The sequence below is a fragment of the Diadema antillarum genome, unplaced genomic scaffold (assembly GCF_040938485.1).
Source record: "Diadema antillarum isolate AM-2024a unplaced genomic scaffold, OU_Dant_1.0 seq00000503_RagTag, whole genome shotgun sequence".
Taxonomy (NCBI): Eukaryota; Metazoa; Echinodermata; class Echinoidea; order Diadematoida; family Diadematidae; genus Diadema; species Diadema antillarum.
This window is the reverse complement of record NW_027271460.1, coordinates 68,949-129,896: the sequence shown is the minus strand read 5'-3', so window position 1 is coordinate 129,896 and position 60,948 is coordinate 68,949. Positions and strand designations below refer to the sequence as shown.

General features: G+C 38.0%; 2 protein-coding genes across 4 annotated transcripts in view; one reads left to right on the top strand and one right to left on the bottom strand.

Moving 5' to 3' along the window:
- The first annotated feature begins 5,650 nt into the window (after positions 1-5,650).
- On the top strand, positions 5,651-50,268 carry LOC139733913 (ras-related protein M-Ras-like). Of its 3 annotated transcripts, XM_071644723.1 has the most exons (7): positions 5,651-5,782; positions 14,093-14,189; positions 16,737-17,624; positions 42,136-42,289; positions 44,889-44,988; positions 47,044-47,126; positions 48,029-50,268. In XM_071644723.1, exons 3-7 carry the CDS (start codon positions 17,429-17,431, stop codon positions 48,108-48,110), a joined length of 615 nt encoding a protein of 204 aa, XP_071500824.1. In that variant the 5' UTR covers positions 5,651-5,782; positions 14,093-14,189; positions 16,737-17,428; the 3' UTR covers positions 48,111-50,268. The 3 variants fall into 3 exon arrangements, with proteins under 3 accessions (XP_071500824.1, XP_071500822.1, XP_071500823.1); XM_071644721.1 differs by lacking the exon at positions 14,093-14,189; XM_071644722.1 differs by lacking the exon at positions 14,093-14,189 and having other exon boundaries at positions 5,651-5,786.
- Positions 50,269-59,661: 9,393 nt separating this feature from the next.
- The window catches only part of LOC139733911 (protein disulfide-isomerase A4-like), an 18,012-nt gene continuing 16,725 nt past the window's right edge, over positions 59,662-60,948 (bottom strand). The window contains exon 10 of the mRNA XM_071644720.1: positions 59,662-60,948. This exon is cut by the window's right edge and continues 806 nt beyond it. The gene's annotated coding sequence lies outside the window, so the exon portion shown is untranslated.

The following is a 60,948-nucleotide window of genomic DNA, read 5'->3' as shown; positions in this document are numbered from 1 at the left end:
TATTTAATTGCGGGAGTAACATGAGTGAGAAGTAGGCTGAAAATAAAATGTCAAATTATTTTTGCCTACAGCGACAAGCGACCACCACTTGATTTTCCGTCATGCATGACTGTAAAGTGTAAACAACAAATATTAAATCCTTCAAGAAGCATTAGTCATCTCGACAGTCTGCATTTTTTGATTAATTTTCATTTGAAAGAAAGAATAAGAAAAATAAAACTCTAGCCATTTGGAGGCTATCAACCCTAAAGGGGGTATCTCACTGAGCGGCGAAGTTTTGCGAATGTAGCGAATTTGGGGTTTCGCCAGGGTTCGTAAAGGGTTGCAAAAGTTTCGTTAACAGTTGCAAGAAAGTTCGCAAATGGTTTTTATTGTCGCAAGCAGTCTTTCTTGTCGCAAAGAAATTTTGAACATGTTCAAAATTTCTTTGCGAATTTGTATTTTCGCTAACAGTTGCAAACATTCCCAAAACACTCGTAAGAATTCGCAAACGGTCGTAATACGGTGTCGCTAACATTTTTATTTGATTTGCCACTGTTAGCGAACAAGTAACCGTATGGTTCCTATATAAAAGCTCCTGAAACAGGCAAGGTTCCACTCTATTCTTGAAGCTCTTGACATCTCCATCATGTAATTGCTGCAAAAGCTTTTCATATTGATCAAAGTCTGTCCTCTGCAACAACCACTCTCTGACCCAAACAGTCTTTCTTTTCTTCTTCCTTTTTTTTTTTTTTCGTCTTCTTTCTCTTAAGCTGCACGATAGCTGTAGCAGCAGCCAGGCAAAGCAGCTCTTCAAGGATAGCAGCCTCTACTTGGCAGAAATTAATTTCCATATTCTGGAAATCCATCTTGAACGGTGATCACAAGAGATCTGAATGCAGTGGAAGGTTGTATGTTCGTTTTATGGGTCTGACTATACATAATCGCCTGGTACTTTTCCAGTTCCCAAAACATTCGCAAATTGTCGCAAGGGATTTGAAACAGTTGCTAATATTTGCAAAACTGTCGCTAACAATTGCAAAACTGTCGCTAACAATTGCAAAACTGTCGCTAACATTTGCTAATAGTCGCTAATAGCATCTTGTTTTGATTGAATTTTCAACGAATTGTTCATTGAGTGTGTATCTCTATCTATCTCTTTCTTCTTTTTCAACCTTCTTATGTACAATTATGACTACGATGTATGCTATTCTTTTTATAATTACGTCCCTCTGCGCCTCAGAATAGGATACTAGATCGAAGGCGCATTACATATGCTGTACTTATTATTATTATTATTAATAGTCACCACCTGTGTTTCGCAAACATTCGCTCAAGAGTTGCTAATTGTCGCTAAACATCGCTAAAAGTCGCTAACTGTCGCTAATGGCAGAAGCGAACCTTGATTTTTCGCAAACATTCGTCAGAACGTTAGCGAATCTCAAATTCGCTACGTTTGCAAACGTTCGCCGCTCAGTGAGATACCAGCTTAACTGCCCATATCAATGATAGAAAACTGTAAGCATGACACACACACACACACATATACAAAAAATTATACAAAAACTGTAAGCATAATAACATACACACACACCATTATTTTAATGAGGTGGTAGTAAAGAATGACAAAGAGCAAACTACAAGCATACACACAGTATTTGATTGGTACTGAAATTTCTGTCCTGAAATTCATTTCTTGGTTGGATTATGCATGATCATACACCATATCTATAAAGGACAAAACATCAGGTAACAGTAGGCCTACTAGTGGCCATTATCATTACTATAGTTTGCTTGTTTTTTTTTTTTGTTTTTTCGTTCACGTGTATATAAATGACAATAAGTGCATAGGTGTATTGTAAGTGGTATGGGGGTGTAGATGTAACCATAAAGGGTACTACTAGTATGATAGTATATCACAATGGCCATCTCTACTCCATTGTACCTGTCTCCAACTACATACTTGCCAACATTTTCATTTGAGAAAGCGGTAGAATCCAGGATGCCTATGCGAGCAGCGCTAGCTTGAATGCTAATGAAATCTTTTAAAAGCGGTAGTCTACCGCCAAATGCGGTAGAGTTGGCAAGTATGCAACTACCTTTCAATAATGATCACATTTTGTGAGAAAAAGTTTGACTGCATTTGAAACAGGAAAGTTTGTGACAAAACTGAAGTCATTATTCAGTGGCTGGAAGTATGACTTAAGTTTTTCATGATGCTGCCATGCAGTCATGAAGCAATAGTACTATCACTTGACCAAGTTCTTTTTTTGTTTTTTGTTTTTTGTTTTTATTAAATCATACAAGAGGAAAAGGGGAGGCCTACTCTGGGACATTATGACATGATTTTTATATTCTTCAGGACAGGGGAACTATTTTTTCCTCCTTTGTCCCAGTTGTTGCTGGTGAGGAGAGTGAAACCAATGAACAAAGCCAATCTACATCTCACTCAGTCACACTAAAGCCAATCTACATCTCACTCAGTCACACTAAAGCCAATCTACATCGCACTCAGTCACACTAAAGCCAATCTACATCGCACTCAGTCACACTAAAGCCAATCTACATCGCACTCAGTCACACTAAAGCCAATCTACATCGCACTCAGTCACACTAAAGCCAATCTACATCTCACTCAGTCACACTAAAGCCAATCTACATCGCACTCAGTCACACTAAAGCCAATCTACATCTCACTCAGTCACACTAAAGCCAATCTACATCTCACTCAGTCACACTAAAGCCAATCTACATCTCACTCAGTCACACTAAAGCCAATCTACATCTCACTCAGTCACACTAAAGCCAATCTACATCTCACTCAGTCACACTAAAGCCAATCTACATCTCACTCAGTCACACTAAAGCCAATCTACATCTCACTCAGTCACACTAAAGCCAATCTTCATCTCACTCAGTCACACTAAAGCCAATCTACATCTCACTCAGTCACACTAAAGCCAATCTACATCTCACTCAGTCACACTAAAGCCAATCTACATCTCACTCAGTCACACTAAAGCCAATCTACATCTCACTCAGTCACACTAAAGCCAATCTACATCTCACTCAGTCACACTAAAGCCAATCTACATCTCACTCAGTCACACTAAAGCCAATCTACATCTCACTCAGTCACACTAAAGCCAATCTACATCTCACTCAGTCACACTAAAGCCAATCTACATCTCACTCAGTCACACTAAAGCCAATCTACATCTCACTCAGTCACACTAAAGCCAATCTACATCTCACTCAGTCACACTAAAGCCAATCTACATCTCACTCAGTCACACTAAAGCCAATCTACATCTCACTCAGTCACACTAAAGCCAATCTACATCTCACTCAGTCACACTAAAGCCAATCTACATCTCACTCAGTCACACTAAAGCCAATCTACATCTCACTCAGTCACACTAAAGCCAATCTACATCTCACTCAGTCACACTAAAGCCAATCTACATCTCACTCAGTCACACTAAAGCCAATCTACATCTCACTCAGTCACACTAAAGCCAATCTACATCTCACTCAGTCACACTAAAGCCAATCTACATCTCACTCAGTCACACTAAAGCCAATCTACATCTCACTCAGTCACACTAAAGCCAATCTACATCTCACTCAGTCACACTAAAGCCAATCTACATCTCACTCAGTCACACTAAAGCCAATCTACATCTCACTCAGTCACACTAAAGCCAATCTACATCTCACTCAGTCACACTAAAGCCAATCTACATCTCACTCAGTCACACTAAAGCCAATCTACATCTCACTCAGTCACACTAAAGCCAATCTACATCTCACTCAGTCACACTAAAGCCAATCTACATCTCACTCAGTCACACTAAAGCCAATCTACATCTCACTCAGTCACACTAAAGCCAATCTACATCTCACTCAGTCACACTAAAGCCAATCTACATCTCACTCAGTCACACTAAAGCCAATCTACATCTCACTCAGTCACACTAAAGCCAATCTACATCTCACTCAGTCACACTAAAGCCAATCTACATCTCACTCAGTCACACTAAAGCCAATCTACATCTCACTCAGTCACACTAAAGCCAATCTACATCTCACTCAGTCACACTAAAGCCAATCTACATCTCACTCAGTCACACTAAAGCCAATCTACATCTCACTCAGTCACACTAAAGCCAATCTACATCTCACTCAGTCACACTAAAGCCAATCTACATCTCACTCAGTCACACTAAAGCCAATCTACATCTCACTCAGTCACACTAAAGCCAATCTACATCTCACTCAGTCACACTAAAGCCAATCTACATCTCACTCAGTCACACTAAAGCCAATCTACATCTCACTCAGTCACACTAAAGCCAATCTACATCTCACTCAGTCACACTAAAGCCAATCTACATCTCACTCAGTCACACTAAAGCCAATCTACATCGCACTCAGTCACACTAGAAAGAACAAGGAACCTACTGTAAAACCAGAAATTTTGGCTTGCATTATGATTTCCTTAATTTCGCAAGAGCAAAGATTCACGAAATTAAAATGCACGCAAAGTACTTGTTTTACACTACATGCATTGAATGCCAGTGGCAATTCACAAAAATTTCATGCTGCAAATATTTCTTGATTTTATAATACTTTAGTTTTATATTGCATGTTGCTGTTGTTGTTGTTGTTGTTTTGTGTTTTTTTGTTGTTGTGCAAAACACTAGTGACATCAGTCAAAATTCTAATGCTACTACCGGTACCTTATAAGGCTCACATACAACGATGTATAGGTTTTTCAGATGAAAATGTTGTGCCTTGTTTTGGTAAATCATTTAACTTTTTTATTTTCACAATAATGTTGTGGGAAGTTCACTGTTTTTGTAACATAATGTACTTTTCTGGAATGATGATGTCATGTCCTCATTTTTCTGTAATCCGAAAGAAAAGAACTCAGGGCTGGGGGAACTGGGGGAACACTTTTTTTAAATAAGTAATACATAGGAATACATAAGGTCTAACCACTTGGGGCCCCCGCTTTTTAATTATCCCTAGAGTGGCACCAGAATAATAATAATAATAATAATAATAAGAAGAAGAAGAAGAAGATGAAGAAGAAGAAGAAGAAAACATGGTTAAACTGTGTGTGTGTGTGTGTGTGTGTGTGTGTGTGCTGTACCTGAGGGCTTAGAAGTGCTGGTAAGGACTTTTTTTTGGGTCTGTTTGTTTGTTTGTTTGTTTGTTTTGCTTGTCAGCTGAAGAAACCCAGAAGTGGCAGCAGAAAGTTGCTCTGAAAAATGTATTTCTGTCAGTAGACTGCAGCTTGACATCAGTACAGGTACCTGGTACTAGTACATTGTTGCAGAAGTCGAAGAAAAATGTTTACCCCACCTACGCTTTGTGACGGACAAGTTAATATACAGTTGTACCATCGGCCGCCGCGGTACGGTGGGTATGAGGAGCCCATCAAATCGGCCCGAGTCGCGCGCTGTGCACACGGACGGGCAAGTTACGGGGACGAGTTTGTGCATGCATAATCCTCTCTGTGGACGTGTGTGTAGCCGTACCACTACTATACTCGCTTGTCGCATGAGATCGCAGCTGCATTACACATCACAGCGTGTCAGCTCAGCTACGCACCGCACGTAAACGCTACACCGACAGTCTGTGATCGTGATCAGTGCTTGACTGCGGGTAAGCGCTGCTGCATCCCTGAGTGATGGACCGAACGTAAACTGCTGTAAAAATCCGTTCATCATAAGTATTCTACGAAGGTTTCGAGCTTTCATCCCCGAAAATCGTCTTTAGTCCAACAGTGCTACAAGTAGGTACATACTATTCGAAATCTCACCAGCTTATAACAGAGGAAAGGAGTAGTGTTTCTCGGGAGTGAAGTAAGTAAAGTAACTTCTATGCGATGAGTGAGTCTGTATTACCATCTCAATTCTCAGTCGTAAATTTACAAGTAAAACAACACTCGTATCATCAGACTTTGCTTTATAAGTCTTATTAACGTTAGAATGATGTAGAACTCTATCTTACCTTGATTATCGTAATGGGTTTGAATACCTTTAACGTTGAATAGGCCTGTTTATTTGAAGGCATGTAGACACGATGGACCCGTTCACTGATTCAGTAACAATAACATTTATGAAGGAATAAATTTACCCGGTAAATGAGGAATGATCAACATTTGCACTTGCGCTGTGTCTGTCACATCGCATGTATTGTGGACTTAAATTCTCGGTAACATTAACATTAGAGGTTTAGAACTTGGGTGGTATTCTGAAATCCTTCCTAGGAAGAAATTTCTGCCTAAGTCAGGAGTTTTTCCTAAGTGGTATTCTGAAAATCTTCCTAAGTTTCTTCCTAAGTCTGTTCCTAAGTTTTTTTCCTAAACTTAGGAAGAAACTTGGGAAGATTTTCAGAATACCACCCCTTGTCTATCACTGTCCATAGTCAATAGATAGGTATATCTAACCGGTTAGTTCTGTCGACTCCTCTGCCTCTGCAAGCAAGGCCCTGTCGAGCTGTCTGGTGTAAGAGTCTGAATAAGACCAGTTTAGAATAGGTCTACTGGTACACTATCTCAAACAAACAGATATTTCTAGAGGCAGTAGAGCATGCACTGAGGTAAGAGGCTGCATCATTAGACCTTGACTGAAAGATCGGTATCTCGTTGGGGATATGTTCCTCGGAGACTGCATCTGGCTTCACAGAATCCCCTTAATAGGTGTCTAATGTTAGAACCTATTAGTATTAATGGAGGAGAGCCGTAAATTAAAAAAAAAAAATTATTAAGTATACTCCTCCGGACAGGCAGATTTTTTTCTGTCTCAATTGCGTGATGTGACTGTCTATGGAGGAGAGGCATAAAAGTGAAAAAATTGATAAAAAACTCCTCCAGAAAGATGGATTTTTCTGTCTATGTTCCATAGACCCACAATTGTAACTTGGACCGGTTGAGGTAGGGGTGCTTGTTGACTGAAAGATCGGTCTGTATCTTGTTGGGGATATGTTCCGCGGAGACTGCAACCTAGCTTCACGGACACGGTATCCCCTTAATAGAGTACTGTATACGCTGTTATTTTCGCGTACAGATATTTTCGGGAGTGAGGAGGTCATAGACATTTTCACGAATTGCCACCGGCGCTAACTTAAATGCGCCATTGCCCCAGCGCGTGGAGACATTTTCGTGTCTTAAATTCGCGATCCAACCAAGATTTGCGAAATTCGCAAAAATTAAACCCTCGCAAAAATAACAGCTTACACAGTAAATGTCGCGGTTTGCGGCCGTGCATCTGTTTGTGGCAGTTACAACATATTCGGTAATACCGCTGAACACAGCGACATAGATTCTACTCTACATGCATGCATACCATACCACACATTCACTAACACACTGCCAATCTACAAAAAACAAGCCGATGACATGGGCAAATTCTCCAACAAAAGTGAAATTTTCTCACCTAAATGACGACATATTGCATCCAAAATTTCATTTTCGGTACCGGTACTTCTTAACATCACAGTTACGGAACAGGGGTCTAAGAAACTAGATTTTTTTTTGTTTTCCTGATGTTCGTGGATTTTGAAAACATGCCCTCATGTAGAAATAGAACATTTGCGAATTGATGTAGGTCGCCATTTTTTACCAGAAGTGGATGTTACGACTGAAAAAATAAGAACATGATAAAGGTGACACTAACACCATCAGAACTGCGATAGTGGTTGGTGCATGTGCACCAACTATATTCATGTGTTTTCGCAATGGGACTTGGTGCTCATGCAACGTTTGCGAGCCATGTGGAGGGGTTCAGCAGAAGATCACGGAGCACGCGCATATCGCATAGGAATTGTACATCATGCTACGAGCCGAGCTACTACTGGTGACCACAGATTGCCGAACGCTGTGCTAGGCCGCGGCCGTGGTCAATCTTGACCACTGCGTTTGTCATTGGTCATATTTTTGTGATAACAATGGCGAGTACAGCCTGTATCAATAATCTTGTCTATGTTAAAGTTGAAAATGATTTGTCGAGTAATTTACAGAGTGGAAAAACCCTTAAGTGGCTGCAAACCACGATATTTACTCTCGATACGGAAGAGAGCCGTAAATGTCAAAAAATGATAAAACCTCCTCTGGACAGACAGATTTTTCTGACTAGGATGCGTGATGTGACCGATGCCCAGTGATGGCAATATTGAATAGAACCGACTCTAACATTACCTGGGCCTACCATAAAGTCGCCATTGCCATATAGTTGCCACTTGTTCATGCGCCTGTCACTGTTTGTCCCTCTTGTGCTTTATTATTTCATGTGTATGACTCATGTTTACGTCGGGTGAAAAGTAAAAATGATGTCTTTCTGTCAAAGTGAAAATCTCTGTGTGCGCGCGAAAAACATAAGTCCAGAGTAAAACCACCAGTTTTCAAACACTTTTCTTTTAAAGCTTTTCTGCAATATTTGTTCAACTAAAATAATACAAAATCATTTGTCCCCCCCCCCCATTTTTTTTTTACCCCGGAAGTGGCACCCCTCCCAAAAAAAAAAACAAAAAACAACAACAACAACAACAAAAAAAAAAAAAACAACAACAACAAAAAATAGAATGTGGTTTTAAAAAGCTTTTGCCGATTGAAAGTTGTACCAAAGCGATTCTTTTTCGGTCAGCTGATGAATCCTTGAAGTGGAAGCACCGGTAAGGCCTTCTTTTTTTTTTATTGCTTGTTAGCTGATGAAACCCAGAAGTGGCAGAAGAATTATAAACTGAGCCACCCCCACCTTTTAAAATGTGGTGCTGGCTGTGCATTGACCAGATGTTGTACCTCAATAGTGACACATCTGTGGGGCTGGCATGAGACGTCAATTGCAATAATGACATAACCTTGAGCTTGAATATGATCATGGGTATTACAGGTATTGTTTATCATTGGGAGCAGTGATTCTCTTTTTTTTTAATTTAAGTCATATAATGTGAATTTTTATTTTCAAGATAATCGCCTGAAGGATTGATGCACATCATGACTAAAAAACAAAAACAAAAAAGATTATTTGTTGATTTTGTAAAATGTATAATTCTTTTTGTTAGATCATTGCAATTGCATTGTCATATCACTTTACCTCCATTCATTACTGAAATTACATCTGCTTTAATACTGAGCCATTGTCATGCAAATTGGACTTGAAATTTACTTTAAATTCATGTTATGCAGTGCAAAATGTTTGCTGTGATCCAGATGTGATGGAACTTACTATGATTTGCTTTCCACAAATGTCTTTCCCTCAGGATGCAATAGGTGTGGGTAAATTAAAAAAAAAATAAAAAAAAATAAGGGTGAGGAAAATATGCATGGTTGATTTTTCAGGGGAATCATGAGTTGTGCACCTTTTGCTACGTGCATCTTGTAAATGCGATGGGCCGGAAATATTAAGCATGACAAACAGAACTATCATATCTTATGTCAACATTGTAACCTCTTGCTAACGATTATCAAACTTATTTTATCAGTGCAAATTTACATTGTAACAAACATGACTATCTAACTTCAGACATGTTCCTACATGCCTTTATGGAATATAGCCCAGGAAAAAATCCAGTGCATTGATTCAGTGATATATTCAAGCAAGCAGTCAGTCCGCAGCACCCGATAATTCGCTCGTATTCATTCAACTCGTATGCAAGCCCGCTCGAGGCTTGCATACCTAATGAGCTGCTGAAGGGGATTTTGTCCTTGGGCTTTCGGCAACAAAAATACACCTTATATTCACAAATTTGGTATCAAATTCAAGGAAAATATGTAAGCTATCATCACATGTTACTCAAATTATTGTAAATGAAAAACATCATAGCGTAATTTCAGCTTGAAAAATGATGAAAAAAGTAATTCGTGTAGTACACGTTCAAGACGTCAAAAGAATACCAAATTCACCTTGATTCTCAATGAAAATGCATTATTTGGTAGTCCATCTCTTAATCTTTGTATCTATGTAAATATCTTGACAATTTGTTGCTTAATCCGGTCAGGAACCAGTAAAATATACATCGATGTCAGTGCTGGTCAGCTTGAAACCGTGCAATCTCAAGAGTAAGCTCTCTCATTGGACAGCGCTTGCATTCAGCGCTTGCATTACGTCATTATGCTGCTACGGTTTCATGCCACGTGCGTGCATCGCGCATGCTTGCATACAGGCACGCGTGTAGTTCAAGCCAAGTTCAAGCGTTGAATGCAAGCACTGTCCAATGAGAGAGCTCTTTTGCGCCACTGTACACTTTGTGTGGTGCATACACTTCCGGCTTAAGAGTGAATTTTACAGACATTTCAAAAATGGAAAAACTAGTATTTTAAATCATGCTTACGTCTCCTTGCGTCTCCTTGACTCAAATATATGATGAGCATCTAAGTTTCCTCTCAACGAAAAAGCCAAAATCAGAAACAACAGTTTCTTAATCAGGTCAGGAACCAAAAACGAACTTTAGTCGACAAAATCTTCCGTGAAAAGCAGGTAAAATTTACACAAATTCAACTGATTATATCATCATGATAAGAACCGATATACGCAAATTTGGTTTCAAAATAAAGATCAAAGTCTGGAGAACAATTTACTGTGACTTGTAGCCATGATGAATGTATGTACAAGTCGCTATGTACACTGTGAAAACCATAGCCCTGTCAAACTCTCGCAAAATCTCGCACATACCAGACACCTTTCGAACGCAAAGATTGTCAACGAGAGTGCTGAATAAATCTTGCCGGATCGGCTCATTAGCATACGTGCTGCGGTCTGACTGCAAGAGGCCATCGAGAGTAGGAGCAACATGTGGACAAACGGCGTGAAAGTTTTAAATTGAACCATGTGCAACCATAAAAGACAGCCTTCACTGGATCCTTTGGATATTTTTCTGCCAGTTCTATTCTGTGCCTCAGTATTTGAATAATATTTCTCTTTTGTTGTATGCCTGACAATTAAACCATGTTCTCAAAAGTGTGCACAATATTTGCTGAGAATATTGAGTTAATCACATCAGTTCCCAGACAGTGAAAGCTGATTTCTGAAATGAAGTGGGGGGGGGGAATATCATGCATGGTCATAACCTGTACATTTGTGAAATACAAGGTCATGTGACCAGGTTGCCTTGTTTTCGTGAGAAATGGCTTGTAAGAAAATCTGTCATCATTAAAATGTTAAAATTCTCTGTGTGTTTGTTTGTTTATTTTTTGAGGGGATGACTGCTGTGTTACTTCGGTGTAACTGCTTTCATCTGAAATACCTTTTTCTTTGTTAAAATTTCATTTACATCGTAATCCTTTAGACACTGGAGTTCTGAAACTTGTGATGCCTAAATGCTGCAAGGTTTGTCTTTTGAGCATGTATATCACACAGTTAGATATGAGGGAAGAATTAAGTCTCATCTCTTCATGTCTTCATGTCATGGTATCATACAGTGCTTTCTTTAGATGCCAGATAAAACTTTCCTTGCAATTTTTGTGAAAGTCTTATGGTTCCAGTAATTTCATGTTAAACATAGAACACAATGGATTAGTTCAAAGTTTGGCAGTCTAAAAGTCATGAACTCAAACATCCCCCAAATCCCGAGCTGTACAATTGGCACAGGACCGACCCAGACCCAACAAGCATAAAAACCCCACAACATACAAAGTGGTTGACCTCCATGAGTTGAAAGTTACAAGCTTGGTAAGCTGTGCCATGGGGGTATCATACACCATGCTATACCTCCTTGGCTGGACCATCGAGCTGCCACACAGTGTTGTTATCGCTATTATTTATTCGACCAGGTAAAGAATATAGGATACAATGTACATATCATGGACATTACAAACAGTGTATGTGATATTGTGTAAAGCTCCAGTATGAATGTCTGTTCACCCTGTGGTGACTTGCTCAAAAGATTGCATTTCATAGCCACCCAACGAATGACCATTTGTTTTTGTTTTACTTTGTTTTGTTTTTTGCCTTCGTATGCAATGTGTGTGTCTACTTGTCTGGACATGCATCAGTTGCATTGAATCAGCTGATAGGAAGACGAAGAGATCTTTGTACTCTGTAGAGCTGTTAGTGTATAGGGCCTACAACGTAGGCCTATACCACAGGGTTCTGTGTACTCAAAAGGAGGGGGGGGGGGGAGGCATTTATGAAGGCATTTAGAGGACAAGTATTACAGCCTGTCTGCCATGTTCTGTCTTTGTGAGTTAACAATAGGGCCTACATGATAAATTACATGGTGTGAACTACAAACTGTACATGACTGACACTGGAAACCAGGAATGGAGTTTGCCACTTGTCCCATCAAATTAAACAATGTTGCTTTTACTGGTAGGCTCTATCATGACTTTAAAGACAATGTTGTATAGAGACTGCATGTACCAACAGTTGTCCCCCCACCCACCTCCCCCCCCTTTTTTTCCTCTCTCTCTCTTTTAAGCAAGTTGTGCCTATTATTACTGAACACTGGCTTCATATTGAGCCCACTTTCGTGCCCATTGTTTAGCAGCTGAAAGGGCTTTTGTGTCTGCCCCTCTAAGAATGTAAAGACCTGGGTATCCCTTTTCAATGCCAGTTGCTCTCATCCCCTTTCTCAATGGGACGTTTCCTTCTTGGGTTTCCGGTTTGGGGAATGGTAGAAAAGCCACGCCAGGGAGTCACTATTGATTTTCAGCCTTATTACTTGTACACGTGTACTACCCTTATCTCTTCCTTTTTGCACATGACAAGTGTGTTCTTGAGCTCTGACGTACTTCATATATCTGGTCTTCTCTGCAAGTCTGTTCTGCATATTTTCACCTGCCAACATACAATAATATCATCCACACTCACCGCTTCTTATAAGGGTGGGGTCTGAGAGGAAATGATAGCGGGATCCTAGTATGACATTCACATACAGACATGTAGTTATCCACACAGGAAATGGGTTTGCCGTATGTCTACAGTGCTACATACAGTCTCAGATTTGTGCAGATTCCAAGTATGCACACATAGCTCTAACATTCAAAGGACCCAATCAGACTGAACATTACACCAGATCTTTCTTTTCTATTCCCCTCCCTTTTTCTAGAAAGGTTTATTTGTCTACTAAGGAAGGAACAATGGCATTCCAATTATTGAAAGTTCAGGAAGCTGCTATATGCTTAACGTGCCAAAAGTGTACATTCGAGCATCTGTTCCTTGGTGTAAAGCTCTGCCTTGTATTTTGTATTAATGTATATTGCAACAGTCAGTCAACTTGGTAGAAGAACATGTTATTCAAACATGGCTATGTCTAAGTCAATTTTATGGGGAGGTATTGTACACCTGTATGTTTCTTCCAAAAGATAAACCCTGCCAAAGAAGAGTTCTAAATTACTGTAAAGAAGATATCATTGCAACAACAATGACTATATTTATATTGTAGAGCTGTATCCAAAGGGATGTTTGAAACAGCTCACTTAAAATTGACTTTTAATGGTTTGTATTTTTTTTTTGAGAGAGAGAGAGAGAGAGAGAGAGAGAGAGAGCAAAAACTGTATGCAGAGGTTGTATGCATGATGTCAAAGTATCTTTTAGTGGTAAAATCACATTTGCTTTTTAGATGATTTGGTCAGAAGTAGCATGAAGTGCAGTTAACTTTTGACTGTGAATTATGTACACCACATTTCATGCCGTAAAACTTTGAATATGGCTTAAATGCAGAATAATAAAAAAAAGTTGTCATGGTGCAAATAATCAATTGCTCTTCAGCACCTGTCCACCGACTAGAGCTTGATATTGGAGAAATGGGTCACCACTGCATATGGTGTCCTTGTCGCAGAATATGAGCAGTACCTTTTTGTTACTGTATGTGCATAAACGTTGCAAGAAAAACGTACGTACAGTGTACCAAGGCTTGTACAGTAGTTGACTGCTAAAACCTTAATAGACTTTTGGAGATAGAGTACAATCAAACAGACTAACAGAAATTTCTGGAAAATCAGACAATTGAATGAGAAAGTTATATTAAAGGACTGTTGGAGTTTGACACTACAATGTACACTTGTAAATATGGTGATACACTGTAGTAGTCACAGATTGTACAATGCAAATTAGATTGATATATAATTATAATGGTGTCATTGTTCCACTGTGTCCCTCTTTAGGTCTGTACATTAACCCATTGAGAACAGGCTGATTTTGCTGCAACACACATTTCCCATTGACACTTGTCGGAGTATACTTGGGACTCTTCCTCAACAGGTTAATTAAAGTACTAGATTCTTCTTACATGTCTTTTCTTATCAGCTGTAATCTTCTCAACTTCTCAAAGCCATCACAAAGCCATCACAAAGCCATCACTGCATGGTGATTGAAACTGTAGAACAGTTTGGTGCAAAGGATGTCATTTCTTTGTTTTGAGATCATCATAAAATATCTTGAGGGTTAATGTAAATTCAAATGGGAGTCTTGTGAGTTCAATGCATAATCAACTCCTCTGATTTGTATTGTGCATCTTTGACTAACATCACTAATACGTGATCACAGTGTAATATTTCATAATTTAGTGATATTTGTCCAATTTTATGATTATTTCACTGTTTGTTTATTTGTTTTTCAATCTAATTCTGTTCATTAAAGTGAGCTGAAACACTGGGTAGACTTCATTTTTATATTATTGTAATGATAAATCAATGTATGTTTATACAATATTACCAGCAAATTAACAATACTGAGTCCAAATTATTGCCATGATTAATGTTAATACCACTAACTGAACTCCTCATTGCAAAGAGTGAACCCCATTGAGACATTTCTATTCTTGAAATGTTAAGTCATGCAATAGATTGAAAAACAAAAAAACAAAAAAAACAAACGAACAAACAAACAAGCTACCACACATGCACACACAAATCAGACTGACCAAACATTCTGCCAGCTCTGACCCCAACTACAGGTGCTTGTAGGCCAGCCAATTTGGTTGTGTTCATTCAATATCTCAGTTAGACTTTCTCTGTAATGAGATAGCATGCATTCCTCTTCACATCTTCTGTGCTTAAGACATTTCACATTTTTTACATAATATAGAAGGCTCTTTTGCAGAGTTTACGATACTCGGAGTACCAAGAATGTGTTTATAACACAGTATTTACTTGTAAGGTAATGCAAATTGATCCCTTCATCCAAATTATATTATCTTGCCACTATTAAATGAATGAGGGTTGCGTATACAAACTGTACCATACTTTGTAAGTTATGCCATAGACATTTGACTGAAATGCACTTTCCAAACTTCTCTCACATTTGTGTTGGTTTGTTGCTTTACTGTGCATTGTGCAGAGCAATCTTTCCGTCATAAACCCTATAGCCATAAAATCTTCTGTGGCTACCCTTCTCAAAATTACTGAAACACCCATGACTGCATCTACTAATTGTACAGTATACATGTACATGTATGTCTGTGTACAACTGTTTGTTTGTGTTCGTGTCTGAGATGCTGTTTGTGTATTTTACCCAGCTCATATCATCCTAGTCTGCAATTTGATTTCCATTTAGTGCTTGGCCAATATGTCTAAACCCATGCTGAAATTGACTGAGATTTTCTGCTTTTTTCAGGGAGTAGAGATTGACATTGCAAAGAAGGTGTATTTCCGTTGAAGTCATGAAACAGTATGGAGAGAAGGTATAGTCAGTATACTCCACTGCAAGTCAATGGAAAAGGGGATACTGATCAAAAGTAAATCTAGAGATAGACAGGGTGTTATCATGCCAAGGTCTGGGTTTAGTTCCAACATGTGGCTCAAAGCATGTGTGGCTTTAGTTGATGGGATGAGTCATGTAACATCGTCATCAAATGTCAAGGTAGATCCAGATTTGCCCTTGGCTAGTAATGTTGTGTAGACTTAAATATGCTGCCTGTACCATAAAATTGTAAAATCTAGAAAATATCTGAGACATACACTGTAAGTGTGTGTAAGTGTGTGACTGTGTAATATACTGTACATCTCTTTGTATAGATGGGCCAGATACACTCTAAAGCATTGTTGCCTATTTTCTGCACCATACTTTTCCAGTTGTCATGCTGTATCTGTGATCATGAGCTATGTCTGTGCAGCATAGTGACATAAACGTAGAAGACATGTACAACCTGTAAATTTCCATTTTCACATGCGATATGATTTGCATGTATGTAGACAATTAAAATGGCATATCATATTTCAGTGATATGTATTTCTTTAATCAGTCAGTGATGAAAAATTGGCAAACATATTATACATATGTGCGGCCTTGATAATGCTTTGATGAGGGCATCTATTTTTAATCTTCTGGAAATGATATCAATACTAGTAAGTATTGTGCATTGAATGAAATAAGTTCTACGACCATCAGTACCGGTAATTCATTTCCTCTATGTGGTATGACTCAGATCACGTCGGCGAGATTCCACCATTTCCAACAAAGGGAATATTATTAATATTATTCATGAGTATGATTGAATAACTTTGAATTCAAGAATATATGAGTACACTGCCACAAATTAAACAAAAAACACAAAAAACAAAAAACAAACTAACCGTGCAAAGTTGTGAAGAAAGATTCTTATCTCTCAATGATGTCATTTTCGGCAGTTTCCGAAGTACATGCAATGTAGGGCCTATATGTACATCTTTATGCAGCGCTGATATTTTTCCTTTTCACATGAGCAACTGACTTGCTACCCACCATGACATGATGAGGAATAAGGAGGTTTCATCAAGTTGTTAATAATCTTGTTTGTATTTTTTCCTTTTTGTTCTATTTTTCCTGCAGGATATTACAGAGAGAGAAAGAGAGAAGCTGCCTGCATACCAATGAGACAGAGACAGAATACGATGAGACCCTTCTTGCTCTACATATAGCATGTTACGAGAGAGATATCCTCTGCGTGTAGGAAAAGCTGGGCTCCTCCATTACAGCGCCCTAGGGAGTGAGCGCATCTTTTATTGCTTCCCAGTGGGGACGGTGCGACCTTGCATGCAACTGTGGGCTGCTGTAGTAAGGAGAGCTGTTCTGCAGAACTGATTACTCACGGTATCGCTGCCCAGTCACGGGAGCTCCCAATACTGCCGTGGCATTTTGAGTGAGTCTGGTGCAACTGGGTTGAGAGGCACGTTGAGCGTACTCTGGCACCCTCCCTTGAGTGCTTCAATTGAGTCTCACGTGGCTGATGTGACATTTGCAAGAAATCAACTAGTAAATGGGACAGTGCAGAAATGGATTTCAAAGCAAGCCATTGGCTTTCCTGTATATAGATGGGAGTCGTCAGATGCCAGGTTTTCATCAGCTTTAAGCGCTCTTTTTGACTTGGAGGAATGCAACCCATGGAAAGTTATTTCTCTTTTAATTTGTGCATTGCCATTCTGAATTGTGGAGAGTGAGTAGATATTTATCTACTCTGTCCAGCAGTTTGGTGGCTTTGAGTGCCAAATTATAACAAAAGGAAGAAAACAACAACAAGCAAAATGACAACCCTCTCTGATATTTCACGAGAAAACCTGACCACCTACAAGCTTGTAGTGGTCGGAGATGGAGGTGTAGGGAAGAGCGCCATCACAATCCAGTTCTTTCAGAAACTGTTTGTAGCTGATTATGATCCAACCATAGAGGACTCATATATCCAGCACACAGAAATTGATGGAGACTGGTGTATTTTAGATGGTAAGTACATTGTACACAGTATGCTTGTATGTACCTTTTCTGCCTGTAAGTACTTCAAAAAGGGACATAATATTTCAAGTTGTCAGTGAAAAAACTGGAAGTCACTAGCTTGGTAGTATCAAGCTGAAAATTTCAAGTTTAAGTGTGGTGATCGAGAAGATGGTATCCATTCTTAAATTGGATTTCGTGTTCACGTCCTGAATATTATTGTGTATGACCCCTGTTACATGTACGAGAAAGCCGACTTGAGGTGTGCCTGAGGTCAGCCCTGCCCGAGGTCAGCCCTGGGGCTAATCCCAATTATGTGTAACAGTCACATCAAACTTCGGCTGGTCTCAGGTCGACTTCACTTTTGCTGACCACCTCTGGAGGTGGTCTGAGGCTGGCCAGGTCTATGTGTGAATGATACCTGGCCTGAGGCTGGCTTCCACAGCTGTGATTGACTGGTCACATGACCTCACTACTCGTAAGTAAACCATGTCATGTCTGTGACAGTTGCTTCGATGACGCATCTCACATTGTACATGTGAACTTCAAAGATTACAGATAAGTGAAATTTATCACTCAACCCATTGTGTTTGGCTGGGGTTATAAAAAAAAAAACAACAACTGTAGAAACAATATACTGTAAGATAACAACTTTTCCTCCCTGAGAAAAGTTTCATACTATATAGTATTTTATCACTTTTGTGTGTGTGTTATTTGAATTGTTCCTAAATTGAAATGGGTGTGTACATTAGTCATCCTTTCTACCATATTAACCATACCAGTTGTATGCACTTTAACCAGTAGAGGACGGTTTGATTTTGCTACAACATGCATTTCCCATAGATGCTTGCCCGAGTTTACTCGGGACTTGTCCTCAATAACTCTATGTGTGCAATGGTGTGCCACGTTATCCTGAGACTGCAGTATATCTTGGCACTTTTGGAAATAATTTTGTTTTTCAAAGTCCTGCGCAAGTAACTTTTTTTTTTTTTCTTTTTAAATAGAAACATTATGCCGGACATGCAGTAGACCAACATTGTAGAGAAAATGCTAGGATTTGCTATGATATGAATTTTATGACGAAGCTTTGATTATTTTTCTTACAAATGGCCAGTAGCTACTGTAGTACATCTTTGTCTAGATCTGGGAGGAAGTGACTTTAGCAGACACAACCGTGGCAGAAAATTAAAATTGATTTATCAATTGGAAAATTCCTTATAATTGATTTCGAAGTAAAACTCCTATGAAACACCAATTCAGTAACCATGCAAGGCAAGCTGCCTGTCAAACAAATGGAATGGTGAAATAAGCATCCATCACCACGTACTGTGGCACATGGTGATTTGCTGTATCAGTTGATGTGGGTGGAGTTGTGTGTTCAAGCAAATATGCAAACTTGGCGAGCCGTCGACTGAGTATGACGTGCAAGCGTGATACATAAAGAATTAAATTAGTATGCTAATGAAAACGGTCAAGCAATAGGGCCTACTGTCATTCTTTGTACTATCTAAAATTGAAATGGCTTCAAGAGGATAGGATATATTGAGACAGTCTCTTCATGTAAAGACTTAAAATGCACTGAATATCTGTCTAAAATTGCATTGGGGATGAGAAAGATATTTGGCAGCTATCTAGGCAGTGGTCAACCAGAAATGACAGACAATAATGCATTACTGTTAAAAATTGCAACAGTTGGGTTAAAAATCAAATGCTATGTTTGTATGATATTCATCTCACTTGGTGTGAAAAAATTGTTAAGTGCAACCCTTGCAAATTATGTTGTCAGGTTTTTGAGAATCTAGGACACTGACCTCTAGATTCCCCCAATGTGGTCAATGCAGCGGGCAAGAGATAACCACCTGTATCCATCAGGCAGGTTTAGGCCCCTTGAGACATTTTACTCTTTCTGCTTATTAGAAACTGTTTGGAGCTCGTTTCAAAACAGGGGGAAATAATGAGAGATGAGACAAACATGTTTTTCAGGCTGACAGGAAACCCCCCTTTAGAAGATGATAAAAATAGGCTGGAATTGTGGCTAGAGTGAGACAGCAAATAGGAAGAGAAAAATATTCAGGGTGAGAGAGGGAGGGAAAATTGTGTATGTGTGTGTGTGTGTATGTCTGTCTGTCTGTTTCATTGCTTGTCTGTCTGTCTGTCTGTTTCATTGCTTGTCTGTCTGTTGTGAGGATGAAGGAGAGAGTATTTGGCTTGCCAAAGTGCAAGTCTGTTAATCTGAAATCCAGGATCTACTGCAATCTTGGGACTATGTATATCAAGGAGAGACTGTTCTGTTCCATTTTCGGTGTTTGCCAATCAGACCGTTAATCGACTGGACAGTCTTTAATAACAATTGATGAAATGGTGAATGTTGTATCACTTTACACAATTTAAAGATACATGTACATTTTTACAGCACGTAGGTGATGATGCACCCATTTTAGAACTGATCGTGCTGTATGCAGCTTCACCATTTGCTGGTTGGACCAGTCTTAAGCATACATTCCACCAAAATTGTATTATTGCAATCCAAGTATGCATCTCCTGTGGGTATTTGCACCCAGCTGTGGGTAAGAGGGCACTTGTGGCTTGCTAGAGTTGCATTACACACCATTGTACAGCTCTGTTAGCTTGAGAATGGTTAGCATACAGAGAACAAATTACGATGCCGACTTAACACCTACTGATTTTGTAAGTATTCACCGCATGACATGCATGCAGGAGAATTTGCACACAGTTGTATCCAGAAAGTCTAGTAAACCAAGGAATAAGACATGACACTGGCTCTTGCCTCTTGGAAATCAGTGTGGATTCTTTGATTGGAGGGGTGAAAAGTTGACTTGGTTGAAATTGGGGAGAATTAAAATATAATTTCTGTAGATCATTTTACAGACTATAGCCTGTATGAGATGCTACACTGTATGTACACTGCACAGAAGTGTACAATGCACAAGGTGTATAACAACGCTTTGCCTCTGATATGTATGCATTAAAATTCCCTGAAGTTGAGAAATCTGTTTGGAATCATACATAGATAGATCTGTAGGTGTGAAAGAAGCATCAACTTCCCATACTGAAAAGAAGGGAAATTTTAGGCATAGTCCAAAGATATGACTGCAAGGTAGAGACATGCCTCACTAGCATCTCAGCTATGGCATCAATTGGTCATCACTATATGTACATAGATACCACCATAATTTGTCTTCTTATAATGCAGTGCCCTCTTGGGATACCATAGTTTTTCTTTCTCTAAAGGGAGTGCATCTCATCTCAAGCCCTCTTGAGATAATGTACACTGTCTAGTCTCATTTCACTGGACTTCTTTTGACACAGGAAGTGGGTGTGTATATATGGCAAATGCAAAAAAAAAAAGAAGACATCTTTTGGTTTTTCCCGTTTTCATATTAAAGCAAAATGAGGAGCATTATACAAGTGTACATCATACATTAATGCTTTTTAAAAGAGAAGCCTTTGGACACTACAGGTTTGTTCAATAGCCTTTTGTATTGTAAATTGATCTACTGAGCAGTAATGCAGTATCATTGCATACTTGTACATGTCACATACATTTTGTGCTTTTGTAACACATAGTCCTCTTGTAGCAATGTACAAACATGTACAGTACTAACTGAATTTATGTTTCAGTAATTCAAAATGCTCACAGTATGAAACAATTTTCCATGCCATGTTTGTATACATAATTTGGATAAATAAAGAAATGAAATGACATGAAATGAAATGAAATAAAATTGTAAAGTATCTACAGATTTTTAGCTCATCTGAGCCGAGCTACACAATGTATTGCGATCGCTCTTCGTCCGGCGTCCGTCGTGCGTCGTGCGTCGTGCGTCGTGCGTCGTCCGTCGTGCGTAAACTTTTACATTTTCATCTTCTTCTTGAGAACCCCTTGACCGATTTTCACCAAACTTGGCAGGTAGCAGCATCCCTAGGGGTATAGGATCTCAATTTGTTCAAGTGGGTACCATACCCCACCTGGGGGGCCCCCAGAGGGGCCCAAACCCCTCAAAAGTAAGGAATCTTAAAAAATCTTCTTCTCTAGAACCAGAAGTGATAGAGCAAAGTTAATACTATGAATTAGTACATTGATGACTGTAGTTTCAAATTTGTTCATGGCGGAATCAGAGATGCCTCCCTTGGGACCCAGGGGAAGGGGGAGGGGGAGGGGTCCTAATGGGGCCCAAATTGTACATTTTCATCTTTTTCTTGAAAATGCCATTATGAATTTTCACCAAAGTTGGCAGGTAGCATCCCTAGGGGGAAAGAATCTTATTCCCATCAAATGGGCACCATGCCCCACCTGGGGGGCCCCAGGGGGCCTAAATTTGGACCAAAATTTTAAATGTTCATCATTTTCTTTTCAGTCAATATTCGTTTCTCCACGTTGCTGCGTGTTGGTTACACACACCGAACCGTACACAAAACAATGTGCATATTCCATAATATTTTTCTCTAGTTCTAATCAAACATGATAGGGCTTTAAGTCTTTTTTTCCGAGCTGCTTAATCCAACATTCTATAAAGTACAGTGTACTTGGCAGGTATTTTTACCAGTGTGATGGAAGTAAATGGACACCATGCCCCCACTCTCAAAGCTACCCCCACCATAAGTTTCCAATGTTCTCAGGTAAGAGTCTGCAAGAATGCATGGAAGGTGAACTTGGGATACTCAGGTGAGCGCGTGACCCCCGGGTCTCTTCTTTTATTCCCTCCAGGAAACGATGACACAATGCTGGTTTATCATCATGAAAGGCAGCTGAGTGTGTATTGAAAAATGTGCTTGAATGTACACGAAGTAAACAAAGACTGAACTCATTGAGCCAATTGCAACTTCCATTGAAAATCAGCTGACATTATTGCACCATACTTCCAGAATTTGTGTAATATTTGGACAAGTGTGGAGAGAGAGGGGATCAACATTTATTCTGCTGCTGTGAGCTGGCATAACTGCAAATAAACACTTGGAAGAAATAATGGCGCTCAAGGGTCAAGGGTAGTGATTGAAATGGAGGAGATGTTGTGTATGTTCCAGGATGCCACAGCAATCACAGGTTCAATTAAGTTGACATAGTGTGAATAAACATACCAGCATTCATAGTAACAAGTTTGTAAATTCATTTTACTTTTTCTTTTGTGACACTACTATAAAAATGAATAGTCACATCTTGTGTTAACTCTTCTGCTCCAAAATATACACTTTAACTACTTTAAAAACAAGAAGAAGAAGAAGAAGTATATGTTGGAAAATGAAGGCAATGGGAGTGTTCTAGTAGTCTGTGTTCCGACAGAATTGAATCTGTAATGTACATACTATATACTCTGGCCAAGGTGTACAGTAGTGTTATCAAAGTAGTAAGTGAAAAAGTGTACAAGTGCAAACAATAACAGCAAGCTGTTTGGATAAGGAGAGGGAACTAGCAGTCAAGTACTGGAAATGGCCTACAGCTGTCTGGGGCTCATTTTGGTGCTCTCTCTGCTTACATGTACCTTTCTTAGCACTGCCCTTCTCACTCACTACACTCTTGTCTGTCTTCTTTCAATTTTCATCTTTCTGGACCGTTCTTTGTTGTTCTCAAACCTCAGTTCAACTTTTGTGACTTCATTTTCTTGTTATGATGAGGAAGATGCCTGTAAGTCTTAACTCTGCTGAGCACTATGAAGTTACTCTTTCCTTCCAGTACTTTTAAACACCTACGTGGACTTTGTAGACATAGGAACTTTTTATGAGCAATTATCTGTAAATGAGTTTTTCGTTTTGTCAGGTAATATAGAATTAAGGAGATCTTTCCCTTGAAGCTTAAAATGTACAGTAGTTGATTGATCTAAACTGCCGTGACTCTCTACTGTTCATGAGCAGCTAGTTGCAACTACACTGTAGATTTATAAATACCAAAGCACTCTATTAAAATACTCTACCTTGAGGTAATGAAGTACTTGACTTGAGTGAATTCCTTCATTTGACCTTCTGGTTAAATGGTGCTGTTTGATATCATAGTGTTTACCTCATGAGTCTTTTTTTATACTGAAAGTCTATGTTTCATCTATAAAAGCATTAAACAGAAGATACAATGTTTGTCCTGTTTGATAACAATACAAAGCCAGAAATAATTTTACAGTATATTTTATTTCAATATCACCTCTTGTCATTTTCTGGACAGCGAGATTTGCATACAAGTAGGTGTATGAATTTGTCACACTGAATAAATTGGTAGTAAATGAGGGCTGTAGAAAGTAAATGCAGTAGTTCTTATCCCCCCCCCCCCCAAAAAAAAAAAAGAAAAAAAGAAAAGAAAAAAAGAAAAAAAAGATAAATAAATAAATAATAATAATAAAAAAATTAAAAAATAAGAAAATGAAAATAAAATAAGTAAATAGACAAATGAAATAAAATAAGATAAAGTCTTGAATCTTTCTCTCCCTGTTTCTTTTCTCTTCTCTAGTCACTGTTTTCATTAACTGCACCGTGACCTCATAACGTTTGCATGTCCTTACCAGAGATTGATTTTTATATTTTACCTGAAAAAGAGTGTCTGGGGTTGTACTTATAGAGCTGCCTGCTGAAAATGCCAGGATTTCCCGGCAGTGGAATGCTGGTAATGGAGGTACGATGTACCATGTAACAGTGAATTGCTGTGGCCAAAATAGTACGGCCAACCCTGTGTACACAAACTATTCCATGAAATACTAATCTGTGGTCACTGCAAACTTCCTTTTAACTGTTTCATCATCAAACAGTCATACACAAGTCAGAAAATTGGTTTCATATCAACAAGAGCAGCTAGAGTACTGTATACGCTATAATTTTCGCGTACATAAATTTTCGCGAATTGCCGCTGTCACACATTTTCGCGAGTGGTTAAATTCGCGATTGGGGGACCAGAGAAAATATGAAGTGGCAAAGAAAGTGTGAATTTTCAACTTACTAGCAAATAAGAATGATACTAGTGATACACTGCATGAAAAAAACTTACCAAACTCTGCGAATTAGTAAGTTAGAATTCAACATTTTTGAAGTGGTTAAGTCCATCGCGCAAGATTTCTGACGAGTGGTCCCCTTGCGATAATGGATTGGCTCTCTACAGTATTCGTAAGTAGACGTGGACGTGCGTAAACAAGCTTAGCCAGTATGGTCTGTTCGGTAAGCCGTGACGTGGTATACTAGTACTGAAATGTTCGTATCATCAAGGCAAGGGATTCATTTTGAAAGGTAATATTTTCGCGTGTTGTTAATTTCGCGAATAGCTCCCGACTCGCGAAATACGCGAAAATAAAACCCCCGCGAAATATATAGCGTATACAGTAATCAGCTGGAACAAGAGCAGATCAATACTTGCATACAGAATGCACACCATCCAAAGGCCAACCCATTTAGTGGTCCAGTGACATTTCCTGTGTGAGCAAACAGAATGAAATGAATGTTTATGGGAGTGATGGCAAAGATGTGTTATTTACGGAAAGCAAAATTGACCCAAATTTTACAGAGTAACACTGGAGGAAAGAAATAAATTGAATATACCAGTAATTACTTTTCCTGTGATCAGTACAATAAAATCATTCAAAAGCAGTGAGATTGACAAAAAATTGTCCAGTTTGAAAGGTTGTAGGATACAATGTTAAAATACATGTGTATCAGCCAAAAGCAACAAGGATTGTATATTGTAGAACAGGTGTGCATTGTCTTTGTGAAGTTCATCTTAGTGGTTCTCAAACAAATGGTATGCTTTCACTTGCATAATTGACCAGTTAATCTCCAATGTGTAAGGTTAGGTAACACTCTGTTACTTTTCATATCCTACTTCGTTAGCAAGATCAGTTTCATAGTTTCAGTTACAATGTACAAATTTGTAAGTGACGTCGTTCAGTATGAAAATTTTACTGATTTGCTGTATCAAATTACACACAAAATATGGCCAAAGCTTGTACAGTACAGTATCACTGCAATCTGTATTAAATTTACAATGTACGACATGTTGAAATTTGATCTTCCTGTTGGTACCACTATTTGGTAATGGAGGAAAATTACAATGTACATGTATCTGGGAGCTGTTGTGCAATCAATCTACAATTGTATCTTAACATTATGTCAAGTGCATACTATTTGTTTTCAGTGTTTTTTTTAAATGCAATTCTTGTTGTTTCCAATTCTTTAAATCTTGTTAGTGAGTTGACATGCCATGTTGTGATGTTTCAATGGTTAAATGTGTGTGTGTGTGTGTGTGTGTGTGTGTGTGTGTGTGTGTGTGTGTGTGTGTGCGTGTGTGTGTGTTTGTGTGTGTGTGTGTGTGTGTTTGTGTGCTGAATTTTCATTCCACTCCTTGTGCCGTGCATTTCTCTCCCCAAAACAATTCTCTGTCTCTCTTTTCTTGTCCACTACACTGTGTTACAAAGAGAGCAAAGTAAATAGTTTCCAGCACTCGGCAACACCATGCAATGGTGGAAGTTTGCATGAATGAAGTCACAGAACCCTTGAGCGTTCTTCCATGAGCCAGTAAATAATGATTACCCCTTCTGTCTCTGCCACCCCCTTATTTGGATTACCACTTTACTGCAAAGTGCTGTCATATATAGTCCTGGTAAATACCACTTTCTCTAGTATGATCACTGAGTAACAAATCAGGTGATTAGCCCCAAGGTGTGAGGGAGAATCTGCATGAAAGCCATCGACAATGCAAACCTGTGTTTTGTCACTTCAAGATGGTCAGTTACTGTATTTTTTCTGTTTGTTCAATGACTGCCAGGCAAAGCAAACAAGAAATCATGTTCTAGGGGCTGGTTTGTGGTAGGGACCATGTACCATCCACAGATAAAATTTGTTGAAAATTACATGTAGAGTTAAAGTGAAGAAGTACAATTGTATACCATAATCCATAAGGCAGGATTTTGATTGAATGTAGACCTATTTTCTAAGATTAGCTGAGCTGGGATGGCCTAGAAATAGACGGTACAAGGTCACACTGCCCTGACAAACTTGGTCATATCTGTGCAATATGAACCCACACTCACAGTACAGCACCAGTCAGGGAGGCCAAGTTTGTGACTCCCATCATTGAAAGTGAATTGTTGAGTGGACTGTGCCAGCGATAATGATTTGATTGATTTGTGATCTGTAAGTCACACATGTGCTATTGCAAGCCTACCCTGTGAAAACAAGACTATGGTGATATTGAATGAATGAATGAATGAATAAATAAATGAATATAAAACTGAACTTGTATGATGTGCCTTCCTGAAAGCTCTCTGGAAGTGCTCACAATATGACCTAAAATTCTCTATCATTGAAAGTGAATGGGGCAGATGTTTGGTCATGTGACATTGTCTTGCATAATCAACTTTTTCCCCTGAAATCCAAACCTGAGTTAGCCTCTTGTTACTTGCTGTGTGTTTGAGAGTAAGTTATGGATCCACTAAATTGAACAGTATTCAGGTTCAGTGGCATCCAATGGTTGCATACAACTACTTAAGTTAGAACATTGACATTACTTCATGCCCTGCAACCTGCATTGGCGAATTGCTGGCTGTTCCACCTGGGTTTGTCCCACGTTGAAATTTATGGCTGGATCAGCAATTTGTCATTTACATGAGACAGCAGATTATTCCTGAAAGCTACAACTTGCCATCTGACTCTTACTGATTAGAAGAGCTAGGGCCTACATGTAGCTGATGAGGGATTCCTTGTTCTTCTTTTAGACCATGTAAAATTTTGTAGAGAGCTTAGCAAATATATCACAGAAAATCCTGTGAATCCGACAATCATTGGAGAGACTTCATAAAATCAAGTATTGTAGCTAGTTCCTAAGGCAAGTGTTTACAAGAGTACATTTATACCAAATTTATGTTGAAATGTATTGTATTAATTATAGGACATTCTTCCAACTTTTATCATTGGATGACTCTTATTAGCAACTTCAGTATCATGAATTTTCTAAAATCACCAGTTTGTGAAGTTGATAAAAGAGCAGTTATGTGCAAATGAAATAAAAAGATAGACTTTGAAAGGTGGTTGTAATATGTTGTTTTTGTCCAGTTTCAAGATTTGCATATATGAAAGTGAAATTACGGAATAATTCTGAACTGTGGCAGAATTTTTTTTTAAAATTAATTTTGGCAAATATTTCAAAAGATTATAGAGCTCTATGCTATCATATATAATTCATACATTTTATGAGAAGGTAAACACAAACATATCACCTAAATGAGTGCCATGCATACCCATCGTGCTCTAGCCCTAGAGGCACACATGTAATGCTTCCCTTGTCTCAGTTGTCTATTTTTAGCTTGGACAAGTGGATGTTGTGAAGTGAGTTGCAGGATTTGTTTGTGGAGGAAGTTGTGTGGGGTGAGAGAGGGCGGATGTTTACGCTGTTTCAGCACACAAAGTCAGGATTGTTTGCAGTTGTCAGAGGCTGTAGGTGAAAACATGCCATACATGTTGTACTGTATCATGAATGTTGTTTAGGTCTGTGTGTAGTTACAGTTTGTACATGAACAGTGAAGAAAATATAGGTTCCTACCCCTTGAATTGGATGACAAGCTACCATAGCAACATAAAAATACTCTGTTGATCTCTCACTGCATTAGTATGAATACAGTACTGGAAATTTGTATGGACTACAGTGCCATGGAGCTGCCAATACAACACAGTGTGTTGTCCACTCTGTATAGATACATTGATGTTGCTGTAGTACACAGACCAGTGACACCTTGAGTAGCCTGCATTGTCATCGATTCTAGACTGCTTGTTAATGTGACAGTAAAAGGGGGTTAAAAAAACAGTACAAAATCTAGCCTGGCATCGCAAACCAAAGTTGCAATACATGGGTAGTATCTTTTGAAGCATGCTGCTTTCTTGGCCATTGTTGGTGTTTTACAAACACTCTTGAGTGTATCATGTAACTATGATAATGTGGGGATGAAAATGTTGAGTGTGGAGGAGAGGTAGAATCATTCCTTCCTCCCAAGACAGTCTTCATGTGTATTACATAGTGATTGGTGCTGACACTACAATATTGACATGTAGTTTTTGTGTGCTCTACCAACCATCTCACAGAGTTGAAAAAGATCTGTACTTATGGCATGCTGCTTCTAAGTCAATTTGATGGTGATCCCTAATTGTGAATACGTATATTGCAGCCTTCACTTGTACATTGTTTTTGCATGTACATGAGATACTGTACAGTAGAAAGGGAATCTGACAAAGGTATGAAATGCATGGTGTTCTGTTGTGAGGCAGCAGCAGCAATGTGTTGGTCAGAGGAGAAGAGAGTTCCAGTTGGTAAAGTCTGCACTGCACTGTGCATTCTGAACAGCAACATGAAGGAGACTATTGTGTGGAAAGAAAATTTTAAACTCACCAAACATTTTAGACCTTGTATCCAATGTATGTAACAACACATTGACTATCAGAGTCATGCCACTGGCTTTACACAGTTTTTTCTCTAGAAACAGTCATGGGATGTGTTGCAAAGAATGATCCTGTTTACACCAAAATATTAATTCAGTCCATTTCAAGTTCAGTACATGTAAATCTACATTAACTGTAATATTGTATTAGAAATCATTGAATTGTTGATAGCAATCATAGATGAGGGATAATGTATCCCCATAATTCACATTTTACAATGTTCAAGACAATCACATGTTCAGTATGTGTCTCAGTGAGTTTTAACAACTCGCCTGGCATGCCTCGTTTCTAAAACAAGTCATACTGGGGACTTTCAAAAAGTTGCATTTTGCACTCTCATCTGAAACAAGGCACCTAGACCACTGTACCAGTATTTTATACTCCCATTATAGACCTGCTAGATTTCAGTCTGCCATACGACTCTACATACCAGAATGATGAGGTCTGCTGCATTCACTGTCTATAGGATGTGACTGTGTGATGTTAGCCAGCCAGTTCTGTACTATTCAGAGACAGAGACAAAGACCCCATCAGAAAGGCAGAGGAAATGGTTGAATCTATGCACCACTGCCTAGCAATGAGTGCAGCTTTCAAGTGAATTAGACTAGATTTGCATCTGGTGAATGGCTACTGGGTGGGAGAGGGTGTGGATTACAGAGTTTTTATCTATTTCATTTTTTTTGTTGTTGCTGTGTAGCTAATTGTGTAAAGTGTTATTCACTGTGACCTTGAGGAAATGATACAGTCTGTTAAACATTGGAATTGGTTTAATAGTGTGGCTTGTTGGGGAGAAAATGGCTGTGTGCAGTATCATATTACTACCTGAAGCATCATCAGCTAGGAAAGCTCTAACTAGAGGGTCAGAAATCCAATGGCATGAGTGAAATCATACTCCTTCCTATTATTCAAAGCTGAAAAGGAGATGAGAAAAAATAAAGCTCTGTTTGCTAGACTGTAGCATTAAAGCAAAGACTGAATCATGTTATAAATTATAAACAGTTACAGTGTATGGTTCAAGGGGTAAAGGAAAAGTGGGAATACTGTGCTGTAGACCAATTTGCGGTCCACAAATTATGATAGTGGTTCCAGCAGAAGGGCACGTTGAATCCTGAAAAGAATGTTCACCAAAGAAATGTTTCATCAAATCATTGAGAATAACTTTAAGAGTGTATAAAGTGATGCATCTTTTTTTTTCTTTATTGTTGTCTTGCCATCTTATACTATTACAATACTCATTTACATGTTTAACTTTAAAGGGATGGTATATAGGCCTTTAACTTTTTGTGAGATACCAAAGAAACACTTTATGAAGTACAGCTGTAGTACAGAGCGTGCCATTCTAAGAGGAATTCAAAGTTTATTTGATGAAAATTGATTTTTTTTTTAATGGCTGAGACATTGAAAAAAAGTAAAACACAGTAATCGTAATAAAAGGTGGTTCCTTCAAACAGACTTTTGAACCTTTTGAAATCATTGTACAGTTTGTACATGGGGTCTCCCAACAGTTTCTATTCTCCTCTTGATAGTCCTTCATGTCAGCCTGGTGAAGTTAGACTCTGCCACATCAATTGGCTGATCTCCAACTTCAGTTATTACTATTATTTTATTCGGCATTTCAGATATGTGCACATGTACGTGGGTATACACAAAACACATTTAATTCAGCACAACAAAAATAAGATGAACTATAACACAGCTAGACAAGCACAAATGAGAGCTTTATAAGAGATTTTTCCCATGTTGGTATGAAATGAAGATATTATGTGATTGTATCCTGGCCAGGGCTAAGGGGACATCAGCAAATATTGATTCTTTGCTGCACCTTAGTTTAACCCAGACATAGTGGACCACTAATCCTGTAGAGAGGATATTGGTCTTGTTCACATGTTAAAGCCCCAGTATAGTACTTTTAGTAACAAAAACACACCCCCATGTATTTTTAGAGAAACTACCTGTTTTTCTAATTAATGTTTGTGCTGTATTTATTTTATAGAAAAAAAATACTGTGTGTGATTTGATTCTCAACCATGAAAGAAAGAGGGGGATTGACAATGATATAAACATGGATCAACTGGCCTCGTGCAATCTTCAATGTGCAAGATATCACAGCTGTTATGGTGAGAAAGAGAATAATGTGATTTTACAGCACTGACCTGCCATCCATAATGGAAAAGAAGGTGTCATGTAATGTTTTCCAGCATAGTTTTGATAACAAAGTTTGAATATTGATGTTGGCAGAATATTGGTATCAAACAGATTTTTGATACCAATATTGCAAAATATTGCTCTAGATGTACAGCTGTACTGTACAGTTTATGCAAGACATTTGCACAATAAAATACTCATTGTCTTAAGGGCAGATTAGTCTGTAGACTCTAAACCCTTCAATACTTGAACAGTGTACTGTAGGTTCCATGTATTAAAATGTCAAACTTTGGGGTTCTGAAGGAAACAATGATTTTCATACTATTTTACATCTAGATCATGTACATGTACATTGTATCTCATGTGTACTAACACTTCTAATTCTATCAATACCAAGGCTGGCACTAGAACCACAAAATTTAACATTACAGACATCCATTCATCAAAACCCATTACTATGGCCAATCTTTCTTCTCTTTTCTGGACATGCTTGCCTTTTTTTAACATTTCCATGAAGTGTGCATATCAAGTTGATGTGAAATATATTATTTCAATTGGTTATGAGAGGGGTGAATTGTGACTTTATGATGATGAGCACCAACCTGTTGACTAGATATTGCTCATGACTAGAGGAATGGGTCATACTGATGTGTGAGAAATGAGTCATCTTGTCATTTTATGTACTGGATGTTGGGTGAGTCAGCACAGAAACTACACACCTCCTTCTCTGCAGCACAGCATGCAGCAAAAATTTATTACAATTTGCAAAATGCCACTCTAGTCACCAAGGAAGAGCTACGGCCCAGCTACAGTATTAGTCTTCCTAGTTACAACCTGCCTAGATGTAAATTTTACACTGCATCATTGCATTTATAAACTTGCATCTTGGTGGAGAAAAAAAATAGGGTAGGCTTACAAATTCAGTTTTGTGTGATTACAATTTTAGTACTCTCTACACAGATATCATCAACATACAAGTATGATGTAAGCCTGCATCATGAGAGGAGCACCTAGTCTAATCTTTCATACAATGCCTAAAACATGACTGCATGTTATACCTTAAGACTACCACTTCTCTGGTTATGAAGGGACATTAAGAGGCACTACTAGTGCCCTGCTGTCATTTCCAAGTTCAGCATGAAATTCCTCCAAGCATACTTGTCCCCCATGTTTTCACAACCCTGCTGCACACAGTGATGACCTACACATAGTCTCACTCCCAGCTGTCTCCAAGGAATAATGCATTGTGAACTCACTACTCTTCCATAACAAAACTTAATTTGCCAGAGTACTGAAAGAAAACTGTTGACCCAGATCAAAATGCTTTCCAGATTGACAGGAAAGTGTGAACAGAAAGCTTGTTGATGGGTTGGGTTGAAATCTAGATTGAAGCATACATGCATTGTGAAATAGCGATCAGCCAAAACTACCGGTAGTCATATTGATAACATAAGCATTTTTCTTTATAATGAGAACATTTTTGACATAGGATGTGTCATAGGTATGATGACAATTGCAGAAAACATTTATCTTATTATTGTCTTCGATACTCACAGGTTTCATGTGATTCACTCTATTTTCTTTTTAAATCTATTTCACACAATATGGAGGGATCCATCGCAACAAATTTCATCTTAGTAGTTTATACAGTATGGTACCAAATAATACAAGTATCGAAACTGTGATATGGTCACACTGATTGATGTGACTGTCATGGGTATACAGGGATCCCAACCTTGTAAATAGCATTTGTACTCTGAGGGCTGAAGAGGCATAGTTTTAATGGAAAACATTATTTTTATGTTTCCTGCAATAGACATACATGTGTAGATATCATATACGATTTAAGAAAAAACAGTATTTTCCATGAAAACAGCAGTATCTTTTGGTAAAAAGTAATACAAAAAAAGGTAACAGTTGGCATCTCTGGTGATTCATGTACCTCAACAATACACACTTCATATTACACCTTTTTTTTTTTAAAGTATCAGCTTCTTTGTTTTAATATCATGGTATGCAAATTATAGATAGGCCAAACTAATCACAGAAACACAGAAACCATTTATGGTTTAGTTATTAAGGTTCCTAGAGATGCCCTCTTTGGGATTTGTTGAAATCCACAAAAAGATAAGTCATAACTTGGCTATTAGTCTAGATTCAAACATTACTTTTTTGTAAACTCCGATTCAGATAATGTACTGCATAAATTTATCAACATGAGTACCCCCCCAAAAAGAAATAATAATAATAATGTATAAACACATGACGACAGAAAATGCTTCATAATACAGTCATTTTCAGCTTATCAGCATTCAAATTTCTGTTGGCCCCTCATATAAGACTAGATCAACTACACAGGTGGCAGATATTCTCTTTTAAAGTCATATTGGGGAATGGGAATAACATTGACTGACTGACAATCATTGACAGTAAGTCGAGTGAGGAGCATGGGCCATCATCGACACATCCAAATCATGGCATACAACCTGTCTTCTCAGTGCCAAGAATGTACATCTGATATGTGGCAAGTGAACTTGGGGCCAACCCAGGCTGATTGATCCGGCCCTTTTTCAACCCCTTGCTCCATTTACAAATATAGCCTAACAGCTTGGTTTTAATATCAACATCCCTTCTAAGTCTTGATAACTCTTTTTATTGTGTATTATTGTGTAAAAGTGCAACTACACTACTGGCTTGATACACGATATGAAAGAAAGATCCCTCATGGACAGTCTCAAGTATTAGAAGTTTGATTCCAATCTATGGTCAAGCTGATTGTACTGCAAAACACAATATATTCGCGGCATGAAAATTTTGCGAATTGGAGCCGATGGCCTTTCTCGCAGCATGAAATTTTCGCGACTTGCCACTGGCATCCAATGCATACTGTGTAGGCAAGAACTTTCACGTGCATTTTAATTGCCGCTCGCGAAATTCGCGAAATTAAAATGCATGCGAACATTCCTCGTTTTACAGTAACAGATGGGTAAAATCCAACAAACAATTGTAAAAGTTTCATCACAATTAGACAAATGAAATGAAAAATGTGAGAAATTGTAAAGTTTAACTTGTTTTCACAGGCCAGTGATATTGCATATCATATGTGACCCTGCACCTCAAAACAAACAAAAAGTCGCCAGACATGAATTTTTAGTTAAGACCATATTCTGAAAGAGCAGACTTTAAGCTTTAAAATAATGTATAACTCAAATCAAATGGACTCTCCTAACCTATCTAAATATTGGAAAGATTGCACAAACTCAGGAAAAGTGTGAACTGAGAAAAGAGGCTCTGAAGTACAGTGTCTATTCAAGCGCTTAATCTTTACCAAACCGTGCTGGCTGTGTGATGAATGGGACAAAAAACAGGAAGTAAACCACCAGAGTAACAACAATGAAGGGATTATCAGATTAAACTGAAATTAAGCATGCCTCATTAACACATTCTGTCCATAATTAATGCCAACTTTCAAAGCAGTAGCACTATCCTTTCAAAAGTTATTAGAGTTGAAAGTGAAGAGTGTGGACAAGGTTTTTCAGAAATGAAAAAGGGATTCTAAAGACACACCTAATCACACTATTCTACCAATAATGTTCGAGATAAACTGCTAAAAAAAGCACACTTTCCTGCCCGTTTTATGATATCAAATTTTAGCATAATGTAAAAGAAGACCCGCTCTTTCAGAAAATATGAAAAAGTCAAGTTCTGCTAGGTTGACTCATTTCACTTATTTTCAGTCCTCACGCAAAATCAGTGTGTGCCACTTTATGTTCGTTTTGAGGTGCATGGTCACATATGTAAATTTATGCAAATTAGACATGATGTCACATCTTCAAAATTCTTTTATTGGTTTGTACACAAAAGCGGTTACAAAAATCATTCAACATAATCATTAGGCAACTGCAACCCCTGAAAGTTATCACAGTTTGGTTGGAGTCAAAGGGGGCGTGAGTTTTCAATCTCATCAGAATCATTGCCACTGGCAAAATTGTGATTTTGCCTCTAAGGATCGAAAGCTCAGGCCCTCTTTGACTACATATTTCTCCACTGGCTTGCCACTATAGGATGAGCAGCTTTCAGCAGCTTTATTTGCTATCACCATTTGGTTATCACAACATTTACAGTTAATTTGTTGCAAAGGATGTAAATTTTCCTCTGTGATGATATGTACAAACAGGAAAATAATCCACATTTTTGTGGAAGTCAATGAAAGACTTGTGAGGTGTTGGCATCACCTTGCCTACAGTGTAATTTGCACAAGAGCTTGCAACCAATATTGTTCCCCTAAAAAATATGCAGTTTTCATCTCTATATGTTTCATGTCAAGGATACTTGTAGTTCTACCTTTTGTAAACTTACTTGATACAGGATTTAATAAAGCTGGCTTGTACTTAAAAATTACAACAATAAATTGCAATCACAAATACACTACAAACCTGTGCAGTACTGTGAAATGTAAGCAGCTAATAAATGTTTTGATATTTTCTTTGAATGCTTTTTAAATAGACATAATGTAGTCCTGTGAGAGTATGAAGAGATCTTAATATCAAGTGTGGTTTATAATAATTGTGCTCGTCACACACACTTGATAAAGCTATGATGGTTTACAACTCTTGTCTTGTGGTGATGATGAACAACATGACTACCACAAGACAAGAGTCAATCATTTTTTATACTTTTCAGGATTCTTCAACAATTACATGTAAGTGTTACTACAATTAAATATCTTAAATTTAATTGATATTTGTGGATAGGTTTTCTGCTTGGAAAATGTCTTTAAAAGTTGATTAATTGACATTATGAAGAAAATAACGATATGGATGCAAAATTCAGAAAATAAACAAAGCAAATGATAATACAGTGGACTCCCATTATAACAAAGTCCTCAGGACTGGCAGTTTTCGTTCATTACAGATATCCAAATTCTGTAATAATAAACGAACAAATAAAGAGTAAACAATAAAAAAAACATAGAGCACATACTGTTGCGGCCTGAATTTTTACTCCGTTGTAACCACAATTTCGTTATAACTGTGTTCGTATGGGAGTGTACACTGTAATTCCACAAATTGTAGCAAGAGTCTCAAAGAGAACAACTCATGATGTCTGGATCATGTGACCATGCTGTAATGTGATCATGTGACTGTGTTGTAAGCAGAGGGGTTAGGTTTGTACCTCTGCAAATGTCAGACCAACATACTAAGAGGGTTGTGTGTCGATGAGGAGGTTGACTCCTCATATGTACAAAGTGTAAGAATGATGCCAGTATGAAAAAGCTTCACCCAGTACATTATGTACAGTACATGACCTGTCATCCTTAGCCTTCCCATGATTCCAAGGCAAAATGAAGGTTGACACATGACTTTCAACAATACACTGATACTCTTTCAACTCATCACCATACTGGTATTTGATTTTTGCAAATTTGGCAAGTTCACCAATATTTGCATACAATTGTAGTAAACATCTTGCAAAAAAAAAAAAAAATGCCTCCTGTGACATGAATGCCATGGTACACTCAACCATCTCGAAGGAGGGAAAGTGTTATAATCCGGTACTCTTGTATCATAAAAAAGGATAATACTGACTCTCTCATTGCACATTGTATTTTTCAATTGTAATTCACCTGAAATCGTCTTTCATGCTCTATTATAAGGTGCATACAGTATACAGTACGTAATTTCTTTTGAAGGTTCTCCTGTGTGAATGAGTTTGAAGTGATAAGAAGTGGCAATACATTAAATATTGTACATGTGTATCTCCATTTAATAAGGAATTTTCTTTGTGAAAGTTTCGGACAGTAGAGATCCAATGGTATACTTTATTACAGCACATGTTTGGAAATGTTCTGATTAAAAAAAAAAAAAAATGTTTCTCTCTATACTTTGTTCTTGAGCCTGAAGTATTCCTCAAGACTGAGAAACAATCAAGTGTAGGGTGAGTGGATCCCATTGAGGAGGGGAAATATTTGATCATATTCACCAACACTTGGCAAAGCTGTGTGACTGATGTGTGTTGTTTCAAGATACGTGATCGGTGATCGATCAGAGCAAAATTTGTTGACTCTTGTCAGGAAGTATTTACAGAGTGCACAGATCAGAGTTTGTATGCATTCTGCCAATTTTGGGTTATACCATAGAAGGTACAATGCAAACAGACCTGGTTTGGGTGAAATCACTGCAATCACTCCAAAAGATCATCAAATGCTGAAGCAAACTGCTTGAGTTTGAATTTCTCCCACTCAAGATGTACAGTATTTTTTCCCCGCGGACTTAAGATTTAGCATTCTCCCGCCCAACATTACTTTTGTCACATACATGTATGTCTAAAAACAAGGCTAAGATAGCATTATAGAGTAACTCCACCCCTGGAGCTTCCAGTGCCATTCAGGGGGCCCTAGTCCCTGGCTGTGAGGGACGTTGGGCCTCCAACCATGCTCATGATGTGCACTATGCATAGGGCCTACACAATGTTGTGCCCATGTTCGCCCAATAATAATTATTTTTCAATATGAAATTATACGTTTGGCATAAAATATTGTAATACATGCAATATTTTACATTTATCAAAAAGAGAATTCTTTTGTGACAATTTTCAATTCATCCTCTTCAAAATGCTGCATAGCATGATTTTTACTTGTAAAAACTAGAAATATGATATTTTAAACTAATTTCCAAAAACTGAAGTGGGCCAAGAACAAGAAATGTTTGAAATACCCTCAGCAGTGTAGGGATTAAACATACAGTGTTGTATGGGAACAGCAGAATTAGCCACAGTGTGTCAATCAGACTGTCATCCATGCCCAAAATGTGTTAGCGTCTACATTGTAGTTGCACAGAGTTTTAAGAAGTCTTCAAGTTCAGGGATCAACTCAGTAATCAGTAGCACAGAAGTGCGTAAAATGTTGTTTTCCTTGAAAGCATTTTGTGAAAAATTGGGGTTTCTGTGAAGAATGTTGCATGGCTTCAGTCTATCACAAGACATGTTGTGACAGCAGTGGCATGTACATGTATGCACAATGTACCGCGCTGTGGGTTTGTTACAGAGGTCAGTGAGTGGTCTACGGTTGTACTCTCTGGTATTGGGAAATCAGGTACACCGCTTCAATGGGTACGAAATGCTCTGCCCTACTGTACACAACCTGAATATGGAGACTCTATCAAAAAAGTCTATAATTCTCTTCTTTAATTCTTTTTCCTCACAAAACCCACTTTCACTGTCACCACTACACTGTAGAGTCAATCTGAAATTCAGTTCAAGTTTAAGATGCACAAAATAAGCTGTCAAATGAAATCAAATGTACTCATCTCATGCTCATGGAAGCTACCGGTATCTGGCTGACCATGCACTTAGTTTATGCTCCTTGCAGTACAAAAAGCTCTCTACTTCATATATTATTCCAAAAAAAGATAGCTTTTCCATGCATTTTGTGTCTGAGAATAAGATGTTAAATATCTTCTATACAATTCATTGCATCCTCAGCAATTCTACACAGCCGCCATCAAAACTTACTGAATGTCCCATTGACAACAGCAGACACCTGAGTGAAACTCACAGTGAAAAGAAAACATCCACTCACATTTGAATAGGCCAGGTGGTACAATGTACATAGTACACATGTAGAACACAGACACAGGGGTACATTGATTTAACCCACTGGTCAGTGAAAAATCTCTCTGGGCTAATGCAAAATGAAGTGTGCCCAGATCGATATTTCTATCACAGCGTTAAACATCCAAGGCATTGATTCCCAACATCACCCTACCATTGTATTGTACGTATGACTGAGACAGGAAGTGGGAACCAACAATAATAAACAATGACTGCAACACTGGGCAGGTTTGTAATGTCTGCGCATGATGAATGGAAGTCAATCAATGCATTTCATGTAACAGAAGTCAAAAAGTTTTAAGACAAAGACTCATTTAAGAAGAGATATTACATTGCAGAAATAGCATTTTCAATGAAAGGAGCAACATGTTATTGTTAATGACGGTCACAGTCTGACAGTGGGCCTATCATTGTGTAGCATAAAAGCCCTCCTTGTTCACATCCTACATTACATCTATGACTTGACACTGAGTATACTGTAAAACCAGAAATTTCCATGCACATGAAACTTTCAAGAATTTCAGGGGCCAAGATTTGCAGTAAAATGCACGCAAAGTTTTTGTGTAGTACACACAACGCACTGAATGCCATCACCAATTTGCAAAAGTTTTATGCTGCAAAAAAGGCTGTCGACTCTAATTCACGAAAGTTTCATGCCTCGTATGTTCCTCATCTTTACAGTATGGCTGTTACAAAATAGATGTACTTACAATGTACAATTGTATAATGACCTTTAATACTCATGCTCTGACAAATCTGACAACACTTTACTTGAACAAACAGAATCTCTTTTTTTTTTCTTCTTCTTCTACTTGTCTCTTCTTTTTCTTCTTCTTTGGAGCAGACAAAAAGCATCACAAGTGTATAATGCAGAGAATATGCTCAGTGCTCAATGTTACTAAAAGCCATACAAATGTGTGGTTGATAATATGTGCAGTATAAACTTTGAAAGGACAGTCGGTAAATTGAGTGGATTCATACATAATTTGGAAGAGTGAAGTAAGGGGGATACACATCAAGAAAGCAGTACGCTGTGTGACTAATACATGAATCTGTCTGTGTGACTGATACTTGGATCATTCAGGTCTTGCTGTGTGTTGAGACACATAGAATTCATGACCATGCGTATGAGAGCGAATAAGACTAGTCAATTACTTGGCTAGTATAAACTTGCATATTTTTCCTATTAAATCAAATAAAATCAAATGAAGTCAACAGTATTCCATCTGTCATGTTTGTGACATTTTTGCATTTCATCTAGTCTTCAAATTCTTTGGAGAATAAGAAAGTAGGTGACTGTACCAGGACTTAATATTTTAAGCTTCTTCATTTGACTAAATTTCACTTTAAAAGATACAAAAGAACATGCCATCATGCAAGTGGTCCTATATTGATATTTGCACAAAGTTTACATAAAATCAACATTTAGACCAATTGTCATCTAATATGACTGAATAATTGGTGCAATGTGAACTGTGTGTGTACTTCCCGAATGGTCTACATTTATACACATTAATTTTTGTTAAATACAGAAGGACTTTGTCAACCCAGATTGTACAATGGTGGAAACAACTTAGTATGAATTGGCAATTACTCATTTCAAGAGAGAGGAAACTACGGCTTAAAGATACAAATGTGCAAAAGTACAAGTCAGAAAACTTGTGGAAAATATTTTTAGACCTCATACTACCAGCCATCACAAAGTGCTCAGACATTTTCAACACAGATAGCAAATGAAGACATTGCTTTTGCTTCTACTCACACTGAAACAAACAAACAAACACACACACACACACACACACACACACACACACACACACACACACATACCACATTTGCCACAATGAATCTGTGATATGAAGCAGAACTGCAAAAAGAGCTCTCTATGTGTCACTGATGAAGGAGCATCCATAGATGGTGATGCCTGCGTCCCTTTAAGGTGCAAATATGTTAACGACCTGATCAGCCCTCTGTGAAAACAAGTATCCTACAAGGATAGTCTCACCATGGAGCTATGTACATGTGTGTAGTACTCACTTATTAAAACTTTATATAGGGAAGTAAAAAGCATATCAACAAACAAACAGTCAAATACACAGCAGGAGCGACACACCAACTGTGCTGCAAATCTGAGAAGAGTACAATCCATTAGCAGACTGTCACAGAAAATATCACAATGGTGTACATTTGAAATGCAGTCAGAGAAATTTACAAATACATGTGTAGGTCTCAAAATACAAGTAATGAACATGTACCTTGGATGACGTTTTTATACATGTAGTGTCATTTTGATTTTTTTTTTTTTACATGTATTTCTTACATGAATTTGTGCAAAGACATTTCAATAACACATGGACTGCAACATAAACCTCTACCCGACACATGGACTGTCCATGACCATCCCCATACGAAATCAACTCCATTACCATGGCAACCCTTATTTGTGTGTGTGTGTGCAGTGGCAGGTCCAGAGGGGGCGCTTCGGGGGCGCGCCCCCTCTTTATCTTTGGTTAAAACAAAAGAAATAAAACGAAAAAAATGGGGGGGGGGGGTTGCGTGCGCCCCCCTTCAATTTTGCAAAGGTGCCTCCCCTTTACAGAGTTCCTGGATCCGCCCCTGGTGTGCGTGTGTGTGTGTGTGTGTACGTGTGTACATGCTCTGTTGCAGGCTAGCAGAGATGCCAAGTTCAAAAAACTTTTATGAGTGAGATTTTCATGACTCGGCGTTTCGGCGCTCGCGCGCATGCGCACGCGAACGAGGAGGGTGTCACCCCTCCCATGGTAGGGAGCTTTTTTGAATTATTAGCTCTTAATGATGCGATCTGGTGCATACTTAAGTGACTATTTTTTACTAATTTTGAAAGACAAAAGGGAAATATACCTTGAATTGCAACTATCACTTGAATCCTTTGAGCTATGCTCCTTATTTTTGGCACAAATTGCAGACTTCACCCGATGCGTGAGAAAAATGGGTGCCCTGCGTGAGATCGTGAGACAGGCCCTAAATGCTTGAGTCTCACGCAGAATGCGTGAGACTTGGTAGCTCTGGGCTAGGGGCATGTACAGTACATCCATGTTCCTTTGCCTTGTTCATATCATTCCTGTACTACCCTACTACCCCGTGCAAATACATCACATTACAGTGTATAGTGTTATTACAATGTAGATACATACTCGTGAGTATGCTCTTTTCTGAGTGTATGATTGTGCTCTCCTTGGTTACTTTATGAGAGTAACGTGATACTCAGGAAAGGTAGAAATCATAATTTATGTTTATACTGCCTGAATTCATGGAAGTTTGAATAGATTGTCATTGTAATCAAGCTTTCTGTTTTTTTCTTTTCTTTTCTCAGTTCTTGATACAGCAGGCCAGGAGGAGTTCTCTGCTATGAGGGAGCAATACATGAGGACAGGAGATGGTTTCCTATTAGTCTATTCAGTGACAGACAGGGCCAGCTATGACAACATGAAGTCCTTCCATACACAGATACTCAGGGTCAAAGACAAGTGAGTCAGTCATGAGTGCAGTTCACACAGACAAAATACTGTAAAAGTGGAATTTTTGCCGTGTTGAAATTTACGCGCATTTCGCGCAACCAGAAACTAACGCGAAAATAAAAGCATGCAAATATTTTTGCTTGCCATATGTTCCAGTAGTTGATATCTTGATTCTGCGGAATTGAAAACACGCGAAACTCTGCTTACCCAGCTGGGCGTGAAAAATTAGTCGCGTGAAAATATCCACTTTTACAGTAGTGAGATGTAGATCATGATCCAAATACTGAGATATTTTGGATTTTTGTCAAGATGGACAGAAATAATACGCTAATTGTAGGTTGCAATAATTTGTCAACCAAACTGTGTATGCCCGAAATCAGCCAAAATTGGACCCTTGCTTTATTTTTATGAACTGTTGTAATGTATGTTTTGAATGATGGGATTAAAGATCTCAAGCTTTTTTTGCTCCAGCATTCACTGACTGGCATAGAGTACAATGTACAATTATTGTGCTATTTATTTAACTATTGCTCTATTTCATAAATTATTTTGATAATTCTGAAATAACTGCAAGATAATAAGGATTTGCATTGCAATGCGGATGGTGCTTTTAGGGAGATTTTTATGTCCACACAGCCAAAAATCTGAAGATTTGGATTGCGATACAAATCCCAAGATATGTGTCCTGCTAATTCATGTCAGTGTGAATCTTACTATGGTCCTAATAACCTGTCCCTGTGTTTGCTCTGGTCCTGCCTCAGTCTATTCTCTAACTCCTGTTCCTCTGTCGACTTCCTCTTTAATCCCACCTCTCTACACGTTCTTGCCTCTCTTCCCATCTAAACCAGGGCTCTCCTCCTCCCTGTCCCCTGCCTTTCCCCTCCCCTGCCCCCTCTCCTGTCCCCTCCCCTGTCCCCTCCCCTGCCCCCTCTCCTGTCCCCTCCCCTGTCAATCCTCCCTGCCCATCCCTCATCACACCCTTAGCTCAGTCAAACTATAACCTGACAAGCAGAGAAAGGGAGGGGGAGAGATTTCTCAGGTGGAATCATGGTACTGGTTCATTCTGCCTGCAATGATGTCATCAAAAAGAGAAATACATGTTATGTAGATCATTACAAATACACACGTTGTGTGCTAGTATGTAGTAGGCCAAGAAGAAAATGATACAGCTATGGAAGAAGCCACTGTGTAGCTCCACTCTGACAAAGGCACCACACTATCCAGCATAGCCTCCTTTCCTTCTCATGTCACAACTACAACGTATGGGAATAAGGGGGAAAACAGTCAATTATCTTCAGAGCGGATTTGATCAATCCAGGAAATGATTCCTTTTGTAGACAAACGGTTATTGACATTGGAAGTTTTGACTTGACAGATACATGGGTGTGTGAAAATCTATGTAGCAGATCATTTGACTTTAAATTATGACTAACAGGAAAAACAACAACACTTTGTAGGTGTAATAAAGTGTTCTTTATAATATAGAAAAGTAAATGCAATGAATACCGTTTCAGTCTTTCTCCATGAAACCAGAACTAATGTAAAACCAAATTGTCCACAAACAGACATGGGTATTGTTATTTTATTTTCAGTAAACAGAGAGAGAGAAAGAGAGAAAAAGACCTTTCGTTTTCAGTTTGATCCTCAGTTCAGGACTTTAACTTTGATGACCCAAATTTATCTTTGAGGAACGACATGCTCAGTTTGGAAAGTCAGAGTTTAAGATGTCATACTATCTGAAATTATGTGCATCATATTTTGCCATCACCCATGAATGTAAATGGAATTAGTGAAATGAGTTGAATTTGTTCCATGTGTACTAATTTCCTAGTAAAGTAGGTTTTTAAATGAATTATGTTCTATGTCCTCTTAATAAAAGCTTACATAGGGTACTTGATTTTTCCCAACAAACATTTTTGTGCATACCACACTGACTTTCTGTTTTTTAGAAGAATAAAATGAAAGATAAAAATTAAAGACATCTCCCTGGTGCTCATTTTTTTTTCACTGTAAAAAATGAAATTTTCCAGTTTGTGCATGGTATTTTAATGTGGAGTAATATAGTATCTCTGTCTAGTGCAATCTCACCATCACAAAGGCTGGTTTCAATAGCTATTCACAAAGCCAGGTGGAGATGCAGCTGTATTACCCTTTCACTCTTCACTTGCATTCTTCAATGTGGTGATCAAATCCTTTCATACATCAACGTGTGTCTCTTCACAGCTTGCACATGAGGCAGATTGAGCTTGATAGAAGATTGTAGTGGTCTGTTTGAACCACCCTACATCTCAAACTCCATTTTCTCACCTTTTGAGACCGTTTGCTATTTGTGCTCTTTATTTCTTTCTCTCATGCTTATGTCAGACACACATGGTATCTTTGTCTTCCCCTTATAGATTTATAGCTCTTCTTCTTTTGCTCCTAAGAAAATCCCTCTTCCTTTTTCTCATTGTTCAGTTCAAGCTGTTGATCATTTCAAGCTATTGATCATTTCATGGTATTGGTCATTTCATGCTAGCTATTGATCTTATTAAGCTATACATCATTTCATGCTATTTATAATTTCAAGCTATTGATCATGCTTTCTTCTGCATCTCCCTCCTGACAGAGACTCGTATCCCATGATCCTTGTGGCCAATAAGGTGGATCTCGTTCATCAGCGCAAGGTGACAGAAGAGGAGGGAAAGACTCTAGCAGGAGAACTAGGGGTGAGTGAGTACCTTGTGAAGGGTGCCTGTGGCCATGGGGTGATAATGGCAAACCTTTGACTTTACATGTTGGTTTTACTCTGCCTGTAGGTTGATGACACATACAAAAGTTCACAAATCTGTAGTCACTATTACTGATTACACTGTACCTCACCATCGCTGAAGAATTTAGAGATGTAATGAATTATGTTCTGTTGCACAGAATGTAAAAAGGTGTCCTTTCACTATTTGCTTCAAAATTAGAAAGAAAAACAAAAACTAGATATCTTGACATCCCGACTAAAAGACCTGAGAAATGTATGATGAGTTTGCTGACAGTATGTTGGTAGAATGCAAACCCTTTACAATCATCTCTCCACTGATACAAAGAAACTGTACATACTACATTGTATGTTTGTTTGATGCTTTGCATATATTAAATGGATCTCCACCAATACTATGCCATCCCTTTAAATGTGTTTGGTGAAGTTTGTTCTCTAGTTCAAAATATATAAACTCATTGCTCTATCAAAACACCCATCAAAACAATACTCGCTAGGAAAATGAGGCTATATGTCATTTATTTTGTCACAATTTAGCAATATGCAAAGCCCAGATATTCTTTGTTGGAATTCTCTTAACTTGAAATTGATAAACCGGCCAATTAAAATTTATAATGATATAAGATTATAGGCTATTTGAAATTCAAATCACCATTGACCCTGCTTCATGAACTTTGCACATTGAAAAGGCTTGCCATGTACAATGTGACACTCCACCAAAGTCTTCTTCCTCACTACTCTTTCAATCCACAGGTCTTCTACATATGATCAATGATATTTGAGTATTAACTCTTAATGTGCCAGGCCCAAAACCCCTAACGTGCCAGAGGTTTTTACCTAACGCCAGAACGTTTCGAAACTGGACTGACAATGAAATTTAAAACCGCCATATCTCTGAAACTATTGACTGTTTTGAATTGAGTTCTACACAACATATATTAAGAAATGTTTGCTCTTTCGTGTCATGCAGTCAGTTTGCCACAATATCTATCTGAATCTGAAATATTGCACAAGTATTTGAAACATCAAAAAAATCATTAGACATTTTTGTGTAGTATGGAAAAAAAGAGTCAGTCTTGTTTTTTCTTCAATGGAACGCTCCCTTGACTCTGTGAGAAAGTTTTAGAGCAACATTTCCTCTTTCAAATGATAACAAAATTGCCTTCTAGAATTGTATGATTCCAAAGATACTAGCAGTTTATTTTGTCTTAGCAATTTCTCTTTCTGCCTCAGTAATTCATTCCCAAATCTGAGTCCTTTGGTCCCAGATCCTGTATTTGAAACTAAAGTAATTGTCCCGGGCCCTGGAATAGTGTCTTTTGTCCACCTGCGAAGGAAGAACCTGCTAATCCTCCTTTTGTCTACTCGGACCGCGGGCGGGCGTACTCTATTGAAATCGGCAGGCCTTTGTCCACGCGCAATTCCTATGCTAGCGTAGGGACGATTAGTGATGTTCCCCAAAACAAAAGGATGAAAGTCTTGACGGACGAACGAAAGCTGACCCTCTCTGAGGGACAAAATCAAAGCAGCTTCCCGCAGGACAGCGTCCAAGCGGAACAATGCGAGTGGAACCGCATAGACAATACACGCAGAGTCAATAGCATACACACGCGTGGTTTACCTATGAGACCTTTGATCCATACACATCTCGCAGAGGGTGCCCCCGCTGCGGATTTTCCCGATGTGAAAAAAATACATCTAGCTGAAAAATTGTGTATTTACTCAAAATTTTCCAATGTAAGCATGCTCATATTTTTAGTGGAAACGATGGCTATGCTAATCAGCTACTAGTACATATCATTGGCAGTTGCTTGGTGTAACACATTACGGTACCACAAGAACTTAAATGATCAATGCTTTTCTCGCTGTTCTTAGTCGCCGATCGGCGACCAGGGCACGTCAGGACTAAGGTCGCCGTTCGGCGACCATGGCACGTTAAGAGTTAAAAGTGTATGTGTATGTTTGTTCTGTGCTTCCATCAATACGAATGCTTTGTTATCTCTTCTGTCTGCAGCATATTCCATACATTGAAACAAGTGCAAAAGATCCTCCCAAGAATATTGATGCAGCTTTCCATGAAGTTGTGAGAGTAATCAGGTTTGTGGTTTCTGTTGTTGAATCTCATATTTACATTATTTCTGGTATGATTATATTATGTGTTTATACAGTCAATGAATACTTTTCATAAGGTAAGAATTGAAGAACAACATTAGAATTAACATTGTTAATTCCATATGTTAGTAAAAAAAAAAAAAGTACTGCTGAGTGCACAGAGTTGTGTGTTAGTTTGTAGGCAAGAACAGTTTGTATGCATTTCTCTTGTGAATTGTACCAAGAAATATATAATTTGGGAATTATTCCAAAAAATATATATAAAACCATGAAATATTTTCCTCAATTTTGAAAGCAAGTATAAATTATCAATGTCTGCAGTTACCAAGATTGTGAAAAAAAAAACCAGCTCAAAATACTGTAAAAGTGGAAATTTTCGCAGTGTTGAAATTTTTGAGCATTTCGCGCCACCAGAAACTAGCACAAAAATTAAGTATGCAAATATTTTTGCTTGCCATATGTTCCAGTACTTACTGTCTTGATTCCGCGGAATCAAAAACAAGCAAAATTCTTTTTGCTGGGCCGAGTGCGAAAAATTAGTCATGCGAAAATTTCCACTTTATAGTAGTCTTTCGTACCTTGTTCAGTACAAATTGGTTCAACAGTTTAATACATGGATATAGCTTGTTTTAGCCAGGCCTTACTCAGGCCTGTGCCTGTGCCGTAGCAGATGGTGATAATGAGGAGAATACCCAACCAATGATTTTATATTTGCGCAGTATCAAAAAAAAAGGAAAGAAAAAGACAAATGCTAATGATAGTACCAGCAAGAATGAGAGTGACATGCTATGATAATTGTAAGTTAACTGAGCAGCAATGAGATGCATACCTGACTTGCTGCCAGATAGTGTACAGTAATGTCAGTCTCATCTATTTTTGTTTCACAGAAAATTACCTGTGGATTCCAGGACAAGTAAGAGGCGGATAAGCAGGAATAGCAGAATAAGACAGACCTGTGTGTTATTGTGACCTGATGCTGGGTGAGAGGAGCAGGATGGTCAGCAGGAAGGCATCTCAAGGGTTCATACCTTATTTTGAAGACTTCAATCTTTGAAGAGACTCTGGTTTAGGTGTACAGGGCAGTATGCATGTCAAGGGATGGATCTATGTAGTCTTTAAAATAGCTGTGTGTTGTTGTATGCTGCAACAGCACAAGAGAACATGTGTGTGTGTGTGTGTGTGTGTGTTTGCTTGTCATTCATTTTCTTTTACCAGTGACATGGTAATTGAAGATGAGCTGTACATCTACTTTCCCAAAACTCTTTGAAATACCCTGAGATGGTAAATTTGTTCCAAAGTTACTAGTAGATGATTGTGATTTCTTGATTTAATACCATGAAATTACTTTCAGGTAATTGGTATCTCCTTAACAAGGGTGAATTCAAACATCTACAATGTATTTGGAAAATACTTAACATTTTCTGCCATTTGTTTGCAACATAGATGGATGGCTGATGTCACATATTTAACAAGAAAAGTGTTCTGCAAACATAGTTTACTTAATATGTGCCCATCAAACTGATTAAGCTGTGCAATGTACAACTCCCTCATTCAATATAATGAATGTCATCAATTCTAGTTTAATAAAGGCTTTTATGTTTTTAAATTTGAAGAAAAGTGTTTGGTTTTTTTTTTAAAGAAAAGTAAATTTGTATATATTGACAGGCCGTAAGTAGATCATTTTTTATGCCATTTTGTGATACTGAAGGAATGGTATGTCATGGTGTGTTCAACCAGACCAGGGGTAAATCAGTTGACATGTGTTACAAAAACAAAAATGGAGTAAGAGCCTCATGCATTGAAGGAACCAAAAGTTTGTCAATACACATGAAATGTTCATCCTCCATGGTGGTCTCAGAGGTTAAGACTCTTTACCTTCCCTCTTGTCTGTCACTGTTGAAACTCAGTAAATATTTCAAGGTTTCTTATCAAAGTATGCTGAGGGCTGCCAACTTTTGTTTTCTCTTCCACCACTTTACTTCACAATCAGCTCTTCCTTTACTTCAGCTGTCTGTCCAGGGAGGTGGGAACCTCCCTGATCTGTCCAACCTCTCCCACCAGCTCAGAATAGCCGCTGATCTTCCCATTATTGTTTGTAAGTGTACAGAGTAGCACCCCCCCCCCCCCCCCCCAGCAAGAAAACAACAAGAAACAATGAAGAGAGAGAGAGTTGAACAAGGCTACTATGCTCTGTACAGGGCTTTGAGAATCCCATTCCTTAATAGCTTCCATGGTAATGACACAAGTTTGGAAGATCTGGGTGCAGGTTATAAAAATCAAGTACCCGATATGCATTCATTGTCATACTTTGTCTCATGAGTACCAAACTAAATAGGGGAGAGTGCTTGGAAAATAACAACTTAACAAAATACATTAAAGGGATTGTATAGTTTTGGTCGAGACCTAATTTCAGGTTTCTAACATTTTTTGGTGAGATAATGAGAAACCTCTTATCAAATATGAAAGAGCATGTAATTCTATGAGGAATTCAACGTTTATTTGATGAAAATTGGTTTTGAAATGGGTGAGATATTCAAAAAAGAGCGATTCTAATAAAGTGTGGGACCCACACTTTATTATGATCGCTTTGTTTTACTTTGTTTTTGGATGTTTCAGTCATTCCAAACCCGATTTTCACCAAATAAACTTTGAATTCCTCTTAAATGGTATGCTCTGTACTATATCATAAGCGTTTTCTTGGTATCTCGTAAAAAGTTAAAAGCCCAATTCTCATCTCTACCAATACTGTACCATCCCTTTAAATTGAAGAACTCTAAAGGAGGAAAGTAAATACCTTGATTTTTCACTTCAAGGACAATAATTTCTACTGCCCTGAGTGATGATGTGTCTGGAACATGAAGAAATTTAGTCTTAATCCTGATAATTATGTGAAGTGATCAGCATAAAATATTCACTATTATATGTTATGTAACTTATTTGATTTTGTGCAGACTGTATTGGCTATCATGTCTCTGTGAAGCTGCCATTGCATCCATAGCCTAAGGAAGAGGAAACATTTAACTTGCTTTATGGACAGCCTACCATGGGGTATACTATCATTCTCAATGAGCATTGTGGTCATTCATTTTCATTAGGATGGTGTTAAACGGTCAATTACAAAATACAATGCAGCTGAAGTTGATTATTTCAACTGAAGTCCACTTATGTGAGGTTAGCTTTACAGAAAAAAAACAAACCACCAAACGCACGAGATTTTGAAGAATTATGATACCATTTGAAATATGATAGAGTCTGAATATCATCTTCCTTTCCTTGCTGTTAAAATGATATGTATGTATGTTGTTTGACTGCTTCTTATGACAACCTTCAGTTATATTTATAATCTCAAAACATTCATGCATATATTAGTTGAGGACAGAGCTGTTGTTTGTCAGGCACCGATCATAGATGTGTGTTTGGTCGTTGCTGTGGATTGGCTTTTTTTCCCTCTTTCTCTCTTTGCCTCATACCATTGTATGTTTGTTTGTTTGTTTTTTCCTGACAGTGGTGTATGTGAATCCCAGTGAGGTGCTGGCACCTTGCAATGGAACCTCCACCAAAAATACTCTCCTACATAGCTAGAATCACACTAGTGTTTATTCACAGTCTTCACCCTCATTCACCCTGTGTTTAACACAGGGCAGCCCTATAGTAGTGTGTTAGTTTTATAGGAAGAATAGAAGGTAAAAGGATATCAGCCAATAATCATGTGACCTAGAGATGACCGAGAGGTCATTTAACCTTGACACTGACATGCATGTCAGCTTAATTTCATTCTTGCTACGTGTACAACCTGTAGTTGGGATGCTGTGTGCATGCTTGTATTTTGTCCGAACCCCCCTCCAAATATGCTACCCTCAGGTTTATACGAAGGGGATACCAACCTCAATGAAAAAAGGAAGAAGAGTTTCTAGCTATGTATGACAGTTGCATGATTTCTTTAATTAGTATTATTGTTATTCTGCATGATAAACCCAACCTGTTTTCCTGTTGTACATATGAATTGTGAAAAAATGTTAGGTCTGTGAAAATAACTTTGAAATTGTGAAAGTTACACATGGCCTTGTGAGGAAGTATCATTTGTTTGATGTATAACATTACAATGGTTAGTCTTAATTCAAGTTGTTTGATTGATGGTGTATATTTCAAGAAATGCATCTCACAGACCCTCTTTTATAGATATGTATTGGAATGTCTGTTTAATATGGAATGGCTGTATCAAATGATCTTCACAAATGAAAGATTTGTTTGAGTACAAGGGATACTCCAGTGTGATGTCATACTCTGTGTCACATCTCAAGGTACCATTTGATTGTAGCGTATCAAGTATTATGATTTGTATTATGTTGGTGACCATGAATATCAAATATTTATATATTGGAAAAAGAAGAGAGTATGCATAACTATTTGATCCAAGTCTTTTTGGTAATTTTGTTCTATATTATTTTAGTAATGTACTGGTGCTTTTCTATTCAAATTTTGACATGCTATGTTTTTGATAAAGCCTATACCACCTAGTTTCTTCTATGTTTTATCGTTTGAATGCTACTGTACCAGCCACATTTTAAATGAATGTTACAATATGCAATATAAGTGCTTTGCTATTTAATATGTTTCAGCTTGTAAGATACTCTGAATATAGCTACTTATTTAAAGTATTTTATATGTATTTGATTTTATGAACCCGTTTGCATGCAAAGTTGAAATGCTTTTATTCAGCAGACATTGATTTTGTTATTGTAGTGCCAGATTGTGATGTTTCCTTTTTATGCCAAGTGAGATTACAATATTTCTCTATTATAGAATTGATCTTAAATTTTGAAAAGTTAGGAAAAGTATCTCAGCTTCAAACTTGATCCTGCTCTTTTCCTCAGGAGTACAACTCAGCCTGAATAGTAGTTACTGTCATGTCTGATACGTCTAAATTCAATTTGAGTGGGAAATCTTTTAACTTTGACCTCTATCATTTCGACTTTGTTTTTTGACAACCTATAATGTATGAAGCTAGTAGTCACTAAAGTTTGAGTCCGTTTTCCCCTCTCTCTTTCTCTCTCTCTCGTTATGTTATCCATTTAGAGGTTAGAAAGTGTACCAACAGAGGAGATTTACTTGATATCATATTATCCAGTAAATGTCATACAGTCTATGCATACAGCAATACTAAGCTTACATACCAGTTGTGTAATGTCATATGCACATTTAGTTTGATATGCTTGTCTAACTTCTGCCACCAGTCCTTGCTATGGTACTAGTACCAGTTTGATGCAAATGAAAATTAATGTAAGAGAAACTTTTACTGAGCAGAGCTTGGGTAAAATCCACCTTCTCTCCCTGATAAAGACCTGTTAGTGTGTTAAACACCTGTTAGTGTGTTAAAGACCTGTTTGTGTGGGGAGAGAAAGATGAATCGGTCTTCATTGGATGCCCACTGGATTACTGTAAAACATGATATACCGCAGCATGAAAATTTCGCAAATTAGAGCCGACGGCCTTTTTCGTGGCATGAAATTTTCACGACATGCCTCTGGCATCCAGTGCATATTGTGTAGGCAAGAACTTTTGCATGCATTTTAATTTCACGAATGTCGCCGCTCGCGACATTTGCGAAATTAAAATGCATGCGAACATTCCTCGTTTTACAGTACATTTAAAAAACAGTAGTAGTGCAGGCCTGCTTGAATGAAATTACCCGTATGCAAATATGTGCATTAAAACATACACTCAGCGGAAACATGTGACTCCAGTTAAGTTTCTGTGCCTGTGTATGTATGTATAGAGATATTAGAAAGTGATAAAGCTATTCACAATTCGTTACAGGATTCCTGAATATATCCTAGAAGGGCCATTGTGTGATATCCTCAACTACTGGGTCTCTTAATAACAGCAAATGACCCACTGACTGCTCCTGTGCTTTCAAACATATTTGATGCAGTGTTCAAAACCAGTGCTTTAACTTTCCCATGTTCACTTTAAGTAGGCTGCTCAGATTGTGAAATACTGGTGGTTACTGCTAATTTCTGACTTGAAAAGCAATACCATTTAATGTCTAGTCCAGTTGTTATGCAGGGAATGACTTTTAGTGTTGTGAAATAAGTGAATCCTGTCCATGGTAAGGAAAGAATGAAAGCTACAAACATGCAGAGGATACAGTCACATTTTAACCATAGTACTGACTTTCTAGTTCTTTACCACTGTTTTAAACTCCTCCAATTGGTAACTAATCATATATGTATGAAGAGGATAACGCCCTGGTTTCCTTCATGAATAAATTGTAGATAAACAGCACTCCGTCAGCAGCCATACGAAAGAAGACAATAGACAAGCTGAAATTTTGGCAAGAGAATAAAATAATATGAAATTTTGATAATCAAAATTGGTACAAAAAGCACCCACACCTCTTCGTATGGTGTTCCATTGTGCATGCAGTTTTTATGTTGTTTGCTTGTTTGTTTTGTTTCGCTTTTTTTCAGACAGATTTTATTTGTGTTCATGTGCAAATAAGGAATTTAAAGCTTTTAAGGTTTGCTCATTCTTATGATGAATGGAACTTGTTGAAAACACTGAACCAATCTATGGCAATACCTCTTTAAATTGATTTTCTTGTCAAAAGTGTCCAAGAGCATTGGTAGCTGTCGGCCAATCTTTGCAAAAATACCGATCCAAGTTACCTGACATACAGTAGCTGCTTACCAAGCACCATTCTCTTTGTAGGCAATAGGGGAACATCATGTTATCTAGTGAATATGCCATTTTCAACCTTTATGGTCTATCTTTACTTGAAGCAAACAGTGGATGTAGAATTTCAGGCAGAAATACCTGTGTAATAAAATAAAAGATAAAAACAAAAGAATTACAGTGTGTAACATGATAGTGGTAAAATGTTTTAAAGTTTATGCGAGTTGTAGACACACTGAGGACTGCCATGCATCGTATGTAGTGAAGCACAGTGGGTATACGTGTAGTTGGTTCATCAGTCGGAATGTACAGCGTGTATAATTGGTAAAAACTCAGAAGTTACTGAGAGGATCTATGCTGGTATCGGGTACCAAATTCTGATGTTGATAAAAACAGTTGATGATATGACACACATCATCATCTTCATTTTGAATCTAGAGTTCTATAAGCTGTTGTTTCATTAGTATGTAGAAGGCAGTTTCTAATGTAGATAAATATTAGGAAGTGGAATTATTGGAAAGGAAGTCACATTGAAAAGATTTACCACCTTATCCCTACATCGTTGAGGACAACTTTTATGCTGCCTCCAAACTTCATCTTTTGTGCTATCTGCCAAACCTTTTCCTCTCTTTCCTACACATTTCTGTACCACGACTTCCTCATATATTTAGTTCACATTTTGGGTATTTTTTTTTTCTGTAAAAAAAGGCAGCAGGGCTACAAAGGTAATAGTAGGTATACTGCAAGCTCTTGGTTCAATACATATGTGATGCAGTATTGAATATCACTGAAGTTAGTGAGATTTAACCAAGATCTTTCTTCCCTCTGTTAGAAATGGAGATAAAATGTCAGTTTATGCTGAAGCTGATGATCTCATCACATTGAGTTACATCTGCACCAGATGGACAAAAATCAAAAGTTTTATCAAGTTTTAATCTCTAACATGGGAAGAGTTACTGTATTTCTTGCCAGTATGTTTACAATCCCCAATCTTGTCTGAAAGAGAAATCAGATATTCATGTAAGAATGATTGTCATGTCTGGTCAATGTGTCTCATAATCGATGGGTTCTATTCTGGTACAGTGCTTCGTGTTATGACAAACGCTGTTATAATGAAATTCCGGTTACAGCGAAGTAAAAATTCAGGCCGCAACATTATTCACTCTATGTATTTTTATCATTTGTTCGGTTATAACAAAATTTCGATATAACGAAAGGACTTTGTTAAAACCGTAGTCCACTGTAATGCAGAACTCTGTACATGATGTCATTTAATGGCCATCACAGGGAATCCAGGTGCATATTTAGATTTGTGAAACAGGCGACATTCATTACAGGTGTGGATTTTTGGTGTTTGCCTGAATAACATTTTAAAATTATGCCTCGTTGGGTAACACACATTAATTCAGAGTTTCTATTTGGAGTGCCAGTGGCAGAACTTCTCAGACTCGAGTCTCTTCAGTCTCAATAGGCGTTTTCACATCAGCCTGATATAAATCCAAGCTCGAAAAATTTTTCGCGATTGCGAGTTAGCGCGCTATTTCATTTCTTATTCACATCAGCCCGAAGAGAATCAGCCCGAATTTTTGTCGAGCTAATTCGACAGCTGAGTATGTGCAAACAGCATCAGTAATGTGAGTGCCCTCTCAAAAATTCCTCATGATTTGTTTGCAGTTTGCCTCGATCGATCGGGTCACACACGCTAGGCATGATGGGATGCATCGCGCTAATTTCTCAAGTCGTTTTCACATTATCAAATAGGGCGCTACTATCCCGCTATTTCAGAAATTTCCAGAGTTGGACTCGAGAAATGTTCTCAATCAGAGCGATACAATTAGCGCACTAATTTGTGTTCACATTATCAAATAGCGCGCTATTTCGCTATCGGGAAAATTTCCCAAGTCAGAAAATAGCACGCTATTTCGAAACATCGGGCTGATATGAAAACGCCTCCTGAGGAGTTGCACCAGGTGTGGAGGGCAAATTCCTTGTACTTTTTAAATTCTACTGCATCAGTGGTTTGACAGGAGTGGGAGGGGGCAGTTCACATTAAGGAATGTAAAAAAGATGGATCCATTGGAAATTAGTGTCTGAAAGAGGTACTGTATAACAATTTTTTTTTTGCAAGGCACTTCAAGAAAAAAGGGCTTCCCCTAGCATGTTATCTTTACAAGACATTCCAACACATATTTTGTAATGAACCAATACAAGGCATACACATGTATACTTTATCTTTTAGTTACAATGGATAGGATGGACACCACAGGTATCTTTCCAGATAGGCAAGTCTTCATTATGTAATACACATTTGTATTGAAAAATATATCTGGATAATGTGTAGATTAGGACAAGATACCAGTGATGTGTAGTGATGCACTGTATGGTCAATTTGTAATGTTTGCAGATTTTTTTTTTTTTTTTTAATCCATTCTTCCTGCCATTACATTTTTTACTTTGCTGCCATCAGTGTGTTTGGTTTCTTCCCTTCCTTGGGAATTGGAGAGTGAACTTTTTACAGCTTCATAATGGCTTCAGCTTGGACTAGACTCATTCTGTATTAAGAGTGTAGTTAACCTTTCTTCCATTAGAAACATTTGTATCTGATATGAAGAAAATATGATTTGGTTGATCGAACATTCCCGTGGAATTGAACACCCCAGTTGTACGCTGCCACTTTCCTTTTTCAAATGTAAAATTATGCATTGCAATAACACATCTCAATGTTTTAAAAAAGTGAGTGGCCATATCTAATTATGTAGCGATCATTGCTGAAATGATATAAGATGTGGATTTCAGTGATACCGCTTGTCCAGAATATCTGGACCTTTGTTTACATGTTGCATGTTTGTGTTTGCTTGTCTGTATTTCCAAGACTGTTTTGTATGAAAAGAATGTTGTTACTTGGCACTTGTCATAAGTGAATAAAGATTCTACTTCAGAGAAATTAGACATAAATTCAACAAGTATTAACAGGCGTGTTGTGTGTGTGTATTCATGTTGCTCCAAGTCTGTTGAAATACATTTGCTGAAAGGCAGTGTGATTTCTATACATCTATGTGACATTAGTTTTTATTTTTCATAATTTGTGCTGTAAAACATGATATTTTAGCGGCATGAAAGTTTTGCGAAGTGCCTCTGGCATTCAATGCATACAATGCATATAGTGTAGACAAGAGCCTTCACATGCATTTTAATTTCGCGAATCTTGGCTCTTGCGAAATTCATGAAATTAAAATGCACACGAACATTCCTCGATTGACAGTATTTTATTGAAGGTTGGCAGTAACAAAGTTCTAACTTGGTGGTATATTAACTGAGAGCATACCTTTGACCTGTAGAAGGTAGTATTGTTCCATATACAGCAAATGAAATAATGAAATAAATAATAAGCATCATTTCTGTATCAATTTGATGATTTAAAAACTGTAAGAGAAATGAAGCTTTTCATCAGGCTTGGGGGAGGGACTAGGGGGGCAGTAACTGGAGAGAGTGTGAAGAACTGCATGAGACTGGCAGAGGACAGAGAAAGGTGAAGGCTGCCACTTCATTTGGCAGACAGAATACAGAGCTGAAGAAGACAATGTTTTTGTTTTGTTTTTACTTCAAAAAATCATTGTGATGCAACTCAGGCAGTACAAATTGGTTATTGCTTACACAGATTTCAAAAGATCCACTTTGAAATAAGAAAATGCAAAAGTCTCATGACAAGAGTCGAATGACAATTGGACAATCAAAAATGAAGAAAAAAAAATGCAAGTACTCCAACAATAGCAAACTTTATATCTGTGATGTGGACGTTAAGACAACAGCTGCATTGACTGTTCTCTCTCCCCCTGCATCATGTTGCAAAGTACAGTAGCTTTAGACTTCGGGGAGATGCAGCCTATACAGCGTAAAATAGAGCTCCCATTCCTGTCTGTCATAATGGCATCAAGTAGCTCTCTGCATCGTGAATTTGAGCGGAAGCTAAAATGGCCCAGAACCATCAAGAAATCTCAGACGAATGGAGATTGATTTTGATAAACGGTCTTGCACATGTAGAACATTTTTTTTCTCTGCAATATCCGTATCGCAGATCTATAGCTCCCTGATACAAAGACATTAAGAAGTTGACTGTTTCAAAGGGACGGTACGAATATTTAGACATGAGGAAGTAGACTGTTTCAAAGGGACGGTATGAATATTTCTATACAAATTTCTACAAAAATCGGTTTCGACAGTGAAATGTGACATTCAATTTGTAGATTTACCAATGTGTGTTTAACAAGCACACATCTCAGTGACCCATTACAGAAAAGTCACTAAGATATTGGGCTAATGTATATGATAAATGTGTTTTATCCCAACCAAATTCAAATTTTACTCTCACATTAAAACAGCTGATTTGGATTAATCTTGCTCAATCAATCATATCCCAAATGTGCTGCAACTTGAAATATGCTGGAAAAAGGAGGAAAAAAGAACAAAAGAGAAATGTGCAGGTACAAATCAGTTTCAATCACATAACAGTGTGAAGCCATGAAAAATTTTGCCAAAATTAGAGATTGCAAAAATTATGTACACTACAGCTTGTAAGGTTACATCATGAAAATACAATGTTTATAACTGGTTTCGATTTTGAGCTGATTCAATATCTGTTCTCTTTGAAATAATCTCCCTATACATGTACAGTGCACTCCCGTTATAACGAAATGCTCGGGACCGGCAGTTTTCTTTCGTTATAACGAAATTTCGTTATAACCGAACAAAGACAATATACAGTATAACGAAAACAAGGAAACCACACATTCTGTTTGCTGAATACTCATCATACACTGGAAAGATATGTGAAATGGGATGGGATTATTGTATGACAATATTAAACGCAGGTTCCCCTCAGAAACTGTGTGTGACACACGGAGCGAACACACAGTGATGTGAAGCGTTCGCCCATGCAGAGACGCTATAAATGCTTGTTCTGCGACGTATTTCGAAAGCAATTCGCATTTCGTTATAACGGAGCACAATTCTTTTGTTTTTCTTTGTCAGTGGCGCTCAAAAAGACTTCGTTATATCAAACATTTCGCTATAACCATGTACGTTATAAGCGAATTTTGTACCATAGACTTTAATGGTGATAATTTTGTGACCAGAAGTTTTACTTCGTTATAACGAAATTTCGTTATAACCGTGTTCGTTATAACGGGAGTGCACTGTAATAGGTCTTTTCCCCCATTCTGATTTTATTTGCTTTATTAACATTGCCTTTGTCTAGACGAAGTTGATAACGGTGAAATAAATATTGAGTGCTACAATCTATACATGTTCATCAACTTTTGAAGTGTGGAAGGCATCTAAACCAGCCAATATATGAACAACGTCAGAGAGGCAAACAAGCGGGAGGAGAAACCAAACCCTAGCTCCATAGTACAGTGTCATTTGCTTCCTATATCCAACAAAATGCACTTAAATTGCACTTTTCACTGATGTCTTCAACCATCTAACTCCTACAGACCTGTAACTTGGGAAAGACAAACTGTATGTGACAGAGAAAAGTAGATTTGCAAGAAATATCTTCATCATCACTCGGTGCTAGGCATGAAACTTTCCAAATCTCTGACTTAATAACTCTTCTTATGGAGATTTACAATACATGCATTTCGTATGCAAAATCTCTTCTGACAGAGCTGGTAGTGCATTGTTGACCCATGTTTGGATTACACTGGTTGCTTACATCCAAGATTAGATCTAACACACTTATTACTACTCTCACATCCATGAAGAGACAGGCAGACTTATTGAACAGCAAATGAAATGTGCTTAAGAAGTCCAATAAAAAAAAAGGAGATAATTCCAAGTGCAATACTGTTCAATGTATTTCAGTGTTAACTCATGTTCAGATGAACTCATTGATACGTAGCCATACAACTTGCCAAGAGGCATAAGAAAGCTAAATTACTACAAAGAAGCTTGGTAGGAGAATAGAGACCTAGTTCTACAGTTGTACATGTCTGTGCTGTCATTGCCACGGCAGGAGTTGGTTAAAAACATTCTTGGAAAGCCTCACTCCGATATTATTTCACCCTACTCAGGCTGCAACAGTTGGTGTGTGGTGTCATATACTACACTGATGTGTTGTCAGAAGTGAAAATGCTCAGAAGCTTACCAATTGAAGGCATCAATCATTTCAGGTACTAAAGGAGATGTCCCATTATGCGAACAATATCAAACTTTGAACTGAATGGTGCAAAGGCCTCTGTGAGAGTAAATCCACAAACAGTAAAACGAAATCAAGTCATTTGCCACTGGTAATTATAGAAAGTCACAAAAATAACTGATCTCTCAAACCTCACCTACAGCTATTTCTTTTTTCCATGGTTTCATGTCAAGTAAATGTAATTAACATTTGCATGAGGCTGCGTGTATGATATACCATGAAGCAGCCATATTTCTCTGTAATTTTCCACTGTCAAACACACAAATTGCCAAATATTTTTTTTTTAAACCTCAGAGCAATATCATTTGCATGTCAAAGCCAGTACTGTGCATGTTCTGTGTTGCCTCTATTCATACATACCAGAGGAAGCTGGATTCCTTCACATTTTTCTTTGTGATGTAGCAAAACTTTAATTCACCTTTCTATGACAGGATGTTGTCAAAAACATAAGCCAGTACACAACTAGTGGGAGAAGTAGATAACTTGTGTGACAACTTAAAAGAGCCTCTGCTCTTCACAGCTGGACAAGCTCATGTGACCTTACAAATGAAGACTGCAATGCCAAGATTGTCATACAAAATCTAAATAATATCCTCTGGGTTTTGTATGCTCTTTGATACTACATCTCTTGGTAGAAGTATTCAACGCATAATCTTTGACCTCCGATACACATCACAGAATGCAAGTAACAGAATATAGCAAAAAATGTGTGTGTTTGTTTGTTTGTTTTGTTTGTTTTTCTTTTAGCCTTGGTATAGGATCATTTTCCACCACCTTTCTCATAAAATTGTACCTTCTTTATAAACAAGAGTTTATAAAGAGTGTGTATGATTGCCTCCATGATCACTGCGATAATGAATGAATATATCTTCCGTTGGCAACATATTATCCTCTTACCAATACTTTCATATGAATTAAAACTGAATGTGGCCGGAA

Coding starts and splice junctions, on each gene's coding strand:
- LOC139733913 (XM_071644721.1), top strand. CDS start 17,429: ATGACAACCCTCTCTGATATTTCACGAGAAAACCTGACCACCTACAAG. Junction 44,989..47,043: donor CTCTAGCAGGAGAACTAGGG/GTGAGTGAGTAC, acceptor TTCTGTCTGCAG/CATATTCCATACATTGAAAC. Junction 47,127..48,028: donor GAAGTTGTGAGAGTAATCAG/GTTTGTGGTTTC, acceptor TTTGTTTCACAG/AAAATTACCTGTGGATTCCA.